General features: G+C 45.0%; 1 protein-coding gene across 1 annotated transcript; it reads left to right on the top strand.

The window, feature by feature from the left end:
• The first annotated feature begins 13162 nt into the window (after nt 1–13162).
• On the top strand, nt 13163–25858 carry LOC135912048 (uncharacterized). Its single transcript, XM_065444423.2, has 5 exons — nt 13163–13359; nt 18813–18882; nt 19463–19507; nt 22231–22433; nt 25674–25858. Exons 1-5 carry the CDS (start codon nt 13317–13319, stop codon nt 25715–25717), a joined length of 405 nt encoding a protein of 134 aa, XP_065300495.1. The 5' UTR covers nt 13163–13316; the 3' UTR covers nt 25718–25858.
• Nucleotides 25859–72089: the final 46231 nt, after the last annotated feature.

Raw genomic sequence — 72089 nt, forward strand, 5'->3', positions numbered from 1 at the left:
TTGTGTTCTGTGTACAATGTGTTGCGAGAACTGAAAAACAGTCGTTTCCTGTTTTCTTCATTCAGTAACCTGCCGCGTGCATCGGCACTGTGATGCCCTTTCGTCGATACGTGGTGCCGGGCCGTATTGACAAAACATGACCTTGAAATACAGTATCCTTATGCCATTTCTTAAACAAATCACTATTTGTGTTAATGAGCATTTTTGCTTTAAACCTTGAAAACAAGAAAAATATTCAACGATAGGTCTCATTTTTGTCTGGCGTTTCAGTTCTAGCTGAAAAGAGTTGGTGAAAGCAAATTTACATTAAAGCTAAGGCGACCCACAATCTGCACGAAGCCGCAAGCCTACATGCGATCCAATGAAGGTAACCTGCCAAAGTTAAAGTCATGCGTCACTGGCGGCTCAAGCAATCTTTACTTCTTTTTTTCGTTTCTGCATCCGTTCTTCCTGCGTCTGCGGCAAAAACGAGAAGTGGGAAGGCAGATAAACGGAAATTGGTGGAGGCAGGTGGTAGCGTAATGGTTAGAGTGCCCATCTCCCAAATGCAAGATGCTGCATTTGGGAGATGGGCTCGAATCCCGGTGGTTTGTTTGGGAAGACAGCTTTCTGTGCACTCTGGTGACTGCGACGCTCAGAATTAGGCGGCAGCCTGACGACAACGGTCGCCGTCAACGCAACAGAATAAGCGGGCGTGCAAGGTCCCACTTAAAGCGGAAGTACATTCAGAGGAGATACGCTATACTCTTGTCGGCAAAAAAAAAAGTGATGAGTAACGAGCGGTGTTGTTGAGCGAAGCTGTAGACCGATAATGTCACCATAGACATGACCACGCTCCAATCCCGGTGCTCAGCGGAAATATACGTCGACAGCATGTCAACTAGCGTGTTATAGATACTTCATTAAGGTCGTTGCGTGTTTGTGTTGTGTCTAGCAGGAGCGAGTAGTGTAAGAGATGACACTGGAGGGAAGGCGGTGAGCGAAGTCCGCGAAAAGTAATTGAGGATAGCCGTATTGAACGTCGACGCCGTGTTGAAGAAAGCCTGCGACTTCAGTTGCTCAGCCGACAGAAAGGCTTGAGTGGTAGCATACCGCTGGGCGTATTTGGTAACCACAGCGATAGACACACACTTTGCGGAAGTAAACAGAGGAAAGGGACGTAGTGAGTTGGCCGCCCTTTTCAAGATCTGCTTGAAAAATGCATGTGGCGAAGTATGACGCACCAAATGGTATATGCCAACCCAAATGAATCAGCGCGGTCATACTTGCGCGACATGCCATGGTGGCCTACCACCAGGACATCATGAAGTTGCAGCGATTACAGTTTTCATTGGGTACTTGAGAATAAAAACGAGCACATCAGAGAGGTCCGAGGGATGTTTCTACGGTATAAGAACACATCGCTCTCGCCCCCCCCCCCCCAAGTAACTAAATCACGAATATAAGCTTACGAATAGGGGCATCATAAGATCGAGCACTAGGGCGCTTGTTGATCTTGTTCAGGATGACGTCAGCGTTTCATTCAGCGTTTATTTCTGAGCAAATGAGTTGGAGTTACGTTTATTTGCATCACAATGGTGGGCGTAATCAGGCAAACATTGACAGCATTTCATTAGAGGGTGCCTGACTACTCTGTGGAGATTACGTTTAACAATGACAACAAACACAGAAAGCTTTGCTTACATCGATTCGCACATACGTGGGATCCGCATAATTTTGTGACTATCAATTTAGGTTCCTCAGAATGGCGCTCATTAGCGCAACATTTCCATCCACAGTGAGCATAAGCGGCTGTCGTATCCACAGTAGAATTGATTTAAATGGCTTTAATCCGATGGACATATCTTCGCCAACTTCCGTGGGAATGGAGTCGTCAAAATGGAATACAGGTGACAGGGAAATCAGGAGGTTGAGGAACGGCACGAAGGCGGAAGCTTGCGCATGACCTCAGGGATATAAAATGACTTTTTGAGCAGCTTGGCCAGGGGGCCATGCAATGGTTTCCACGTCTATTAAAAATCCTCCAAAATATTAAGAGGCCGACGAAAATGCGGGCATTTTGGGAAAGGTGAAACCGCTGGAAATTTCACGACAGCCTTAGCCTAAATATTGTCACGTGGTCGTGACGTTGAATAACACAGTAGCAGTACTCTGAACGACAAAACTAACTTTTATTGGGCGAACCTGTGCCCACAAAACAGGCTACACTTATAGCACAACGATAGCGGCGAACACGCTCGGCGATCGTCGAAAATATGATCGGCGGGTCAAGCGCGTCGGCTTCTTTAGAGCAGTCATCGAATGTTCCAGACTAATCGTTCGGACCCGCGTGCCTTCCACAAAGTTCTGCACCATTCGCGTCAGGTGATGAAATCAGATAACATAACGTTCGGCGACAACAGACAGCGGATAGAAGCATCGATAACGTTCCAGAAACTTCGGATACATACAGGCGCGTCCCACGCTGTGCGATTACGTTTTTTAGGCTGCGAAACGTGGTTGCCCGATAAAGATAAGTATACGTGTCAATATAAAAGATGACTTAACATAAGAAACCATAACGTTGACAGGGTGGCCAAATTCTGGCACAAATAAATCGGCTGTTGAAGCAGTTAAGCTGAAACGCAAAAGTGCGAAATAAGGTGAGAATGTCGGCAAGTGTTAAAAAAAGGTCAAGTAGGTCCTGTGGCCGACGCCAGCGCTCGGCAGCTGTCAAACGACTGCACGTATTAGCGAGATGCCTGGTCGTCAGTAATTACAGTATGATTCGGGTCTGAAATATTGGACGTGGACTCCATCACATTGAATACAGTGCATTCTACGGTGTCATTCTTGGACAGATGGTACCTATTCTCCAGCAATGAGGATGGGAACAAATTGTCTCACGGGCCGGCCGTCACCTTCCTCCTACTGCCAACATTCCTTTCCCTCCGTAGTTGCTTAGCTTTTATTGGGTTCGGCTGCTAATCACGAGGTCTCGGGATCGAATCCCATCCACGGCAGCCGTATTTCAATGGGTGTGAAATGCGAAAACCCGCGTACTTAGGGTTAGGCGCACGTTAAAAATCCCAAATGGTCTAAATTATTCCCGAATCCTCCACTACGGCGTGCCTCATAATGAAATCGTGGTTTTGGCAAGTAAAACCCCATAATACGTTATGTAACATTCGTTGAGGATGTCCTGGGCAGTCGCACAACTCTTGAATTTGAATACAATTAAGTGTCAGGAGTTGCGCGTGAGGTCCTTGAATATGTCATCATCATCATCATCATCAGCCTGGTTACGCCCACTGCAGGGCAAAGACCTCTCCCATACTTCTCCAACAACCCCGGTCACCTACTAATTGTGGCCATGTCATCCCTGCAAACTTCTTAATCTCATCCGCCCACCTAACTTTCTGCCTCCCCCTGCTACACTTCCCTTCCCTTGGAATCCAGTCTGTGTATAACAGCTGTGTCTTACCAGTACTCACCTACGGGGCAGAAACTTGGAGGCTTACGAAAAGGATTCTACTTAAATTATGGACGAGGCAACGAGCTATTGAAAGAAGAATGATGGGTGTAACGTTAAGGGATAAGAAAAGAGCAGATTGGGTGAGGGAACAAACGCGAGTTAATGACATCTTAGTTGAAATCAAGAAAAAGAAATTGGCATGGGCAGGACATGTAATGAGGAGGGAAGATAACCGATGGTCATTAAGGGTTGAATATGTGGATAGCCTTTATGGCGTTCGATAGCTGCTAGTCTACATTGCGGCTATATAATAAAGGTGGAACGGCAACATGGTAGAAAATGTGGAGAACATACAAATCCCGCATATATTATTCCACAATAATTTTAAATAGCGTTCTTGCTTCACACACGTGGATAGCCGCCATAGGAGACTACTTTGGAAACTAACTGCAAGTACTGTATATGTCGTACCCAAGGGTGTACCTGGCCTGGTGGCCAGTAAATGTGACGTAATATTGTGAGCAGCTTCGGCCATAGCATGCTAACGGATGACGACACAGACTGAAGTGACTAGCGCAAGAGTGGACAATAGAGAGACGCTACAAGGACAAGCGCCCAGTTGGAAGTTTGCGCTTATCCTTGTCGCCTCTTTAGTGTCTCGTGTCCACTCTTGCGCTAGTCGCTTTAGCATGGAATACCAACTAGCCCCCTCTCACACCCTGCGACGACACAGCGACAGTTTGCTCAACTCTTGTTTCGTGACTTTTGTGTCAAGGTGAAAAACCGACATATCCATGTATATGTCCTGATACTTAAGCACATCTAGATTTGCAGCTGCGTCGATAGCCCATGAGTGCGCATTGAAAAGTCGCTAGTGAAATAATTGTGTGCACCTTAACGAATTCGATAAGGGAAAATCAAAATCCATCCACGACGGCGTCTCTAGTAGGCGCGGTGCGATGTTCGGACGTTAACAATGTATGCCGATTGAAGAAAGGCTGCCCCGAAGTGCTTCTGACGGTTAGGCTATCTTCTTTACTCCGTAGAATAAAAAAAAAGAAAAAGAAAAGGAAAAGAGAAAAAAAAAGAACCGAATCAAAAGCCCAGAATCAACAATTGCTCGTCGCGAGTAAACGCTGGATGACGAGCAATTTCCAGGCGACGAGCGAATACGCTTGATCAAGAACACTGATAACGCCGGCGGGACAAGCATTGTGGCGAAGTTCAATGCACAGGGATAGCTTTTACTTTTTTTATTTTTGTTTGGTTGACGTCATCACGCGTCACCGCGGGAAGTTTGAAAAGTTTAAGGTGAGTACGCCACGTGGTGGCATTCACGCGAACTAAACCCTCGTGTCCAGAAAAGCTGGATACGTATATTTACGTTATTTATAATAAATCACTTTCATGTGCAGAAATCCCAAGTGATTGGAAACATGCAAAAATAATTTCCATCCGTAAATCAGGCGACCGTTCATTGCTCCAATCTTACCGTCCTATCTCCCTACTTTGCACTTCATCAAAAGTGATAGAACACATAATATTTAGGCACATCTCAGTGTTCATAGAAATTAATGGCCTCTGTGACCCGCGACAACACGGCTTCCGTCGTGGGAAATCCACTGTAACACAACTATTAGAAAGAGTGCATGAAATCGCGGCAGCACTAGACGGCCAAGGCCAAATTGACATGGTATTCTTAGATTTTGAGAAAGCCTTCGACCGTGTGTCCCACCAAAAGTTGTTATCAAAGTTAAAACCTATTCTCAAAAACGAGCAACTACTTCACTGGATTGAGGCGTATCTTACGGGCAGGCGACAGACAGTCGTTGTTGATGATGCGAAATCAGACTTATCCGATGTGCAATCTGGAATCACACAGGGATCAGTCTTGGGCCCTCTGTTCTTTCTAGTTTTTATCAATGATATAGTGAATAATATACCAGTTAAAATTCGACTGTTTGCAGATGACTGCGTACTTTATCATGAAATTCACAGCGAGGCAGATCAGACGATCCTAAATTCATCTTTATCAGCAATAGCGACTTGGTGCTTAGAGTGGCAAATGAACATTAACCTAACAAAAACAGTATCAATGATCATTACACGTAAAAAGAAGCCGTTACCCTTTGTATACAGCATTAATGGCCATAACTTATCCGCTGTTACAGAATATAAATACCTTGGTTTAGTAATTACGTCGGACCTTAGGTGGAATAGTCATGTAGCTCACATTAAAAAGAAAGCCATGAATAAGCTCGGATACCTGAGGAGGACCTTGGCGAAATCTACATGTAATATAAAATTATTAGCATACAAGACTTTCATCAGACCATTGTTAGAGTACGCTACTCCTGTCTGGGATCCTTACACCCAAGCAAGCATAAATATGACTGAAATGATACAGCGGAAATCAGTCAGGTTTATTTTTAATTCCTACCGCCGTCATACTTCAGTTAGCGCTCTTTTACAGCAGGCGAACCTGGAAACCCTCGAGGCAAGAGGGTATCGAGAGAGGCTCAAAATGTTATATTTAATTCATCGGGAGCATGTAAAACTAGATAAAAAATTGTATATTACCCCTTGTAGCCGGCGCCCAACGCGTTCATCACATTCATTCAGGTTAGACGAGTATTCGCACCATACCACATTATTTAAGCAGTCCTTTTTCCCCCGAACCATCTATGACTGGAACGCCCTGCCTGAAAACGTTCTTCAAAGCTCCACCATATCGTCCTTCATGCACGCACTCATTAATCTATGAACCGAAACGTTTCCCACGATTTCTATCCTAATCCATACACTATGTGATATAGATCATATCATGTTAAGGGCACCGTTAATTTCTTTGTGTGTGTGTGTGTGTGTGTGTGTGTGTATAAGCCATTGTGTAAACATGCGCTGTATTGCAGAATTCTTTGATATCTTCCTTCCTTTTTATTGTTGTTTCTTTCTTTTGCATTGTACCAAGATGACGCTTTGCTTGCTTCCACCTTTTTTTTTCTTTTTCTCTTTTTTTTCTTTCTTGTGTTTCACATGTTATTGGCTCTTAAAGCCTTTATGTACATCCCACTCCTGCCTAGGGCCTCTAAAACAGGCTGGCAGTACGGAATAAATAAAAAAAAAAGATGCCTTCCCTTCATGGCACATATTACACGACACGTGCACTAAAACTATCAGGAGTTCGCCTTTCAGCTATAAGTCGGTTCATTGTACACATAAAATGCTTTTTAGCAGCGCAGGTGACAAGGACGCAGGCGCAGTTGAAGAGAAATAAACAAATTATGGAGATCCAACGCAGTTGTTGCAATCTATGGGAAGCGAAGCTTGCGTGAAGGAGTTAATGGTATGCTATAAATTTGACCATTTCTTTCCGGCGTCTTTGGTATAAAGAAAACGGGCGCGCATATGCTCTCGCGTAGTCGTGCTGCGCAATGTGACAAACTTCATTATAGGCTTGTGTTTCTTCATTTCTTCCTATTTATGTAAATTATGTGGTACATGGCACATGCCCGTTGTGGGTGTGTGCATGCCATTATGTCGAAATCATCATCATCATAAACCACACGCTGACCCCCATCTTAGCTGATACCTCGGTGTAGGTATAGTCAGCCGCAAAAGTTTGCGGGACCTGCAATGCGAGGCGGAGTGACGTAAAACTGCATTGCTGCGCCGTCTACCGTCACACAGCGTGGTGTCAAGGCCCTCGGCACTTCCGCTCCAGGCGCGCTTTGTGTAGAGTCAACACCACGCTGCATGACGGTAGACGGCGCCGCAGTGCAGTTCTGCGTCGCTCCGGCAAGCATTGCAGATCCCTCAAACATTTGCGGCTAACTGTAGGTGTCATAGTATTGAAATCATGACCATCATCAACACGCGGTGATCATCTCAAAGCTAGTTGGCGTTTACGTTCTTGGCCAACACCCGTTGTGGCTATGCGCCAAATTTTGAAAATCATCATTATAATCAACATGCCGACATGTTTCTTGACTGAACCTCCGTTGTGGTTATGTACCATGGTATCGGAATCATAATTATCAACACGCGGCGATCATCGCAAAGAGCTAGCTGGTGTTGGCATGATAGGAATGTACGTGTGGTTTATGCCTAATGCATGCATATCGCACATCCTATTCCAGAGACTATCTGGGCCAATTAGCATGGACATGTCATACAAGGGGATCTTCGGGACTTTTGAAAGGCAAAACCGACTTGAGAATGTTGTTATATCCATATCCTTTTTCAGGATTCTTTGGAGGACGTCCTGGAAAAAATTAGCATCCCTGCAGCCTATGAAGCGATGTTCTATCGTCTGTTCACATGGAGGTATACCTGCAATTTGTTGACTATGAGACATAGCAACCTCTCGCCTGCAACCAAGCCTTAGCTGGGAGTGTTGGTGTGTGCAGTTTGAAGAAAAACGATTTAATGCTTGATGGCAAGTACATTCGGCACACGCGTTTGAATGTGTCTTTGTATCCACATCTCAAGTATATATAGCGGACGCGATAAGGAGGGACAGAAAAAAACATATGTACTATGGCGGCATACATCGCTTTTTGAGAAACATTAAAAATATACTCTATGCTGAAATACTCTTTCACAAAACGGAACCTCTCAACAACCTCTTCAAGAAAACCCCAAGAGGAATATGGTACATGCGCAAAGGTCCATGTCACAACCAGGTAGGGAAAGTATTGGACAAGGCGGAGCTGCAACATCTCTCGCAAGAACGGATGCTCAACATTACGTATGAAAAATAAGTGGAGCTGCCTTACAAAGAGGTGGACCAGGCTTAGGCCACTGCGATCAAGAGGCAGAGAGAGATTGCCCCGTCTCATTGTTTCATAACGAGAGCTCCAAATGAACGTGCGAAAACACCATATGCAGCGCCTGTATCTTCAGCTTTGAGCAGTGCAGCACTTGTAGCACGTACATAAGCCTGATTACTATAGAAGCGTATTGCAGGATTCAGCTGTGCTGAAAGTAGAAAGATCCTGTCCTTTCGAGAGTTTGCTTTCAACTCTGCTTCTAAACTTCTGCCGTCCAGTGAGAATTACCGTTCCGAAACTGCGAGAGAGGAACTCCTAGATATCGCAGATCGTCTTTCCTCCGAATTCCAGCATAATTGAAAGCGGTAGTGCACCACATACCAAACCAAAATCCGGAACTTTTTAATAATTGACATTAGCACAGCGCAAAATGTCTGCGTAGCAGTCCCCACAATCAACGATACCACTTTTTCGGGAAAGAGTGGCTTATGTAAGTAGTGTGCACGCGGCTCTACGGAGCCGCATCCTGAGTGGAGGTCTTTGTTAGATGTATGTGTTTGCCTTCCTGAGTATTGGCTATGTGTGTACCTAAAACTATTGCTTGTAAAGGGCTACTGTATTTTCGCCATGCGGTAAATGAAAAGAAAAGCAGTTGTTGCCTGATAGTTAGAGCATCGAGCTGCTAGGCCGGGAACTGAGGTTTGAATCCCGCCTTAAGACACGCTTCATGTACTACTTCAAGTGAATGCGAATCGACTCGGCAAGAACCCGACCAGCTACCGACCGACCAAGGCGAAGCCGTGGAATGCTTGGCAAAGGAAGCTTCGTTCTCATAAATATATATGATGGCTTGAGGCATATATTTGGGGCAATGGGTCAGGGAAAGGAAGTTCGGGTTGTGTGTGGCTCACTATAGAAGCTTCACACGCGAGGCTCCATAGTGAGTCAAGTTTCTGTTTAACGTTAACCAACGGTTGGAACTTGTCCTGGGATGACATCACGGCCTCAAATTGGCACTTGTACTGGAACATCTTCATTGCATTGAATATCCTTTGCACTCACACTCGAGGTGATGGATACTTGAAGTTACCTTCCTTACGCGTTTATAGCATTTCACTTGCGGAGGTGACTGTGGGTGGTTGCAATCATTGCGTTGCCGTCACCAACAATTCGTATATAATTGTTCATTTATCTCAACACTTTGATCACCTTCCTTTTGTCAGCCAAGGTATTAGTGGCTCGATCGGCAGCAGGCGTTAAGAATACGCAGGTGTTTTCAAGGACGTATATATATAAAAAAAGGAAAATGAAGAAGTCGCTTTTCAGAATAGCACAGGTGTATGTAGCCACTTTTTAACACTTCTGCGTATTAAGTCATCTGCCATCACAAAAATTACTACGTGCAAAAAGCAGGGAACATGGGCAGTTTTTGCTTCAGTAGCAACGACTGAGTAAGCAGTGCAAAAGCCTCTATGTCAGCCTTTTAGGTGCTGCGCGTGGACACTGGCGTCAAAGAATCTCGCCGCCACTGGCTACAAAAAATATTTAGTCTGTTTAGTCATAATTTGAACTATAGTGAACGGAATAGTAACTCGTATTCGCATTAACTTCTATTGGAGTATCAGTTGCTTTCACTCGTTCACACGGGCGCCCCCAATTCTTTCCGAAGCCGCTGGTTATTGGGTGAAGAAAACACACTTAGAATGCTGTAGGACCCGTAATCAAAGCCTAGTACACGTAGTAGTTTTTTTTTTTTAGATAGGCACAAAAGTAAGCATTGCCAGTGGTAGTTGGTGAAAATTTGCTGCTGACAAACTTTAGTCACTGCTGCTCAGCTGTATTTCGTATTTGGATACTGGTGTTACCAAAGCCCTCGAGCACCACTGTAGAGCACGTACGGTCGGTTCAGAAGCAATCGCCTCGAACGAGCAGTATTCTCTCGAAGCAGCTCGCGATGACGTTTTTACGACGGTCGTCGAGCCCAGCGGTGCCGTGGATTTGGCGGGGAGCTCGTGCCGCCGGCAGTGCTCGCCGCACGCGACTGCTCGTGCCGCCCCGCCTGACAGGGCCCCTGGTGGAGCGTGCCTCGGGCAAGGGTTGCGCCGTCAGCTGGCGACAGCCGCCGGAATTTGCCTGCAACGGCGCGCCGGCGTGCTGGCACGCTGAGGAGACCGCCGGCAGCCGATGCGCGAGCACGCGGGCGCGCGCGCGGTGGTTCTCCTTCGAGGTGGCTTCTTTACGAGCAACTCGGCCGCTTTCGGAGTCACGCATTCCGGCAACGGGTGGAGGCGCCAAGGGGCGCAATTGGCACCCCCGGCCGGCATTCAGGGATGACAAGCAGTCGTCGTAAATTCTGTCATAAGGAGCCTGGAGATTATAGAACGAGCCGCGCACTCGGATTGCCCGTTGTATAACGCGGCCGTCGGCAACTTCAAAGCCGCCGCGCCTGAGCGTCGGGCTTCGAGTGAGGGGCATGGGAGAGAGAAAGGGCGGCTTGAGAGGAGGCGCTGCTTTCGCTTTTGCTGGCGGCGGCCTTCTTTCTGTCGACCCCCCTCTTCCCGTCCTTCACCGGCCACTTCCACGTTTCGGCTCTCCCCCAAGCGCTGAGTTCAAGAACAATGCTGACTTTTTGAGCTTTGCGCCGCGCACAAACACGACTGTGTGGACAGACATGCGCGAATGTTCGCCGCTGTTACGAGTGGCTCTCAAGTGCCCTCGGCGGCACACACGGCTCGACAGGTGGCTTGGGACGGTGCGTCGGCTAACTGCCTGAAGGAGGCTACTCACGCTTGGTTGCAGCTCCTCTTTTGGCTCGTTTCCTTGAGCTTCCCTTACGTCATTTCCCATGTCGCTTCTGAGCACAATGCTTCCGCCTCGCGAGGTACATCTTACGCACCCATAAAGCTTGTGTGCGTTAAATCCGTGCTATCGACAAAGTGCCTTTTTTTTTTTCTTTTTCTTTTTCTTCCAATGACTCCGCTAGTTTTATTTCGGGCGAGAAACTGAATGAAGACTCACACAGAAACGTACCGCATCAAGTTAGGCTGCACAGACGTTTTAACCAGAAAGGTTAGCAATACCTCTAAACGCATACGGGAATAAAGTTTTGTTTTTCTCTTGGTGTTCAGGAACGTTTTTAACACGTATAAGATTTGAAAGCGCATATCACTTTCCACTTTACAAGTTGCTCGGGATCACTTCCTTCTCCACAGGGGAAGCGAGTCTTCAGACTTGTGTTTCTGGCAACCGAAAGCGGGCTATCTTACAAAGGATGTAACATCGTATATATTGAAAGAAGTCCAGCCCGGCACAAGACACCTAAGTGGGGCCTCATCCTGACAAGGAATCGTCGTCAAGAGATCGCGCGGCTTGCCCAGCGAGCAGCATAACCGTGAAAAACCGAGAAAGGTAGTCGAACACTGGCGGAGATGTCACGCGACCGTGCTACTACTACAACGCCGTCTTCGCCGGCGAAGAAGTGCCGCGCGCCGCCGCATACTGATGGCGAAGGAGGAGGGTAGGAGCGGGGAGGAGAGGGCGAGTGGAGGAGGGGGCGCCTTTATGGATGGGCCCGGCGGCGCAGGAGCGACGTGCAGCACGCCCGAGCACTTCCGTTCCTGTCGCGGACAATCTTGACGACATTCGGAAGCCACCCTCTGTTTGCGCCGCTTGTACACGAGTGACATTTTCGGTGCCGCGCCGTTGAGCCAGCGCACAGGGCGGCGTTGTTCCCGGAGGAGCGGCGCGGAATCCAGCGACGCCGCTATTTAGAGAAGTCTCGCGTTAGAAAAACGGCCAAGAAAAAAAAAGAAAAAAAAACGGCGCTAAAAGAGAGGCTGCAGGCGCGCGCATGTGTGCCAGGCGGGTCATGGAAATGATACGGTGCGGCCGCCGTTATACGTGCCCGGACTGTCGGTGGCTACACGCGCCCGATGACACGATAAGCGTTGCGTGCCTTGTTCAGCGCCACAAACTAGACGTAATTCAAGGAGAATCCCAGCCGCGGTCGGCAACGTGCCTCTCATACCTGGCGTCTTGAACGCGCCGGCGCTTTTGCTCGGATGGCGATGGAAATGCTTGCCTTAACTTTTCTCTCTTCTTTCACTCAGCACGTTGTGAGTGATCTCGCGTTCACGGTAGGATTCCAAAGCTGGCATTCTTACGGAGAGTGAGCTTTTTTTAATCTCAAGGCAACCGATGTCTCAGGAGGGCGAAGACAGGATTGCACAGAAAGGCACGGAGAAGAACAGCGAAAAGAAGGGAATAAAAAGTGTCCATGGGAAGGAGGGGAGTGAGGGCCCACGAGTGTAACAAATGTTCGCATTGAAGTGGTGATCCGCAGTTTTAGTTGCACACGCGGTTGATGCAAAATTTGATTCGGACGGTCTAAGAAGACATAAATATGCGGCCGTAAAATAAATCCACTCAACCTAAATCCCTTGAATGCGACCCAAAGATTGCATTCCTTGACTTTTCAAAGCAAAGTCGCTTCCAAAGGTCTTTGCCTGGCCTTGCTACTGGTTGCAAGAGCCAAATTAGGGGACCTACAAGCAAGCTTAAAAGGAGTAGAAAACAAAAACACAGCGGAGCATGAATTTTTCTGTACCCAAAGTGGTTTGGATAGCCTATTTCTATAATTCCCTATATATGAGAAACGGTATAGACAGAATTTTACCTTGCGAAAAGTGCTTAGACAGCATGATCAGAGAAGCGCCAAAGCGAGCAACGGAATACCCATTTTTGCTAAACGAACTGGATTCTTGATGTGAAGAACTCAAAGAAGACGACGAAATTCACTCTTCAATATCTCTTAGGAGCTGCCTGTGCATGTCACCATATCTTGTTCTATTATTATTATTTTTTAATGTTTGAGTGCGAATAAAAGAACATGGACCGATACGCTCCGCACTTACAGGAATGGTGTCGCAGAGAGTGTATGGAACAGCGTTAGAGGCCGGTCCAGTCGCAAACCGAAGAGAAAGAAGCGTATCGCGACAGGCGTTCAGCGGGCGCTCCGTTGCGAGCTTGTCGGCGCCGAAATCGCCATGGACGTCTTCACCCGGTTGTCTACCTGACGAGCACGCTGTGGAATGAGCACCAAACAAGCCGCCTCAAGCAGTGCGCCCAGCACAGGTACAGGCTCAGCCTTGAAGGCCGTTTGCTTAAGCGTTGGCATTTCTTTCAGTGCGAAGCCCGAATGGCGCTAAAGTGCCTACAACAAACGTCGAAGGCGATACGCGCAACCATTTCGCTTCAGTGAAAGCAAAGGTTCGACGTCGGAACAGATTTTCATTCAGTTAATAGGGCTGGACTGGCAATAAGGGCAAAGACGTCGCTAGCATCGCCCCATATCATTGGATGCCGCTCAAGTCAAATCCGGATTTCACAAAGCTTCTCGTTCGTAAGTGCTGTTTGCCACTGACCAGCCGACTCCGCTAATATGAGGTACGACACCAGGATTGCCTTAAATTTTCTTAGGAATAGGTTAAGCGTAAGAAAATTTTTTGTGAATACTGCTTGTATTAACAAATCCCTCTTGCGCAAGAGTGGTTCGTAAGGAACAATTTTAGCCTATCATGGTATTGAACATATTCTTGGCAAAGGCACAAACTTGCACGCAAAGAATTCCATGTAATTAATTGTAATCAATGAACGTTATTCTAGTTTTGTAATTGATCGACTGCTTTTTTTATTCCGTAGCGCTCACTCTAATTCAATTATTTTTTTCAGTAACCAGTGACCTCTAGCCAGTTACTTTACTGACGAGACAGCTGGAACAGGTGGCGCAGCTTTGAGCCCTTGAATTTAGCACGAACTACATATAGCAATGCATGCAGTCGTGCCACACAATAGCCGTACCGATACGCACTCTGCGAGAGGCAATAGTATGCTCAGTATTTGTTTCTTCATCTTAAGGGCAGGTCGCTCTGCCTGTCTTGTAGGCACCGCATTCTGCATCTAGCGATGGTTTCACGACACTATGCGGAACGAGCACCACCGCGTCACAACACTAACGTTCATAAATTTAGACTTTGCTTTTGGTCCTTATTCTCAATGGATATTTGCCCAACTCTGTTGGCTGATTTTCCCGTCTAGTGGTCGTATGTTACAAAACCGTCCTTGCCTCCAGCACACAAATCTAGCGAGCTTTCAGTGTTCTTGCTGATGTCCTCACAAGAAAACGAGGGAAAATGATGAAAGGGAATCTTGAAAAGCAATTTTTTAAGACGATAACCACGTGTCAAGAGCTGTGCACAAGGCGCACTGAAAGAGCCAGGTCAGCTCGTTCTATTTACACTATTTTACAAGGTTAATAAAAGGTTAATAAATCATCATCTGCCCATTTTATGTCCACTGCAGGACGAAGCCCTCTCCGTGCAGTCTCCAATTACCCCTGTCCTGCGCCAACCGATTCCAACTAGCGCCCGCAAATTTCCTAATTTCATCATTCCACCTAGTCTTCTGCCATCCTCGACTGCGCTTCCCTTCTCATGGTACCAATTCTGTAACCCTAATGGTCCAACGGTTATATATCCTACGCATTACATGGCCTGCTAAGCTCTATCTTTTTTATGCGAAGCATATTACGAGGGCTCAACCCAGCTCCTCAGGCGCGGCGGTGACCATGAAATCACGTGACACCGTGACGTCACGACAGAGGAGAAGTGGCTTTGGCTCAACTCTTGCAAGACGGGCTGGGTGGGAATCGAACCAGGGTCTCCGGAGTGTGGGACGGAGACGCTACCACTGAGCCACGAGTACAACGCTTCAAAGCGGTACAAAAGCGCCTCTAGTGAATGCGGTGTTGCCTTAGAAACGCGCTGTTTCTAAGGCGTGCGTCTCTTGCTCAGGCGCACATTTCGTTGCCGCGCCGAACGCTGCTTTGCTCGACGCTCACCGCGTCCAATGCGGGGCGCGTAGTCGCTGCCCTGTAGCCCATTGTCTTACACCCCTTGGCGGGTCGACGGGAACGCTGTCGCGTTCCACTCTTGAAGGCGAAGAAGTAATGCATGAGTTGTTTCTTCGTCTAGCCGAATCAAATATAGCCAAGCAACAGCAGTTCACCAGGCTAAACAGTGGTTCAACAACTAAAATAAAGGCTAGTATGCTTCGCATCCTGGGCTTAACCTTACCTAAGCCACAGCCATTTTTTTTCTCTTAATGTCAATAATAATATCGGCTATTCCCGTTTGCTCTCTGATCGACACCACTCTCTTACTATCTCGTAACGTTACGACTAACATTTTTCGTTCCATCGCTCTTTGCGCAGTCCTTAACTTGTTCTCGAGCTTCTTTGTCAACCTCCAAGTTTCTGCCACATATGTTAGCACCGGTAAAATGCCCTGATTATACACCTTCTTTTTCAATGATAACGGTAACCTTCCAGTCATAATCGGACAATGTCTGTCAGTTGCACTCCAACCCATTTTTTAATTATTCTGTAAAATTCCTTTTCATGGTCAGGGTTCCCTGTGATTAATTGACTTAGGTAACGATACTCCTTCACAGACTCTAGAGGCTGGCTGGCTATCTTGAACTCTGGTTGCCTTGCCAGGCTATTGAGCATTAGTGAATATTCTGCATATTAATCTTCAACTTAACTCCTATACTTTATTATTGAGTCTTCTGTATATTAATCTTCAACCCCACTCTTATACTCTGTCTGTTAAGGTCCTCAACCATTTGTTGCAATTTGTCCTCAGTGTTGCTGAACAGGACAATGTGATTTGCAAACCGGAGGTTGCTGAGATATTCGCCATCGACCCTCACACCTAATCCTTTCCAGTTTGATAACTTCAATACTTCTTCCAAGCACGCAGTGAATAGCATTGGAGAGATTGTGTTTCCTTGTCTTACCCCTTTCTTTCTAGGTATCTTCCTACTTTTCTTCTGTAGAATTAAGGTAGCTGTAGAACCTCTGTAGATCTTTTCCAAGGTATTTACGTAAGCGTTCTGGTACTCCTTGATTACATAATGCCTCTATGACTGCTGGTATCTCTACTGAATCAAATGCCTTTTCGTAATCTATGAAAGCCATATAGAGAGGCTTATTATACTCTGCGGATTTCTCGATAACCTGATTACTGACGTGGATGTCATCCATTTTAGTTTCCCTTCCTGAAGCCAACCTGTTCCCTTGGTTGACTAAAGTCCAGTGTTGCCCTTGGTCTATTCACTATTATTTTGTTAAATAATTTATATAATACCGGGAGTAAGCTAATGGGCCTATAATTTTTCACTTCTTTATCGCCTTCCTTTTTTTGTGGATTACTATAATGTTTGCATTCTTCGAGTTTTTGGGACCCTTGGAGTCAATAGACATTTTTGTATAAAGGGCCGCAAGCTTTTCCAGCATGACATCTCCTCCATCTTTAATTAAATCGACTGGTATTTCATTTTCTCCTGCCGTCTTTGCCCGCTTCATGTTTTGCAAAGTCCTTTTAACTTCATCGCTAGTTATAGAAGGAGCCTCTGTATCCTGTTCATTACTACTTCGAATGAAGGTATCCTGCCTGCTCTGGGTATTGTACAGGTCAGTATAGAATTCTTCCGCTGCTTTTACTATATCTTCGAAATTGCTGATGATATTATCCTGCATATCTTTCAGTGCATACATCTTGGCTTGTCCAATGTCAAGTTTCCTTCTCACTGATTTCATGCTGCGTGCATTTTTTACTGCTTCCTCAGTCTTTCTCACGTTATAATTTCGAATACCCCTTACATTTCTTCTTGTTGATCAGTTTGGACAGTTCCGCGAATTCTATCTTATCTCTTGAGTTGGACACTTTCATTCTTTGTCGTTTCTTTATTAGGTGCTTCGTTACTTGGGATAGCTTACCTACTGGTTGCTTCGGTGCCTTACCTGCCACTTCAAATGCTGCTTCTGAGGCCTAGTTAGTTATTTACGTCTAGTTACGGTCTCATTCATTACCTCTATGTCGTCTTCATTTCTCTGGTCTAAGGCTGCATATTTGTTTCCAAGCACCAGCCTGAATTTGTCTGCTTTTACCCTCACTGCGTCTTGGTTAGCCTGTTTCTTCTTGACTAATTTTACTCTTTCTCTCTTCATATTTAGGTGAATCCTAGACCTCTCTAACCATGATCATTGAATTTTATCCTTCCTAACACATCTACATCCTGCACTATGCTGGGATCGGCAGAAAGTACGAAATCTATTTCATTTCTTGTTTCTTCATTAGGGCTTTTTAGGTCCATTTTTTTACAACGCTTCCCGAAGACGGTATTCATTATTCGGAGCTTATTCCTTTCCGCGAATTCTACCAGCATATAAATTTTAATCAATGTTGCGATTAAATTAATGTAAAAGCAATCGATTATAGTCACTAGTAATTGTTCAGTTGCTCTTGTGGGGCAGTAATTGGTCGCGGTAGTGAATTAATTTTTGGAATGAAGTAATTTTAGTTGTAGTCGATAACTTTTTTTTCGGCACCGTGTAGAAGTCTGCAAAGGCAACTGGTGAATGGCACAATCACTTACAAAAGAAAAGCTTTGTGAATTCGTGTTATATGTTTTCGGGAGAAAAGCATGCGCCTACTATGCCGCCCACGGGGGCTGCACTTGTAATAACTATATATGCCCACCTTGTATATTTATTCCACAGCAACGCATCACTTACACGCACCACATCATCATCGTTCTCTTAAATGCACAAGAAGCAGTACTACATAAGCCGTGGGATTAGATACATCTAAAAAGAAAATTGCATATCTGCATTTTTTTACTTTGCAATCTCGGTGTTCGGTTGATTACACGCATCGTCTCGGATTTATCGGTCGGGGAAATCTTAAAGGTAGATTATGTGCATTTAAGAATGTGTGTGAGAAGGATCCTAGCGTGAATATGCTGCTGATGCGTACGTGCATAACAAGGCAACACATCGTCTGCTATAAAAGATGCGCTAACCGGGAAATTTATACTATTTGGTGATCGTTCATACTTGACAAAACAGCGCTAAAATAGACGAGGACAAAGAAATACAGGTACGTACACGAGCGCTGACTCACAAGTATATACAGTTTACTCGTGAAAACAAAATACATGTAGTCTATACATTGAACAACTTGGCAAAAAAAAACTTCTGGTTTTCACAAATAAATTGTAGTTGAGAGAGTGCGCCTCCTTTTCTTTATCCTCGTCTGTTTTAGCGTTGTTTTGTCAAGTAGGTGATGTAGCTTTATAACGAGGCCCGTCGGCAACGTGCGAAGCTAATACTGAGCTAAAATTGCCTTCGGTCTCTTAAAACATTGACAACTGGTTGTTTAGTAATGCATTAAAGTAAGTATACAACTGGGCATTTCCAAGTGACTGGAAATGTATGAACTTATACATCAAACTAATATTCAGCAGTGAGAGCTGTTGACAGAAATTAAATAAGAGTGTGTAACTGCGGGGCAGTTTTTCAAGCAGTTTCTAAAAGACCTAGGCCACCTAGTAAGCGAAATCGCATCGTACCTGTTACTTATTTAGAAGCAATATACAAATTACATTTTTCTTCTCTGATGATCACCGTCTCCTATATTCATATGCAAAACTGTAATCCAACTTTCCGCCTTTCACGATTACAGAGCCATGCAACATGAGTGATTACCAAACAGAAGAGCGCAATGAGGAACAATCCTACAGGGTCACGAAAAAGTAAGCCCAACCTTTCAACCTCTATTGATGAAGCTTTAGCCAACTAGTCACTTACTGCTCTCTACGGCTGCCGACTAACTGAAACCCGGAGCGGCCCCCGGCCCAGACATTATTCGACCATGGCATTAATCCTTTGAGCCATGATTCAATAAGAAGCTAGAGTATCCGAGTCCCTAAGTATGCACTAGTGTTTTCTTATGTAAGCGATCGCCGTGGTGATTGTTTCGTTGTCGCGCCGATGCCTCTAATGAATGGTGTGAGCCTGAACGCGGGCTGTTGTGAAAATGCGCTTACGTAAGACAGCTTTTGTGGATACGGGCTCTAAGTATTTTTCCTGCCAGAGTAAAATTTCGTATTTTGCGATATTTCTTCTTTATCTTTTCTTGTTACAAAAACAGTAACAACGAAAGCCGCCCAAGCTAGCTGTGTTGATTCGGGATCGCTGTTGTACAGGTACAGTGGAGGCCAACTTTTTACTAAGACCGGCGGCCAATTCGCAATTCTACAAGCTAGCCCATTACTTTAACAAAGTGATCTCGCGAAGTTTGTAATTCTTTGTGCATTTCTTTTTTTTTTCCAGAGCGGACATTCGCTTTAACATGATGACTTTCAGGTACAAAAAGCGGTAAGTGCAACGGACGTGAACTTATGCTGCTGCCACTTTTGAGCTGCTTGATTTTATAATCGCGAATAGCGCAAGCTGATCGATAGGGTCGTATCAGAAGGGGTGGACGGGGCATGTACGTTCAATACAACAAATGCAGTGCGACAATATAGAAGCAAGCTTAGCTTCACGATGTGATGTAAGTCGGCACATCCCACAATGGTTGCAGCGCATCCTGCGAGGTTTTCATTGTTTGTTGTGTTTTCTTTACATATAAGCAGTGGCCGTTGACGTAACTTTAGCAGTTGTTTGTAAGTATAGCGGTGATAAATTTATTTGCTTTGGTACCTGTGCAAAATAAAACTAAATATGCGGGCAAACCCATGCATCAAAGAGATGAGGGCAAATCCACGCATGAATATGCATGCCTGAATTTATTACCATCGCTTTATACTGAATTTATAGGACAGTGCTGTTTTTTTTTTTTTTTTACAGTGAGATGACTCAAGCTAAATTTACGAAATATTTAGACAGAAGCAGCCAAAAAAAAAATTAAGCCATCAACAACTAAACTAGTATTGCTTCATACATGCTTTATTTCAGAGCATCGCAGTTTTGAACAACCTTAACACAAAGAAAAATTCTTGCCTAAAAGAGGTGTTTCTGGTAATGTATATTGCATGTTCGGGTGTGATTGAGATACGGGTTTGATTTGTTTGTGATCATGATATTTTTATTGTGTTTGTTAAGTTGGTACATGCAATAATGCGTTTGGAGAGTGGATGATAACTATATTATCAGTTTGACAGGTACGTATTTTTTCGAAACAAAATAGCCCGTCACATGACATATAGAAACATCTTGCATTGCAGAATACAGTGGAGTTCCCTTCTTTTATTGTTCTAATGGTGTTGCGCTGCCGAGCTCAATGTCGCGGGCTTGAACCCGGCCGCGGCGGTCGCACTTCAATGGGGTGCAACGTGTGCGTTAACGAACCCCAGGTGGTCGAAATTAATACGGTGTCCGCCACTATGGCGCGCCTCATAATCGTATGGTGGTTATGGCGCGTATGTTTTTTTTTCTCTCTCTCTTCTGTTCACGTGCACGCAGCGATCCACTCGTATTACTTATCATTTTTTTTTATCTGACTCTCTAGACATAGCAATAGACTTAGAGCCGCTTTACGCACTAAATCAGGCAACTGAAGTCTAAGCGCTCCGTGCACGACCTTTGTACAGAACTTGTGCACATCTTATTTGCACGCTTTTGTCTAATGCATGTAACTTGTAGCCAGTCGTGTCCATTGACGAAGCAGCGTGACAGTGACGGGAATCGAAACAGAATACCTTCATCCCTCGGGTCCTGCCGTCGCGATATGTCTACGCTGTCGAAACGGTGCAGATACGAGAAGACAAAATACGAGCATATCATCGTAGCGTGCGTTGAAAAAGACCTTATTATCAACACACGCACTTCGCCATTGTAGTGCTGGCCTTCCTGTATAAGTTTGCATTCGCATGGGTCTTTGGGGGGGGGGGGGGGGGCTCACTTCGGCTCACGGCTGCCATTGAATCATGGCAACTGTTATTCCGGCATTTTCGGTTCTTTTTATTTTGTTTGCTGGACGCTCTCTTCTGGCTGTTTTAATGTCTTCGCTGGTAACACAGCCTATTAATACAGCCAAGCGGAGAGATGCTGTTCTTGCATTGTAATAATGCAAAGTGAGTGCCGCAATCAACAAGTAACTGTGAAATTGTGGTCAAGGACATAGTCTCAAAGGAAAAAGGAAGAGTCATCTTGGTGAAGGTTCCCTTGCGTGTTTAAAGAAAATATTAAGAGGCTAATTGGTTGATTTATGTACGCAACGTGGCAAAGCAACTCGGACGGGTAGGGGAAGTCTCGTAGTTAAAACCATCTAATTAATTTTTTATTTGATTGCTTCGGGGAGTTTAATGTCTCAAAGCAATAAAAAAAATGAGGGTGGGTTTGGGAGGGGGGGGGGGTGTACGTGAGAGTTCACAGTGGAGGGCTCCATACTAATTTTAACCACGTACATCCACGTACATCCACGTACATCCACGTACGTTTACCCAAATCTCAGTACACCAGCGTTCTTGCACTCCTACGACATCATAATTTAGTCTGCACGGCCGGTAATCGAGCCCGCGACCCCGTCATCAGCATTAGAACGCTACTAAGCCACTACGGTGGGGTTACGAAAAATCAGAGACTTCGCTTTTTCTCTTGACTCAATTGGTGTAAGATACCGCGACCATTTGGTATAGGTCAAAGACTTCTCATGGTACATGGATTCCTGGGTTAAAAATTATAGCCTCCCCCTTCCCACCCCATCTCCTCAATTAAGATAATTGGAATGGAAATAATAAAGAAATAGACTAAACACAATCATAGTTATTCTTCAATTTCTAATTGTTGACGTTTGTTTCATGTGGTAGCTATCGCCTTGCTGCGCTCTTGTCTATTTGTGTAGAACCTGTTCCAGCGGGCTATAATAGCTCGTTGAGCACAAAGATTGCCCGCGCCTATTTCGGTATCCTACAAAGTTCACGCCATCTAAGCAACTTCTTTGCTGCGCATTAACCTACTTTTCTTCAACAAGCCTCTCAGTCTAGTAGCTTCTTGGCTGGTACTTTCGCTCACCGGGCAGAAAAAAATAAAGAACTGAATTGAAAAGTGAAGGCAAAACTCTGGTCGCTTCTAATCGTAGGCGCTGATTGTTTCAGAAACGAGGTGGAAGGCCCGCCCAGCCAATCGATAGCCCCGGCCAGTCAGATCCAGGCTCACCTCGAGGACGGCGCCGAGCCATTGTGGTTCCCCTGGCTGCGGTCGCCAATGCAAGTGCTCCTGTTCCTCGTCTCCGGCCTGCTCCACTTCGCCATGGGGCTCATCGTGGCGCGCTCTTTCCTGATGCCGCACTTCGACGACGGTACGTGCCTCCCAGTGGCTTCGCAGTTCCGCCCACACGGCTTCCTCGGAGGAGCACGCAGCTTCTTACCGCGAAACACTACAAAGTATAGCTGTTTGGGCCGTTTGGTAGCTAAGTACGCTTTAAAAGCAGTATAAAAAGACACAGACACAAAAGAAAGAAAAAAGGGAGTGGCACTCGTGTTGCTTCCTTTCTTACAGCTGCAATACTACGAGTGTCTCAGCGAACCGTTCAGACGTGCCACTGCTTTAAAAGAAGGAAAAAACATTGCGCTACGATGGTCCGGGATCAAATCGCGATACCGAGAGAGGCGCCGTGGGCGGAACTATGGTTTGTCTGGTCGAGCGCACACATGATTCACGGCTGTCAGTGCGATCTGAAAAAGGCCTCGCCAAAGCAGCGGTTGGTTCGCGGAGAAACTCGACGTTGGCTTAGCGCACGATGACTGTCGAGAGAGCAGAAGCTCGTGACTGGGAAGCTGACACGATGAGCGAGGCAGGTCACAGATTAGAGATCGGTGAAGGGTACACATGACAAGTGCAACAGACACAGGAGAACGTACGACTACTGGTGATGTCGTATATACTTATATACATATAACCAAAGGCACGAGCAAATTGTGCGCAATGGCAGAAGCGTTGATGGAAGACACCAGACCAGGAATAGGAGTGAAGAAAGCTTTTCTGTCGTGGTTTCAAGAGTCAGCTTGGTAGGACAGGCTGTCGTAGGAGCCAGATTTTGTGAAAGTGCGGTAGAAATATGCATGGTGGCCGTCAGAGTGAGAGCCCATCGGGAAGCAAATGCGAATAATAATTTTGCAAAAGCAGATTAAAGCAGGATGGTGAAATTAGGTAAAGCAGTCAGTCTCGCAGAATATAAACGAGTGTTCAGTGCGAAAATAACGGAAGGAAGACTTCCTGAGACAAAACGACAGAAAACGAAGATCGTAGTTCACAAGTGTGTGTGTGTCGCAACAACCTCTTTTATTCTTTTTTTTGTAGTTATTCCCGGAGTTCGTGGAGAATAAACTTGGTGGTAGGCTAAGAAAACATTTTGGGACGTAGTAACCATGTGTTCATTTGTCATTCGGAGTGTTGTGAAGTGGTGTTCAGTAGCTATATTTTAGCATGAGACTTTACGCAGGAATATAGGGTACTTTTTTGCGAAGTGAACCAACAGCGTGTAAGGACAACAGGTCTCCAAGAGGAAAATAATAAAGCGGTGCAGTCAAATGCTTTAAAGGCATCGCCCTCGTCTTGAGCGCGTAAACCGCACGAAACGCTTTTTTAAATAAAGTGAGCAGAATTGCGTTAATTATATTTTGCCAAAGAAAGCTCAGTGACCACATAGAGTTATTGCACAGCGGATGACGCTGTAACATAAAGCACAACAATAATTTCTCTGACTGAAAAGGGCGTATAGCACCAAATATTCTATATCAATCATAAAACTGATCATGCAAATCATGAAACTTAGAAACCTGGGTAAGGTACTAGCTCCAAGCAAAGTTACTGTCAGAAGTCAAACCAAGACATTTATGGAGCAGAAATACATCAATGCAATGCAGTTACAAGTCACGAGGCTGATATTAATGAGATTGTTTACACACCATGTCCTGACTTTTGTGCACACATCCTCAAGAGCATCAATTGCTCTTGAATAATGTTTAACACGAGACACTATAACTATGCCATGCGTACATTAAAACAAGTGAGCTGCAACAACTTCAATGAATTCAGTATTAAATGATAGCGGACATAAAATCGAGGCTTGCAGAACACCTGCTTTAATTACGGAGAAGTCAATTCTAAGCTGTCTAATAGACTATCCTGCAGGAAGCTTTTAAGTAATGTACTCGTATACGTGACTCATGGAAGCGTAATCTAGCAAGTCGCATTAGCAATAATTTGTTCAAAATTTTCGCAAATTCCTCTAACAGAATATGGGTGCCTTTTTCGTTGTACAAAAACGTACTAACAGGTTGAAATAACCCACTGACTATCTAGCAAAGTAATCACGGTTCGAATCACGCGTTCTTCTAGAATCCTAAAAGTGCGAGCCATGGGAGAGGCTGGACGGCAATCTTCTAGAACATTACACGTGGCCCTCTTGAACAGAGCAAGGGCTATTGCAGTCATCAGTTTCCCTACCTAGCACCCCACGAAGGTAAAATCAAGCGCTGCTTTCCGATGGGTGCGGAATGCAAAAGAGATTGTGTTCGGTGCTTCGAGTACACTGTAAATAAATCGAGGTGGTCAAGTTTATCCGGAGCGCCGACAGTATCTTTTATATCGCGTGCGTTTCTTTAGGACGTTAAACCTCTAAATTAATTTATTTAACCAAGGAAATGAATTAGTCGAGGAAGCGTTTAGCCTTGCACCCGCGCTGGTCCTCCTTAAGATTCGGAAGTAGGTTATTGTATTTTCACGGACAATTTACAAAACTGAGAACCAGAAGCAGTTTATGTGCCAGTCCGAGGGCAACACGGCCAAGTGAACGCGGCAGGTAATGCGTAGATATTCGGACAAATACCTGCTTACTTGAAGTACTAGAGATTAGCTTGGCTACACACGTGCCTTTATTTCCTTGTTGCTTCTTTTTGAGTACTCATGTAGCAGACAGACCTTCTGGAAGCGTTCAAAATTTCTTGAGGCAGTTGCGACAGCATTACCTTTTCCTGAAGATCATAGTGCACGGTACTGGGTAGCTAAGAGGCAATAAGCTCTAACTCGAATAAACTGCTAATCATGTGGCAAAAATATCCACAATACGCTTCAGCTAAGTTCAGTTGAACTTGAGGTAATTGCCGTGAAATTGCTTCAGGCATTGAATTCATTGCACATATTTTTTCCAGGTTGGTTGTTAGGGAAGCTTACGTCTCCCCCTGTGCGGACCGAGTAAAACAAGGAAGGTGTGCGAGCCAAGAGCTAAAAAATTGAGATTGGGAACTTATTTTTCATCCGCCGTGATGCCTTAAAGCTTATGGCGCTGAGCTGCTAAACACAAGGTCGTGGGTCCGATTCCCTCCTGCGTAGGCCTCATTTCGATGGCGCGAAATGCAAAAAACATCCGTGTACCGTACACTGGGTGTACGTTAAAGAGCCCAAGGTGGTAAAAATTACTCCCCCCCCCCCCCCCCCCTCTTTCGTTGGTTTGGCACGTGAAACCAAAAAAACTTGTTTCCTAAACTTTTGTTAAGAGTGATAACGTGAAGTACCTTATTTTGCTTTTTGATTCTAGCGTCATCGCAGTCACCACCAGACAGTCCGCCGCCGAACGGATGAGACCTGAGCGCGCAAGGGGGAACCGCATGGCGTCTCGAATGGTGCAAATTCTTCACATAATGACACGACAAAAAGGGAAGAAAAAGAAATACGAAATCAATAAGCCCAATAAAGTTGCCTCCGCAGTCATATTTTTGATAACTTATGTTCCAGCATGGAATTATATACGCACTGCAGATGGCTCAAGAATTAATGCAAATGCAAATTTGTTTATAGTTTACACTGGGCGTAATTAGCTTCCGTTGTTAGCCGAAGCCATCGCAGATACGTCGGGAGAATGAACAAGGCACACTGTAAGGTAGAAATGTGCCATGACATTCAGCTGTGTAGCTTGCTACACAAAAAATAATCCATTATTTCATACGGACACCAAGCAGAATTGCATGTTTAAGCTGAACCGAAGTCTGAAAGCTTTTTAGCCGCATGCCGCGTTCGCCAGTGGCGTAGCCAGAAATTTCGTTCGGGGGGGGGGGGCTCACTTTGCAGCTTGGCCTGATATATATATATATATATATATATATATATATATATATATATATATATATATATATATATATATATATATATATATATATATATATATATATATATATATATATATATATATATGTGTGTGTGTGTGTCATTCAACAACCTTGTTTACATTTTTGTACATATGCAACGACCAGGGGAAAATCTCAATGACGTTTTCCTTTGTTAGAATGTATTGCGCAGGAGCAGCTGTCACCGGTTGTACATTGCGAGTACTTGCTCCGAAATTACAGTCGCAACAGAGAGCACATATAAAAAGCAGGAGTTCTGCAACATATACGAGGGCGAGTCAAACGAAAGTGAGCCAATGCGATTATATGACAAACGGGGTACTTTAAATAAAAGTAGTCAGCATGAGTATTTAGACGCTTGTCCTACTAACGAGTCGCGTAATTCCCGTCTCATAAAACTCCTTGGGTTGCTGCCTCAAAAATCTGTAAATGACTACACGTCATCTTCCGACACGAATCTGGTTTCCTTGAGTAGTTTCTTCAAATTTCACCAAATGTGGAAGACGCAAGGCAACAGGTCTGGGCTGCATGAGGGATGTTGCAGCGTTTCCCATTTGAACTTTGCCAGTTTTGTATTAACCACATCAGCGACGCGGGAACGGGCAACGTCGTGAAGCAAGATGTCCCCAATGCTCAATTTTCCACGTCGTTTGTTCTTAATTGCGACACGCAGTCGATCCGATCTTTCACAATATCTGAAACGATTTAGAGTCTCTCCAGGTTTAGAAAATTCAACCAATAGTGGCCCCTAACGATCTAAAAAGAAGTCAACGCTTTTCCGGCATAACTGACGGCCTTTGTTTTCCTTGGGAGTGGTGGATTCAAATGTTTCCACTGTAAGATTTGCCGTAGTGTTTCAGGCTAGTAGTAGGGGCACCATGAGTCATCCCCGGTCACAATTGCAGACAAAAATTCGTCACCCTCATCTGGGGTTCTTTGACGTGCACTTAAATCTAAGTACACGGGTGTTTTCGCATTTCGCCTCCATCGAAATGCAGCCGCCATGACCGCGATTCAATCCCGCGACTTCGTGCTCAGCAGCCATAGCCAACACCATAGCCACTGAGCAACCATGGCCTTTTTAATTGTATTGGGGGTGATTTCACAGTGACTTTGGCCCGGCCATGGATCGTCTTTGTAACTTTCATGTGCTTCTTTGAACAGTTTGCTACAACGCTTCTTAGGCGCCAATGAAACGCAATGTTCAACGCATACGGCAGCCATACGGCGAATAATTTCTTTTTGGGAAACATCTTCATTTGTCAAAAACCTCACGACACCAAGCTGTTCAACTTTTGAAGTGTCCATTATGTCACGCAACCATGTTCAACCCCATGATGAGAGCATTAAAGAACATTTAACCTCACCTCTGCATGTCACTTGCAAATGAGATGCGTATGTGCTACGCGCATGGCTCGAAAATAATGAACCGAACCATTATTGCGCGGGGCGGGTTTTCTCACTTTCATTTGACTCGCCTTCGTACATTAGAAATGCGAAGATACAATGGAATATACAAATGTGAAGATACAGCTTGATACAGGGCAAAAAATTGTCACTGGAAACAATGTTCACTGCGCATATGCACAAAACCTCGCAACAAGATATTTAAATATACGAATGTCACCAATAAATCAACGTACCTAAGAAAAAGTCACTATATATAATGCGTCAAACAAGGCAAATAAATAGGTTGCGCAACCACAGATTCACAGATCACAGCACCCCCCCCCCCCCTTCGCTCCACTCCCAAAATGTATCGCGTGCGACGGAAGGCGGCGCGCTTCCTCCCCGCTTTTCTCTCTTGCGCACACCAGACGCAGCCACCATCGTCGGCTCAACCCCTCCCCTTCCCCCCCGCACGTTTTCACTCGCACATAGAGCATGCGGCGCGCGGTCACGATGTTATCGCCCTTGGCCTTTATTTATACGGAACATGAGGGCAACGGCAGGAATGCGCCTGGAGTCTTCATAGAGCTGCCATCGCAATAATAAAATAGTATCCGGCAACTGAAGCGTCCCGTCGCCCATTACTTTCCGCAAAAGAAGTAACAAAATCGAACTTTCCCCATGCGAAAATTCGCTGCACCGCAACAATGTCTTCTTTTTTTTGTGTGTGTGGGCGGGGGGCGGCGAAATAGAATAACGCAAAGGAAAGCATGTTGGCTACAATCGAATGCCTACTTTGGGCACCTAGTGGGGCTACCGAAGGAATATCGAAGAAAACGTGTGACGCTTGGTCCACAGAAAACCATACGCGTACTGCTCGGTATCCTACAACGGCGAGACAAAATTTTCCGGAGAGGTTGCGCTCAAGCGAACGCGTTGCAATCCATCGAGTCCCCGCAGTGCTGGCGGCGAGCGACTATGCATTGTTTCTTTTTCTCGTCTGCTAGCCAGAAAGCGTCCAAAACTCTGCCAGGCGAAAATGCAGTCGGCCAGAGAAAAACAAACGCGCAGCCAAGTGCGCCGCGCGGTTATCGATGCAGCACGAGAAAAACGCATGCGCTCTGGCTGGATCCGCAGCCCGGGGGTTGCGAGAACAAAAAAAAAATAGAAATAAATGACAAAGAGGCTCAATATATCCTCGCGAATAAAAGTCTAGGTAGAAAAATAAATAAGAACTTAGTTACAATGGTGGCTTTAGTGTCTTGACATGGATGCTTTGGCGCAGGTGAAAAAAATGTGTATATTCTTTTCTGTGACCTGACGGCACAAATGAACCACCACAACGCTTTGTCTCATCGGACCTCGCTGCGTGCTTTGTCAGCTTGTCTGATAGTATGTTGATTTGGCTTGTCTCGTTGTATAGCCCGATGTACGACTTTAGAAAAGTCGATGCACCTTTGGCGTCAAATGTTTACAACAGCATTAAACCCAAAAAGTTCCGGAATTGAAAATCTAAAGCGCGACTTTGAAGTTGTCAATGGACCTTTCGCATCAAAATGTTATGAGAACTTTATACCCCCAACGTTTCAGAATCGAAATCCAAGCGCTCCGTAGATTCCGCGGCCTCCGCGAGATGCCGAGACGAGCCCGCTCGCCTTCAAAACGCCCTTGAAATTTTGTGCCCGGTGGGGCTCCTTGCGTTACGATATGCGACTCCTGATGCATGGACGTTGCCCAGAAATCCAGCCCGATTTAGCAATGTTCGCGCTCAAATGTCTTTTAGAGCGTGAATTAAGGACATTCTAGACAAAATCGAGCATGATTTCTGGCACCGGGAGTTGTTTTGGTCGGCGGCACATGACAGCACGAAAAAATTTCGGGGGCGGCTGAAGCCCCATAAGCCCCCCCCCCCCCCCCTGGCTACGCCCCTGGCGTTCGCTAATAAAGCTGTATGTCAATGATGCACCACTACGAAGAAAACCTGGCGAACTCGAGTGCTTGCTTCAAGTGTCTCGAAAGTTTAATAGGGATAAAATCTGAAAATCAACCAAGAGCTATAGGTCCAATTCTAATACTGTTCATTCCTTGCTTCGAAGCACGTTTTGTTCAAGTCATGACTACCAGAAATAAGTTGTTCGATGACGGACAGATCAATGCCTGAGACAGTGCGTTCTCACCTGCTGCTCTACAGTGAAAAAGGGGAACTCGTGTGAAACAAAGGGTATGTACGATGTCCTACGAGGAACTGCTAGAAGGCTTAACTCCATCAAAGTTAAAACAATAAAAAAAGCTTTTCTAAAGCTGACTCAACAGTCATCCTGCTCTTAGCTCATAGCGTCCACGCGTTCCACACTCGCGCTCTTCACTACGTCTCTAGACCCAGCGCGGAACTTAACATACAACTAAAGCGGTATGACGACAGTAAAAAGGAATGTATAAATGCAGTTTCAGAACGTTGTGCACTGCTACAGCCAGTTCGGTGTTGTGCAAAACGTTCAAGGCATATCGACTGTAGTGCAGTGAATATTTCGACTTAAGAAGCCTATAGATATAGCAAAGTGGTCGGTTGCCGATGCCCGCAAGAGAAAAGGTCGTTGTCTGCCAATCTCGTGTGTGAGCAGGACATACACAAAATGCAGACGACGTGGTGCTACTGGTGCTGAATTCACAAAGCTTTTCGTTCGTAACTTGCTGTTTGCCATTGGCCTTCCACCTAGGTGAATTATATCTCCGACATCACGATTAGCCGACATCTGCACGTACGAACAATTCTATCGTAAGAAATTCTTTCCGCAAATACGCGCCCTGAGACGTGGAACTGAGTCGCCCCAGAAGGTCACTAACCTGCACGACGCTCTTAGCAGTCAGCGGCCGAAGCCCACAAAGGATAACGTGCATTGAGTCAAGAGCACATGCTAAAGCATGTTCTTCACCGTGTCCATACTTTCGTCACTTCCTCCTTCCACTCTTAGTGCATCGTTGCCTGGCAACGGCGTTTCAGCCGCTGGGAATGGTAGAGAGAGGAGGTGTTTCGATAGGAATAACAAAGATCTGCAGCATTAGCTCGCGTGTGTCTTGCCTGTGTTGTAGCGTGAGAATCATTCTGTCCGAATGGTAAGTAGGTGCAGAGGCTGCACAGAAGAAAACTGAAAAGCAGACACTGATGCACCTAGACGTGCACTGCCTTGCAACCCCAGTTGTGTCTATGGCATGAAAGGCGCATAGGCAGCGGGATAGCCATTGTATCTTCTAAGTAGAGTTTTCATGTGCATTGTTTCGAAAGATTCGCTCTCTGTCTTTCTCCTTCGGATATTACATTGAAGTTGCTACGTGAGCGCCGGAGCACTTTCTATATCTAAGGGCATATTCACAGTTGAGTTGTTCCGTCAAATCGTCATGTGATGTCACCACTATTAGACAGCGCTGACGTTTCTAGTAGGTATACAGCATTGAAATGGTCTTCTCGTACTTCAGTCACCTTCACGGTTTCGAGCTGAAACTCCGATTCAGCTCTGGTGCATTTGGAATGCCCGAATCAATGTGTGCTCGCAACTTGCTTTGATACTGTCACAAATGGTTTTTTTTTTAGAGTTCACAATGCCCTTATCCTCAAGAATATTAACGCCAGTAGTTGTGCCTTGCCGGTGGCTGAATGGTATTATCAAATTTTTGGATTCCCAGGAAAACACCCAAGGTCCTCTCGGCATCTCGGTATACTAACGTCTCTTGTTAGTATATTATTTTACCGGGAGTTGATGTCAATTTGACTGGTCCCAAGGACATGCCTTCCAGTAGTAATTTGATAAGCTATATGTATGTATTATTGGCGTTAGCATACATCGCTTGCACACTGTGCTGATTGCCCTTTTGTGTATGTAGTACAAGCAGTTAGTGGCCGCATTCTTGGGCATCCTTTTCTAGATTCAAGTAGTCGCTGTAAGGCTCGAGAGGGATGAAGCGAGGCTAGCTGGGATTGCCTTCCTTAAAACTATCAAGAGGTGGCGCCCAAGGTCTTATTGTTTGATGGTGTTTCTGCCTCCCCAACTTGGGGGAAGGCCTGCCCTGCGGTACTGATAAATGATGCCAATAGAACCGCGAAAACGAGCACAGAAGTAGAGAGGGGCCCAACATGAAGGGGGACCACCAAAAGTATTATCACCAATATGGCCACCAAAACGGTTTCATGACTTCTTGCGGAATCAAAAAACTTAAGGACATTAGCGTGCGCATTTTAGAAGAGCTAGCTACTTCTGTGAGCTTTGGGACGAGTGTTTGGGAAAGTAAGCTGGTTTTAAAGCTCACATTTATGTTAATTGTAACTATACAATGTGTTCTTACCTTAACGTATTCCACCACAAAAAATTCACCTCGCTGCATTCAAAAAACGTTTATTCGGGTTACCACGCAGAAGTCACATGCCGCACCGTCACGCATTCCTATGCGCCGAGGAAGTGGTAATTAAGTTGGTGTAGAAGGGTTTCCAATTTGAGCACTGCTACCAGATGTGTCGCGTGCGTCTTTGAGAATATTTATTAAAATATCACAAATACTTCCGAGCATACCGGATACAGTTGTCTGCTTGCATGCGTAAGAACAAAACGCAGAAGTATGCGTCAAATAATGTCGAACCCAACAAAATCGATAGTGCAACACCCACGATAACACAACACACACACACACAGCGTGTGTGTGCGTCTGTGTGTGTCAGTCATCATATGGTTATTGTCACACCCTCAAGAGTCAGAGAAACGAACTATGATGTTGTCATTCGCTTATTAACGAAATCCAGTAAAGTACAGTCAACACACAGTAAAGTAAGAATATGTTACAGGTCCCCGTTTCCTTCCTTGTTTCTTTTTTTCGAAGACTCGAGCTCATGTTGAACGGCGGGTTTCATTCACGCATCCGAATGTAACAACATGCACTCATGCTATCGAGTCGGTGTTTCTTTCTTTGTGCTTCGCAGTCGCTATAGTCGAGTTCCTTTGACGTCGCGTATTTGCGATCACGTCGCGAAGTGGCAAATCGAGTGGAGATGTCTTTTATTGCTGCGTGTCTTGTCAGAGAAAGCGTGGTCGTGAGAGCCAGTTAGCGTGGCAGTGGAGAAGGTCGCCCCGCAGGCAGCAGCTGCCCAAACGCAATCCCGCCGTCGCAGAGGCGACGTCGTTCCCGGGCGGCACTGGCGCGGCCTACGGCGGCGTAGACACACCTGAGAGCGCGCTCGGGTTCGCCATGCGCAATGTGAGCGCAGCCGGTTCGTGCAGGCGCGCATTTCGCCCACCAAGACAATTCCCGGGGCGTCTCGGGAGTCGGAGGAGGAAAGGGGGTTGCGCTCACGCTTTCCTGCTTCCACACGCGGGCCTGGCGACTCGGGCCTCGTCTATTAATGCCCGTTTGCGGCTCCATTTAGGCTCACGGCGGCGGCGGCGGCGGCGGCTTTTCAAAGCGCGGTACGCCGGAGAGAAAGAGCGCGCCTCGGACCACCTAATTACTGACACGTGGTAAATATACCACACAAGACACGTCGGTGCCATTTGGAGAGCGCCATTCGCCTCCTCTTTTCAACACTCCGGGCGGAGCCTCGAATGGCACAAGTGGCCATTCAGGGAAATAGGCAATTCCGCCGCGCGATGCGCAGCGACTTTGCCGCGGCACGAGGGCCAGTGTGTGTCGCGGGCAATGGCTGCTGCGTCTCGCTTTGCTCGGCCTCTCGATGCTGCTGCTGCTGCCGGCCGGCCGAGCGGGCCACCACGGCCGCCAACACCACTCGTTTATGCAGCTTGACGCGCCCGTCGCTCACTCTTTCTCGGCCCTCTTTCGCCGGCGCTCCCGAGTATCAACTTGTTTTCGTGTGACAGACCTGAAAGTCTTCAGTATCCTCCGCAGAGGCCATCGCAGAGGGACCTGACTCTTTCCCAGGCATGCACCATAAATTCTGGGGCTCGCCCGACTCGGAAGCCTGAAGTCTCTGCCGAGCTGTACTGACGCTGAACGAATGCTGAGAGAAATATGCTCCTCTTGGCTGTTTTACTGTGAACAGCAGTAAAACAATGGGATAGAATACGGGTGGATCTTGACCGTTCGTCATAGTTTCTTTCTGGTAAGGTACGACACGTTAAAGAAAGAAAGAAAAACGAATAAAAAAAGAAAAAGACAAAGAAAAGAAAAAGAACAGAAAATATATTCAAACAGGTTGCACAAACCAAAAATTCTACGTACATTCGAGGCCAACAATATACTTGCAATCGATGCCGCCAAGCGTCGACGGTTTTCCTTCGGGATCATGTGGCGGATCGTATCATGCACAGCGTTGATGCCTATTTCATTGGTGCACGTGCACTGTGGCGTACTCTTATACCCCTGTCAGAAGGCCACCCGTGAACTCCGTTCTCATGAAACACCCTAATTGAGATATACGGCAATAGAGCTGCGGCCGTGCTACACTGCGCAATGCGAGCTTTTCACGGGCACCGCATGGGACAGAAACATGGCGCTGCTGCGCTTACTTCGGCGTGCAGCTGCTCACACATACAGTCACCGTTAAAGGAGGTTATTTTTAACGCAGTATGTAATCTAATAAAATCACATCGAGAAAGTTTGCTGTATGTTACCGTAATACTTTTGTTTTCCAAGCATAGCGAAGTTGAAAGCGATGTTGGCCACACTGCGCTCTTGCTTTCGTACGAGGGCAGCTTGGGTCGCGTTGTTCGACCGGCGCGCTTCGAGTTGTGATTTTGTCTAATCGTGCATCTTCGTGTGCTTGCGGTGAGCTCAACTACTTCCAGATGGAGTGACGAAGCGAATAAACAAACGAAATGGCGGCACGACATTTCCCCATGCGGCATGGCGAAGCATTGGTGTAGAGGGTACAGGCACTATGTCCTTAAAAACAAATTAAATACTGCCACTACGTGGTGTGTAATCCAAGGCAAACAAATGATAATGTTAAAATATGTAAGCCCGCCAGTTACGACGATTTTATTAGCGTGGTTTTCTTCTCAGCTGTGGCTATCTGGGAACGAGAGTACTCCGGCCAGCCGGAACGGTCATTGCCGTACTCCTTTCGCCAACATCTCCATTTAATCTCCATTTAAATGCTTTAGTGCAAGGGAGACCGTGTGACACGGAGTGCAACTCTCTTGACGCAAAAACGAAGGAGTTCGCGGGTGCCCGTGTGACAGGGGTACTACTTCCTTCGATTCAAGGGCGCTCGCGCTGCTCTGCATGTGCGGCTTGCGATGTTTGCGGCTTCATGAAGCAAATATCGCCATAATCCTTGGTGATCCAGAGGTGATCAGCACAAGTCTAGTTCACTAGATAAGCTAGGAAGTAAAAGGTACCTTTCAGGCGATGGGACAGCGAAGATTTAACAATGGTTATGGTGTGCAGCAGTAGATTCGAAGAGCGGCGCCACAACGCAGCTCTCAGATGCAAGAGTGGCACCAAGTAGGTTGTCGGAGAAGCCGAAAACGTTGAGAGTATTTTTTTTTTACTTTCTGCAACGACAGTTCTGGATAGTGAGAAACTCAAGAATAAGAAAGAACCTAGAGAACGCTCCATCCATGCCGCCACGGTCCTCATCGAAGACGCCGAAACGAGCAAAGACCCTCGGTAACGCCAAGGTAAACCACGGCGCAAACTCCTATCGCGGGCATGCGTCATTTCATTAAGGCAACCAAACCGGTTACGATGGAGATAAGAGCCTGGGCCCATGGTCTCCCGCGCCCCCGTAGCATCATAACTCTAAGCGCTAAAGACGACGCCCACAGATTCAGTAATACGGCTAGCCCGCCGCATGCGATGGCACTACTTGAAGACTCATGCAGCTGCGGTCTTATATGTTTCTTCCGCAACCACAGTTCTGTTAAGTTCTATGACCACATCTTGATTTATTGACGCGTATCGGTGTGGGAAACAGCACGAAAGCGAACACCTTCAACGAGGTATCTACGCCCTCAGGTGTACGAATAAAGAATTGCTTTGTGCACAAAACTGTTTGGTCTTTCCTGTATCTTGACGGAACATACCGAAAATATTTTTGACAAGCTCTGTGCTTCAATAAACAACCAAGATGTAGTGAAGCCTCTGAAGCAACATGTCCGAAGTATTCTACTGCCTTTTACGGGAAGCAGCATTGCCATTATATCATTATATATGCAAATGTTCTTTAAAATATTGTTGTCCTATAAATCTAATGTCAAACGAACACTTGTTTATCGCTAATTAATGTTGTGGGGACAGTGTAAGTGTAGTCCTACATGATAGCAGAAGTACAGGGTGTTTCATGTAACTTAAGCCAAACATTAAAAATATGCAAGTGCCACGTAGTTGGACAGAACCTAGGTGATGTTGTTTGCCGTCGCCTGAAGATGCTCAGATTGTTTTTTGCATTCCGTAATAGTTAGATAATTAGCCTGATTAATTCTTCAAATTATCAATTAGTAAAATTAGATTAAACGTATCAGTGAGAAAATTGTAGAGAAACATGAAAAACTCCAGATACAGGTTTCTGTTGCTCAATGCGTGCTACATAAAAGTGTTTTTTCCGAGCGTGAAAGAAGCCCGCGAATACACACAACATTGCCGCACGACCGGCCGCTCGAGGCACTTTGCTTGTATTCGCGGGCTTCTTTCACGCTCGCAAAAGCACTTTTATGCAGCACGTATTGAGCTACATAAAGCTGTTTCGTGAGTGACAACATTACCTTGGTTCTATCCAGCTACGTAGCATTTGCATATTTTTAAAGTTTGGCTCAAGTTAGGTGAAACGTCCGGTATATTCCTTGAGATTTCGTGCTGACAACGAGCCGCCATCAAAGACAGTTCTCGTGCCATGTTTATATATTCGTTGAATTATCGCGCAGTTCATATATGAGGCCACGGTGGTCGTCAACCCGAATTAGAATGGCGCTTTAGAAAGGTTGTTTCAGGTAAGGCACGGTGAGCCGGCGATGAGAATGGCTGCGCGTCGGGCGTAACACAGCCGAGGAGAAGTTCAGCGCTTCCTGAAGCTTTATGGTCGAGAAACTTGCGCTACACGCGTCACCGTCTCTCATCTCGGCGACTATAGTGTTCTCCGAGAGTTGGTTGGCCGCTCCGTACACCAAGCGCAGTGGTGGGCGCCCACTCACCGGTCGGCGTTTCGCGCTCACCGAGGCGCGCATGTGCACCTCTAACTGGGCGTGTGCGCATCCTTACTTATTCGAGCGCGTTAACGAGCCCTTCAGCGGCGGGACGGCGCCGCGCCGCGTAGGAAGATGCGCCTAGGTGCGTCCAGGTGTGTCCAAGCCGGCGAAGCTACCTTGCGCTGCGCACGCTAAGTGCTCCGTTACGAATGCGGCTCATGTAGAAGCGGCTGAGTGGTCCTCCCACGGCTGCGCCCGGGACTACCTTGAAGAATCACCGACGTCAAAAAAGAAAAAAAAAGAAAGAGAGAGAGAGAGAGCCCTAAGAGAACGACGAGTGGCTTCCACAAGCTCTGAAGTCACGATATGAAACTCGGGTTACTTGGCATTCGTCGGACAACGTGACTTCACTCAACCGGGGTGGCTGCCTTCCCCCCCCCCCCCCTTTATGTATACTGATGGTAAGCAAAACTGTCTTCAGAGTAACTTTATTTCGCCCACAATTTCGTAAATTCTTAACGTCCGCATTCGTCGCGTTCCTTTGGGCTGATGCACACTACAGTTATAGACGCTCTAAAACAGTGAAATCTTTTGATGTGGCTCTGAAGATAGTGGCTGGTGTGACGCAGGTATAGGTGGGCGTTCTGTACTATATTTTTCATTAGTCAGCAGCATAGTCTTGCTATCTAAAGAAAGTACTCAGTCGCATTTTTAGTTTTTTTTTTTACCTTGAACTCCTGTTACCTTTATTGCTATTGGACTGCTTATGTCTGTCTAACGAAATCTTCACTCATACTTGCAGTAACCGCTTCACTGACGGCTACTAAAAACTGTGTCGCAAATTTAATAAAGAAATGAGGTAGGAGAGCAAGCTGTGCTGGTTTTGGGTCGTAACGTCACTGCATTCAGCAATACATAGGCTACGCACGCTGAGCTCATTGAGTATCATTTGAATTTTCCTAGTAAGCAAAAACGTTAGAACGGTCGCCCGCAGCCAGTCCAGAATGTTCAGTTCAAGAAAGAACGGGAACAAAACAAATTGAATTCTGGGGTTTTGTGTGCCATAACCACGATTTTATTATGAGGCACGCCGTAGTCGGGAACTCCGGATTAATTTTGACCACCTGGGGTTGTCTAGCGTGCATCCAATGCACGGCACATGGACACTTTTGTATTTCGCCCGCATCGAAACGCGGCCGCCGGGGCTGGGATTCGATCCCGCGACTTCGTGCTTACCAGCGCAACACCATAGCCGCTAAACCGCCGTGTTGCTTTTTTTCCTTCATTACGTAGGTGCAGAATTTACAGCGAAACAGGAAAAATGAAGTGCTACAAAAATTTAAGGTGACTGAAAACACATTCAAAAGTCCGGCAAGCACATGCAAGCGTCCAATGAAGACATCCAGTCCGGCTCTGCTTCTTGTGCAGCGTACACACTACGAACGTAAGCAGCAGATTCCCGAAAAAAAAAAATGACCGAGTGCTTCGCGGTGGTTCAGCGTGCCTGTCGCACATTCTACTGCACCAGAGGCTATGCAAGTACGATGATAATGTCATATGGTGGGTCACCGGGATCTTTGAAAGGTAGAAAACGAATTGTGAATGGTATTTTATATCTAAATCGTTTTAAAGTGTTCTTTGGAGAATGCCCCAGAAGCACACGACATACCTGTTATCTACAGAACAGTGATCCATCGTTTCAGCATGTGGACGCAAACGGTTCTTTGTCGACCGCGGCACGAAACAGCTCCTTTTTTCCAACCACGTTTTGACAGGAAGGGTTGCCGAATGTTGCTTAAAGAAAAAAAAAATGTTTTGATCACTGGAGAAATTATCATTCGACGGAAACGCTTAAGTACATCTAGGTAATAACATTCCAAATAAGGCGCAGTCCACAACAACCTTCTTCAAGAAGACCCAAGGAGCCATTGGTGCATCTCTGACAGATGACGACACAAGTCTTTCTGGAAGGTAATTGATTATTAGAAGTTGTAACATTTCTCTTAGAAATGGACTGCTTACATCACGAAAGAAAAATGACCGGCAGACAAGTTGCCTAACAAAAAGGTGAACTATAGGCCCAGACCCCAACTCTCAAACGGAAAAAAATACCGCCACGGCGCATGACAAAAGAAATGCGAACGAAGAAGAGGATGGTATAAACGTGTTCATAAAAAAAAAAAAGAAAATGTATTGGGCGGGGAAGAGTGAAAGAAAACATTGGGCTCCAGGGTCAACAGTGGCAACTGTTTCAGTGTCGGACGTACGGGTAGACCGTCGGACAAAGCGAACACAAATACAGTTTCCGAATTCCTAATTGCAAAAGAGAAACGAGAGAAAAAATGAAGAAAAGAAACGCTGTGAACGTTTGCTTATATTTCTAGTCAACTTCCGATTGCCCCCCGCCGGTACTTACTAACCGCCAATGAAAGAGCCCATTGGTCGTCAAGGTCGTAAATCAGTAATGATTATTAACTGTACGCATGACCTTATTTATACTTGCATACCCTTTGATGTTATATTATTCGAGGCTATACAAGTGCGTGGCGATTGGCTGTGCTACAGTGCTGGGGATCTGCAGTTGTATAGAAAATACTGTTTTGTTCTATAAGTATATATACATTCGAACTATTACTACTCTCTCGTACCGTTTTCGTCACCGGAAGAGACACGCTTACCTTTAAGGAACACTAAGGGTGCGATCTTGTACGCGTTCCAAAATAGAACGGAGGCGGTCCGTTCTATCGAGCCGCACACAGTTGGTCAGTTTGAACGGTGACGAACGCCATGACGTCAATTGTGAAGTGATATCTGCTGTCAATCATTTCGTGTTGTCTGCTATCGGACGAACGCAATGGAACGGACCACGAATTTCGCGACGGAAAGAACGGACCGCCTCCGTTCGAGTTTGGAACGCGTACAAGATCGCACCCTAAAAGTAAGCCATGAATGACTTTATATTGATAAAATATTCTTGAAGAACTCTCGGTTCGTTAATTTTGCGATAATATACTGACTATAGAAGAGAAAGTGATGTTAAAAAAAATTATTCTTTTACTTTCGCGCCGGAACTATAAGGAACTATGTCAGTGTGACGTCACGAATTTCGAAGTATTTTTCACATTTCTGTCGTTTTGGTTCAGCAAAATTCGGTCCTTGTCTGTTTTAGAATACAACGCAGTCCATTTTTAGCGGTATAAATTTAACCAGGCCTGAGCAGACGCGTCAGCATCTATGACGTCATGGCAACCTGCTGCAGGAACTTAACGGCGGCGTTGCCACCCGTCTTTCGTTCTGACGCGTTTTCTGACTCGCCAAGCGTCTTATCGCGGCAATAGTATAGCTTTATTGCTTTTGTGGAAGCGTAAACCACAAACGCAGCTGAAATGACATTTCGCTATAGTGACCCCTTAAGTGTGTATTTGTATACAGTTTTTTCCGCGTATAGTCCGCGCAAAATTGCTACTGGGACACCTCGAACCGAGTTAGATCATTAAAAGCTAAATACTCTATCTTGTTGCGTAAAACAACCGAGAATATCTGATGGCAGAGGTCAACATTACGTAAAGCTTATTTCCCCACGTCAAGGTCGTAACATTATTCTGCGATGTATCGGCTTACAAAAGTGATCAAGTGCCAATAGCCACTCTGCCCAGTAAGGAGCGCAGCCCGGCCACTCGCCACTCGACCTGCTCGTTCATACACTGTCGATGGCAAAGCTGCTCACTCAACCAAAATGTGAGCATCGACAAAACGACGCGGCGCGGCCACTTAGGTCCGGGCGATTAGCCCCGTGAGAGGGGGTGGGTGCGCGGTTCTCTAGCGCGAGCGTCGCGAAAGCGCCGCTTGATGAGTGCATCAGTGGGCGGTGCGGATTATTCGCCGCCGGATCAGCAGCGGAGCGGGGTGCGGGCGATCCCGTTCGGGCGCGAGCCTCAATCGCGGCGAGGAGGGCCAGCGTTCCTCGGTGGCCGGGGCGCATTCCTTCCTGCAGGGCGTCCCGTTAGGACGCAGTCGCCCGGGGCGCCGCGCACCTGGCTCGCAAGGCGTCGACGCCGGCGGCGTCACGGCGGTCAACCAGACAATGGCTCCCCGAGCCCCGGCCGCCGGTGCAAATCAAACAGCCGGGCTGCAGCAGCTGGGTCCCGTTTCTCCCTCACCGCGGTGCGCGAGGTCCCCCCGAATGCTTCCCCAAAAGAGCGCGCTTGATAGATGTGACCCGGCTCCCGGAGGCGTCCCTCCCCGGCTCCGCCACCAACGCCTATTTATTGCGCCCCGGGAAAGGTGGCTGCCGCCGGCGCGCCTTCGTCCTCGCTGGCCTCCGCTGGCAGAAGCTATCACGACTTCTTACGCTCCGCTGCGCACCGCCCACCTTTACTCTCCCCCTCCCCGCCACCACCGACTTGGGGGTTTCTTCTTCTCGCGCCAGAGGAGACACCTCCTCCCTTTTCCTGCCGCCTCTTCGGAAAGCGACAATAAAGATTCATCGTGCCATTCGCCAAATTTAATTATTTTTCTGGTCGGCTGAGCGCGCGGCCTGTCATTTGGGACCTGCGCGCCGCTTGAGCCTCGCAACGAGAAACGGGAGTCGGCGGCGCAGTTTTATTCGATTTCGAGCAAATTTACGACTTTCGCGCGGCGGCCGCCTGTTTGGCCTGTCAGTGAAGGTCGGCTTTGGCGTGCCGTCCGCGCAGGCCACCGCTTATTAGCTGCACTGGCAGCCACCGCCTTTTCCGTCGCCCGCTCCTCTAAAGTGCGCACGAGGTCCGCAACTGCGGCTATGGCTGTTTCGAACGCGTACGATATTAATTTGTTCGACGTCGCCTTTCGCGCTCGCAATTGACACGACGTACTTCTGCGCGGCGGTGAACTGTGTCCCGACAGCAGATGCAAACTTTACAGGAGGAGCATGGAAAATGAAGCGTGTCATTACGCAGGGTGCGCTGCCTGCTGGCAGCAGTGTCGTCTTCACTGTGCTGTCTGCTTTTCTTTTTTTTCTCTTTCGTTCATCCGGCTAGACGCGATTGAAAGGGGCTGATGGAGGCGAAGACTGAGACTGACATCTGAATTGGCGCTTGCTGCTTGTTTCATAATGTACTGCGCCCATTTTCTCACGCGTCAAAAGCCCACTCCACACTCAGGTCGCTGCCGGTAAAATTACAACCAAGGCCTTCCTAGTTATCATCTCTTGGTTCTTGTCCTCGCGCTGTTTTTTTAGCTCGTGTGCGTGAGCAGAAGGAAGTCTCTCCGTGTTCGCAGTGCAACTGCGAAAGTCGTGACTGACTGCTTCCGAAACGAATAATAGCGTGCAAACAGCGAAAACGACAACCGTACTGGAGAAGAAAAAGTTACTTCACGAGTATAGGCAACATCTTAGTTGGTCGACTTTAAGGTGAAATTAAGGTCTTTTCAAGCTTGGTGCGGACACCAAGACGAACGTCCTGTTCCCTGCAACCTGTGCAGACTCACTCTGCATCCTCAATCGCGCGCTTACGGCTAGCTTTTGGTCAACTGAAAGATAAAAGCAACATCTACGTCTGCTTGCTCCAGTACTGACAGAATAAAATGAATAAAAGTATCAAATAAGATAAATAAAAAAAGTCAAGAAAAGGGAAAGAAACGTTTGCGGAGCCTTTCGCTAATAACTTAGCAAATTCGAACCTTTTGTAACCGCTTCTAATCGGCGGGGCTTAGATACGTGCGCTTTTAACCGCCAGTGCATGGCCTTTAACTCTGTCATCGCAGTTGAGGAGATCATCATCATCATCATTGTCGTCGTCATTGTCTTCATCATTATCACCGCCACTTCGTTTATTTACCACCACGCCATCATTGGTTTACTTCCTTCATCTTCAAAGGCCTATATGGGACGTGTTACAGGGGTGGAGGGGGGATCGCTAGAAGGCAACCTGGTTGATAAGAAACGGAGAAAGCAAGAAATATTAAGGAAGTTTCACTAGTCAACTCAATAATAACACGATCACAATATCTTCATGTGGAAATAAAAGAAAGCCTCAAGCGGCAATAAGTTCCGCTGGGTATATAAAGAATGAACAAGCGCATAACCGGAGATAACCCCAATAAAGAAAATTAATTTTGTTTATTCTGTTTTGACATCTTTTCCTAGATACAATCATGAATGTAAAATGCTTTTTATCGGATGGCTTCAACTCGTCGTTCATCTCTCGTCGGTATACCCCGCCGCCAAACAGCCATGCTTGCATAAGGATATAAGTTAAGCTGTAATTATTGCAGCTTGAAAAGCTTTGGTAATGAAGTTATTTAAATTCTGGGCTTTTACGTGCCAAAACTATAATTGTGAGGCGCGCTGTGGTGGGCCGACTCTGAATTAATTTGGCCACTCGGAGTTCTTCAGCGTGCACCCAATGCACAATACACGGGCACTTTTGCATTTAACCCGCATAGCAGCGTAACTCCAAAGCCACTAAGCAACCACGGCGGGTGAATTTCTTTGTACGATATCTGTCTCGGTGAGTTTCAGTTAAGTGTAATGCTCATTAAATCGCTGCTGCTCGCTGGCACCGACCTTCACAGCGGGAAAAATGAACAGAGAGGTACACCAAAGTGCGCACCCTTCAAGTATTCCAGTCTTCCGAAAAACTAGGCATGGTTCTCCTCGAAACACGCGGATAATGTGGCAAGGCGAAAGCTGCAAGACGTTCGATATAGTATGCTAGCGTAGCACTTCAAACGCAGTAGAGCTTTTGCTTGTGTCCGAAAGTAGTGGAGAAGTTTACGTGGTGGGATCGAAGTTGCAACCGCTCATAAAGATGGGGGAATGTCTGGAAACAGTGGTGGTAGAGGTAATTTTCACTATATACTTATCTTCACCTTTATCTAACTTACCAAGGCTTGGTTAAAATCTGGACCACCCTCCCCTGGAAAATCTAAAAAAAGAAATTGAAAAAAAAAATCTTAAGGAAGCAACGACAGTGATATCTCGCCACTCCGCATGGAGACCCTTTTTCTTCTGATTCTGCGCGATTCCTTCCGTACGTCAAATTTATTTTGACCTCTTGCTCTTCCGTATGCTTGAGGCCCAACATCGCTCTTATATGAGGCTGCTTCCATGTGATTTGCACCTTGTTACGTATCCAAAACGTGCTGTCTTCATAGTCGACTCCCAAGTTTCACCTCCCATGCACCGCTGTCGGAAGTGGCCCGCTCACCACACCCACGGTCACGTACCGACGTGTGCTGTTTCCCTAATAGTTTGCTCGAGCAAGCCTCTTGCTCTTATAACGCTTAGCGATACCCTTCCCGTCCGTCGTAAATCACGTGATTTCACCATCAGTCACCCGGGGCACGCAATCATTAAGAATGCGCTGTAATGAGCCCCGGAGGAATGATTGTTGTTAACGTGTAAGACGCACCTATCAGTGAACCCCCACCGCACACCAGCAGTGGCGGTTCAGTGATAGGCACTATGCAGCCTGCTAACAGCCTACCAAGCCTACTAATACACTACAGCCTATGAAAGCCAGGATGTTGAAAAAGTAACAAAGCACCTTATATGGATGAATGAGGCTGATTGTTAGTATAGAAATTACCTTGCGTATCTCAGGTATTCTTAAATTCATTTTTATCACTTAGGTAAGTAGAATTAAGCACCTTAATTGTGTGTAAGTGAGATTGTCTTATTGGTTTGTCAAAAAAAAAAAAAGTTGAATTCAGTTGTTGGTAGAGCGCTACCATTCTCGCAGTCTTCTCTCTCGCTATCTTTTAAACGTGAATAGATATTGTGGGAAACTGGAAAATTATGTAGCCAACGGGTGTCTCGTGCGTTGAGACAACTATTGCACTCAAAGTTACTGTAAATAAATTAAGCGTTTTTTTTTTTGTTTTCGCCGAAGCAGCAAGGCACCGATAGTTGGCGTTCGACGCCAAGGCGGGCTATAGTATGCCCTCTGATACATGGTTTATCTTTATCGCGCAAAATCTCATGCTGCTTCGACTCACAACGTCACACTGCAAGAGTGAAAAGAATGATACTGTAGCCGCAGTTATAATCGATGGCCTGTCGCGTTGACAGGCCATTCAAGTTTGTTCGTTCACAGCCCGCCTGAGGCAGTGCGATGGCAGCATGCTTAATAAGCCTGCTACTTGGCCGCCGCAAGTAAAATTCTTCGCTGTCGAGCGCTATTTTCAACGCGTAAAGAAGCAGACTCGAAAGAAACGACTGCAAAAACAATTTTAATTTGATGTTTTCTACAACGGTTTGAACTTTAACGTTTAAAGATAGCTGAAAAAGTGGATAATTAGGAAGACGGTTAATAAATGGGGGCTAGTGAATTGATGAAAAGAATACGAACTTATATGCAGTGATGTGCAAAGTGACTGCCAACAACATCGCATCATGCAGGTTAATCCGCAAATATTGCGTTGGTATTTTTTATAGGTCCTGGCTAATGTTAATCTGAGTAGACGGAACGTACCTGTACGAGCACATGTGCCTACTGAACATGCTACGACCGACACCGGCGCCGCCACCGACTGCATAAATAGCCAATAGTTTTTACAGCTATCGCCATGTAGTGAAATAGCGGAGTAAAAACTATGTAAATGGAAAAATTACCCTAAATCCGTTTCCCAGTTCTGTGCAAAGTTGCATTAGGATTACCTAGTATAAAGAGCAGTAGAAAAGAAAAGAACGACCAAGAGAAAGAAAATGGTGAACGATGCATGCGTATAGATGAAGGATGCAAAAGGATGAAGATTGAATGGTTGGAAACATTTTTGTGTACATGCACCGTGTGAACGATGGAGCAACTGGTACGTGGTTGGAGAAACAGCGTTGCACGCCAATTCACTTTAACGTTTCTTCACTGACTCAGCTGGGCACAATGATTACATGAGATCCCATTATGAATTAAAAGATAAGAAGTCGCTGCTCGTAAGACCTGTAGCCAAGAGCCACTCCGCTTTCAACTCCCCATTCAAAGCAATGACAAAACCTGAAACACATGGAATTCCTTTGTAAAAATCAGGAGCTATGCGAACGTGATGTTTAGTGCAAAAGGGGATTAATTATTGTCCAGAGCACGCTATTTCATGAACTTCTGGGCACCTTCAGGTAATAAATGTTGTCACATCTTTTATTGCGCGGAGCGCCATGATTTCAACAGAAGTAATTTGTGGTTTTCTTTTCTTTTTCTTCGGTCGCATAAAAACGCATTAGTTTATCTATAGGCAACATCCGCAGGGTATCACCGTTAACACTTTATTATTGAAACTAATACAGCGCTCAGTGTTTCTAGGTGCAAAATATAGTTTCATATATGGATCGTTGCACGCCAACTGTCCTAACTTTGGCGCTCGACCATCGGAAGTTTATTTCTAAGAATTTTAGACCATTCAGTATACCACGAAAAGTGATTTCATGAAATAATTTTTCAGCAAAAGTTTTTTTTTATCGACTCAAGCAGCACAGGAACTTTCTCATAAGGCAGAATACTATGCATAGCGAAAGGCGTTGCCAAAACGTGTGGTCTATTATTAAAAAATAAAGACCTTACTTTTGTCAGGAGAATGAAGACAGCCATTCACCTGAAATTGCATTCATCGGTTATTATCCATTACGCTGTTAAAAATGGGAACTATGACTTCCATTAGGGATTTTTTCCTTCAAGACGTTGATCTCATACACACCCGTGTACTTAGATATAGGTGCACGTTAAAGAACCCCAGGTGGTCAAAATTTCCGGAGTCCCCCACTACGGCGTGCCTCATAATGAGAAAGTGGTTTTGGCACGTAAAACCCCACAATTTTTTTTTTGTTGATCTCATACAACAACTAAAACTTTATATCAGATAAGTGCACAGGAGCTGTACTTCGCACGAAAAATAATTGCAGACAGATATATTGTGCAGCTGTGTGCGCACGAAATGATAAATAGACAAAAGATTATAATAATAATTTTTGGTCTATGCTTAGCCGCCTGTTGAACAATGAGGTGGTCGAAGTAAAAATACGAGAAATAACCCATTGTATTGTTTCTGAACTGCGAAAGTGTTATCAAACAACTATTTGTTTAAAGCAACGCAATAATTTTGAAGTTTTCTTCCACTGGTCTCAAAATTTTCTGTGGTTCGTCTTCACCGGAAAGTCTAGCAAATATACAATGCATAAACGCGAGCGTACCTCTGCCGATAGAGGGGCGTATAAAGGGAGCCTGCACTGCTTCAGTCAATCAATCAATCAATCAATCAATCAATCAATCAATCAATCAATCAATCAATCAATCAATCAATCAATCAATCAATCAATCAATCAATCAATTTTATTTTAGGTGCCGTTTCGGCTTCCGTAGGAAAGCCGAAACAGCTTTTATATTTAATCCTTTTTTAGTACTTCTTTTGGTCGGTGTCCGTCGTTTTATTGCTTCATGCTCCATCCTGACCAGACAGGCTTCCGTAGAACTCTCGACTTGACCAGAAGTTATGCATAAAATTGGAATAAAAAAAAACAGGATTAACAGGTGCACAGTGTGCAATAATCCAGCAATAACACAAAAACTAGAGGCAGAGTTCACATACGGAAGGAGAAAGAAACTATGAGAGGACAGGAGAGGAGTGAAGCTAGAGAGAAGGCTCAAGCGAAAGGGCGACGCTCGTAACAGAAAGACAGCAACACGCTTTCAAATATATCAAGGTGGAGAAAATGAAAGTTGTAAAGAGTTTGCTTTCTGTGGAGAGGCGAGTGTCTGCCGAAAGTGGCAGGAACGTGGAAGGGCCTGTGTTCCCTGGCAGACCTCAGCGGTAGCCACAGTGTAACATAAGCTAGTAGATCAGCGCATGTTATAATTCCGCAGACGATTTCGTACAAGAGGATCTCGGTACGACTACGTCTGCAGCAAAGTGACGGCAGTCTAAGATAATTATTCAAATTTCAAAAGTTATTGATGCGCGAGATCAGAAAACGATATCTTTATTTGCTGAAACTTTTTCTGCACACGCTCGATTAATGAGCTATATGAGTTGCTTGTGCCATTATACACCACTGAGGCGCATTTATGTAATGGAAAACATATGGATCTGAGCAATTTGAGAAAGGGAAGAGGGTTATGGAAATGTATTGTAAGTCTGCTGAGGGTACCCAGCGAGCGCAGACCTCGTATTGCTACACGCTTCGAATGGGAGAAGAAGCTTAACGCACTATCGAAAAGCACACAGAGGTCGCTTATTTCATCAGCCCTCGTCAACAATATACGGTCAGCAGAATAAGGCAGGAAAGTATTATGGGTTTTACGCGGATATGACAAAAGTCTGTTTTTAGATGAATTTAGAGTGAGCCCGTTTAGTTTACACCATTCGCAGAAGGACGGTAGATCGGACTGCAGAGCGCGGCAGTTTTCAATATTGTGTATCTCCTTAAATCTGTGTATATTGTCAATATTGCGAATCTGTGAATATTGTGTATCTCCAGCCTGCCATTATCACATTTGATAAACGCCGATTCTGTTGACCGCTTGTGTCTTCGATACTGGGGGTATTGCCATGTCGGCAAGCCTTGTTACTGTTTTCTTTTTCTTTTCTTTTACACGTGAATATTGTTTGATACTTTCCACATCATCCTTATTCTATTATTTTCAGTATTTTGCAATGGTGGCTCGTTCAACTTCTGGTACTTCTTTTTTTCCCCTCTCTCGATAGTGGTTGCAAGTGCTCATATATGCGTGTGATACTGTTCTAATGTTTGTCAAGTAGTCTTCCTTCAGTGTACCTTCTCTTAATCTTATTATTCGTCGCTTTCACTTTCGTTTTCTTATGATAATTACATATGTTGCATTGCTTTTGTATTTTCTTTTCATGTGTGTATGTATATATATACGTGCATACGTAAATATTTATGTATTCTGCCCCTCCTGCTTGGGCCCTCTTGGGCCTGCAGTATTGCATAAATAAATAAATAAATAAATAAATAAATAAATAAATAAATAAATAAATAAATAAATAAATAAATAAATAAATATTTTCTTGTCATCGTAAAGAAGAAATGAAGACTTCTGGATTGCTAAGGAAACGTAATTGATGAAAATTAAGGAAGATGAGTGAGTCTAACACACCTCCATGTGCACATCAATAGATACCGCATAGATAAAAAAAAATATTGATCATTCACGCTAACGAAGCAGGACCTACCTATAGTAGACAGCTGCGTAGTAGACCTACAATAGCAGCTCCAACACCATAGTGCGCTAGCTTCTCGAACCGTAGGGGATGACTGACTACGTTAAAGGCGCTGCTGAGGTCGCATGCAGTACCCAGCATCAGCTTGCCCCCTTTGCTTGATGGATGGAGAAACCTGCATCATAAAGCTGACAAGGTTGGTTGTCGTTGAGTGGCCATAAAAAGTTCATGCCGATTTGGAACGACAACATTTTTTACACTTAACAACAATACCCTATGAATAGCTAATTCGAAAAGCTTGGAAATGATAGAGAGAAGAGAAATCGACCGACAATTCGTGATATCCGTTTTGGCACCGGATTTAAAGACAGGAAGAACGCGCGCGGCTTTCATAAGTACGCGTAAAAGTGGAATTATTCAAATAGGTATTAGAGATTGATATCACTATTGGTATAAGGGTACTGCCGTAAGCGTTGATTATGGCGGCCGGGATGCCATCTGGGCCGCAGAAAAAAGATGGCCTCAGACACCTGAGGCACTTCTTTGCAAGATTCTTGCCAAAGAGTACCGAGCTGAAAATTCCAACAGAAGAGCGCGGTTGATGGACAGTGCTGTGAGCGAATGGTTTATATAGAAAGAACAAATGGACAACGAAAAAAACCAGTGACTGTTTGTGCTTCCCCACAGGACTCGTGCAGGCTCCTACGTTCCCCAGGTTTGCTGGAGCACGTACGAAAGTGTCTCCACATGTCCGCCGGCAGTGCTAGTTTGGCTCAGATCTTTTGGCCTTTCTATGGGCACGCTCCTTACGCTTTAGAGCTGTTCTAAGTTCCTCATGCAGAGAAACCACTGGGGAAACTTACATTGTTTGGGCTTGTATTATTACTATTATTATTATTATTATTATTATTATTATTATTATTATTATTATTATTATTATTATTATTATTATTATTATTATTATTATTAGATATGGAAACATACAAGCACACAAAGGAAACAGGGAGGGAGCAAGCTGACAACTGCCACCCGAGAGGGGCACAACGCCTGCCTATTCTTTCGGGTGGAGGGAATGAAAAGAGGAGAAGAAGACAGGAAACAAAGAAATCGGAAAGAAAATAGGAAATAAACAAATCACAGAGACACGAACAAAAGAAAGTAGGAACATGAAAAAAGTTTCTATAAAGGGGAGACCGAATCAGTTTTCTGCATGAAAGTTAGCAAGGCTCTATGGGCCTGGTCGCGTTGAAGCAGCATTCCCTCTCGGAAACAGGCAATCGTCAAAGGTCGTACACTTTATTCCAATCAGTCCATATTCCTTAATTAGCAGTGCACGTTGTGTGACGAACGCGGGACACTCCAACATAAGGTGTTCAAGTGTCATGTCAGGAGGTACACGACGGACTGTCCACACGTCCTTGACGGTACAAGCGTTCACGCACCAACACACAGCCAACTCTTGATTTCACTAACAGTGCTCTAGCACTACGAGGCGAGCTACGAACCCGAACATGGGGAGGGAACGAGCCGTTTGCAACACGGTGGTCCGGGTGCTGCTTTAGGAGGTATCGGCGGATTACCACACGGGCTTTGTCGATCAAACAAGAAATTTCTGGGCAGTCACTCCCGTTGTGAGCACAAGTTGAAGCGAGGCGATGAGCCTCCTCATTTTCTGCAATACCCATGTGCGAAGGTATCCACCGGTCAATGAGGGAAACCCCACAAGAAGTGATTTTGTCGGCGGACTCTGTTATACTGCGTAGAGTTCGGCTATTGGTATCCTTTCTCAACAGCCTGCTAAGGGCAGCACGGGAGTCTGTAAGGATAACGACCTTCAATGTGCTTGGGGAGGTATTCATGCATGCACACCATTCAGAACGATCTCAGTGAACCGATTGACCTGTTCGTTGACGTCGCATATACTAGTCGCGAAAGACCAATTAACAGTAGAGAAAAAAATAACTTGAATAGGGAAACGTTGTCACCTGATATGAAAGCAAAAAGCGGAAATTTACTGACACCATCTCAGCTGTTATGGCTTACAAGGCCGACAAGGGCGCGGATATTTTAAGCGAAGGGTGAAACTTGCCAGGAAGAAAAAGGGAAATGTCAGAGTACGACACTGTTACATTTTGTACATTCTACAGGCACATGCCTAAACATTACCACCACAGTTCACAGTAACATTATGTTGCTGAAGTGAGTTAAAAGCTAGCAAATCTTTGAACGAGCAGCATTTGTTCGCTATGAAATTGTAGCGCGAATAGGTGTAGTTGCTCCACTGTATACCAAGTACCACTTGTACCACTTCTTCACAAGAAAAGAAAAGTAGAAAGATACCTATAAAGAAAGGGGTCAGGTAAGGCGGCAATCTCTCTAATGCTATTCCTGCATGCTTGGACGAAGTATTTAAGTATTAAACTGGGAAGGCTTAGGAGTGAGGATCAACGGCGAATATCTCAACAACCTTCGCTTTGCAGATGACACTAGTCCTTTTCAGCATCACTAGGGCCGAATTACAAGTGATTGAGGACCTTAACAGAGAAAGTGTAAGAGTGGGGTTGAAGATCAATATGCGGAAGACAAAGATAATGCTCAATAGCCTGGCGAGGGAACAAGAGTTCAGGATCGCCAGTGGGCCTCTAGAGTCCATGAAGGAGTGCGTTAACTTTGCTCACTTACTCACAGGGCACCCTGATAATGAGAAGGACATTTGCATAATAATAAAAATGGGTTCGAGCGCATATGGCAGACATTGTCAGATCCTGACTGAAAGCTTACCATTATCATTAAAAATAAAGGTGTACAATCAGTGCATTCTACTGGTGCAAACATTTCGGACAGAAACTTGGAGACTGACAGATAAGCTTGAGAACAAGTTAAGTACCGCGCAAATAGCGATAGAACGAAGAATGTTAGGCGTAACCTTAAGAGACAGGAAGAGAGCAGCAGTACGGATCAGAGAGCAAACTGGGATAACCGATATTCTAATTGACATTAAGAGCTAAAAATGGAGCTGGGCAGGCCATATAATGCGTAGACTAGGTGAACAATGAGGGTTACACGTTGGGTGCCAAGAAAAGGGAGGCGCAGTCGAGGACGTCAGAAGACGAAGTGGAGTGATGAAATTAGGAAATTCGCAGGCGCTAGTTGGCATAGGATGGCGCAGGACAGGGGTAATTGGAGATCACAGCGAGGTGCCTTCGTCTTGCAGTGGACACAAAATAGGCTAATTATTATTATTATTATTATTATTATTATTATTATTATTATTATTATTATTATTATTATTATTATTATTATTATTATTATTATTATTATTAGACCAAGTGTGTTAAAGTCACTAAGAACAAGCAGTTGGTGTTCTAAATGCGTGGTCACAACATGTTCAATAGTTGTGATGACTTCACAAAGCATAACTGGAGCGAAGTTAAGTGGTGCATAAAAAGGTCCAATTAGTACTTTCTGGCAATGCGCCAGACTTAGTTTGAGCCATACTTATTCCTGTTCAGTTTCTATATCGAGACATCGATAATACAATTGACGGAGCTGTCAACAGCAATTAGGACACAGCTACCTTCTTGTTAGGATCCAGATAAGACTCTGCCACTGCACTAATAATGAATAACGAACGAACGAACGAACGAACGAACGAACGAACGAACGAACGAACGAACGAACGAACGAACGAACGAACGAACGAACGAACGAACGAACGAACGAACGAACGAACGAACGAACGAACGAACGAACGAATTATTGAATGAATGAATGAATGAATGAATGAATGAATGAATGAATGAATGAATGAATGAATGAATGAAACGTTTATTATAGTATCCAGTAACAGCTGAGGATATTTCGTATTGGGGAACCTAAAGAGTAATACGCACGACAATATGTAGAGGGAAGACAAATGGTGGTAGACAAAACAATGTGAGATAGGGAAACAAAAGACAGCGAGGCGGACGTAAAAGGGAGATAATAATAATAATAATAATAATAATAATAATAATAATAATAATAATAATAATAATAATAATAATAATAATAATAATAATAATAATAACTTTTTTGGTTGTTTTATTCACCGCTACGAGCAGCCATAGTCAAGCAGTACTGCAACCCCACGTTGCTGTCTGTTTTCGACGCGCTTGGCGTCTGCACATGGTACCAAAAGAGGCATCGTCATCGATATGTTCACTATATGACCATAGAGTTTCTCACTACATTACCTAGAGGGAAATCTGGCGCTGCTGCGCTGTGGTATGCATGGGAATGCCGGTATATTGTGGATTCGGATTGGAATCGTTCTCGTAGAGACAGCACACCTTGAAGACGCGCTTGGCAAGTACCGTTCCGTCTGTCACAATGATTCATTTTCTACTAGAACAGCACGTGAAAAGCTGTTTTAGCTTTATTATTACGCGAAAACATGTTTTGTTTAACTATGAGAACTTATTATTGTGTGTACGACTACATGTTACGTAAAAAGTATCAGCGAGCCGCTAAATTTGGAGGACAGACGACAAGGTTAGCGCTCGCTTTGAAACAGTTGGTGACCCGCCGTGTTTGCTCAGTGGCTATGGTGTTAGGCTGCTGAGCACAAGGTTGCGGGATCAAATCCCGGCCATGGCGGCCGCATTTCGATGGGGGCGAAATGCGAAAACACCCGTGTACTTAGATTTAGGTGCACGTTAAAGAACCCCAGGTGGTCGAAATTTCCGGAGCCCCCCACTACGGCGTGCCTCATAATCAGAAAGTGGTTTTGGCACGTAAAACCCCATATATTGTTAAACAGTTGGTCGTCTGTTCTTGCTTTTCTTTGCTTGGTCATGCATCATGGGTGAGTAAAGATGTAATATGCGTGAATGGAAACATTTTATGAAGAATTTACTTTGAGAACGCGTTATTTGCGTAGCCATATCCACGTTTTAGACGAAGCCTCTTACAACACCAGCCAACACGAGCCTCGCAGACACATATACCGTCATTCCCATGACGGCACGGTGCCCCCTTAAGAAACTCCCATAGACGGTGGCGCCAGATTACCCTCTAGGTGTTATAGTGAGAAACTCTATGTATGTGACTACCTGCGCCAAATAATTAAGGTTGTGAAAAGGGCAATAATGAACAAAAATATTCATCGCGTTAAGGTAACTCATTTAGTGAACTTTTTTACTTCTATCAAGAATGCTTATCCATGATCTGTCGTAACACGCAAGCAAGTCAGCAGCACACGACATGATCAGCATCATCATCACCATCTTTATCATCATCATCATCATCATCATGGCTACGCCTACTGCAGGGCAAAGGCTTCTCCTATACTTCTCCAACTACCCTGGCCATGTGCTAATTGTGGCCATGTTGTCCCTGCAAAGTTCTCAATCTCATCCGTCCACCTAACTTTCCGCCGCCCCCTGCTACGCTTCCCTTTTCTTGGAATCCAGTCGGTAACGCTTAATGACCATCGGTTATCTTCCCTCCTCATTATATGCCCTGCCCATGCCCATTTATTTTTCTTGATTTCAACTAAGATGTCATTAGCTCGCGGTTGTTCCCTCACCCAATCTGCTCTTTTCTTATCCTTTAACGTTACACCCATCATTCTTCTTTCCATAGCTCGTTGCGTCGTCCTCAATTTAAGTAGAACCTTTTTCGTAAGCCTCCAGGTTTCTGCTCCGTACGTGAGTACTGGTAAGACGGCGCGTCTGTCTATAGGCCACGCGTAAATATATGGATTTACTTGAGCATGGTTCCTACTATTTTTTTTTCCTTTTTTGCATCGCAACCTCGGCGGTGATGGTAAGATGCGATGGAGCCGCGTCGAGAGCCAGCGATAAAAAAAAAGTGATAAAATATTTTACTATAGCACCCAATCCCAAACCGAAATATCCTAACCCAATCTGCTCCCTTCTTATCCGCCCTTAACGTTATACCTTCTTCCATAGCGTTAACGTTATTCTTTTTTCCATAGCTCGTTCCGTCGTACTCAATTTAAGTAGAACCCTTTTTGTAAGCCTCCAGGTTTCGGCACCCGTAGGTGAGTACTGGTAAGGCACAGCTGTTGTACACTTTTCTCTTGAGGGATAATGGCAACCTGCAGCTCATGATCTGAGAATGGCTGCCAAGCACACCCCCGCCCATTCTTATTCTTCTGATTATTTCACTCTCATGATCCGGATCCGCGGTCACTACCTGCCCTAAGTAGATGTATTCCCTTACCACTTCTAGTGCCTCGCTACCTATCCTAAAATGCTGTTCTCTTCCGAGACTGTTAAATATTACTTTAGTTTTCTGCAGATTAATTTTTAGACCCACCTATCTGCTTTGCCTGTACAGGTCAGTGAGCATGCATTGCAATTGGTCGCCTGAGTTACTAAGCAAGGCAATATCATCAGCGAATCGCAAGTTACTAAGGTATTCTCCATCAACTATTATCCTTAATTCTTCCCAATCCAGATCTCTGAATACTTCCTGTAAACACGCTGTGAATACCATTGGAGAGATCGTATCTTCCTGCCAGACGCCCTTCTTTATTGGGATTTTGTTGCTCTCTTTATGGAGGACTACGGTGGCTGTGAAGCCACTATAGATATATTTCAGTATTTTTACATACGGCTCGTCTACACCCTGATCCCGTAATGCCTGCATGACTGCTGACGTTTCGACTCAATCAAACACTTTCTCGTAACCAACGAAAGCTATATATAAGGGTTGGTTATATTCCGCACATTTCTCTATCACCTGATTGATAGTGTGAATATGGTCTATTGTTGAGTAGCCTTTACGAAATCCTGCCTGGTCCTTTGGTTGACAGAAGTCTAAGGTGTTCCTGATTCTATTTGCGATTACCTTGGCAAATCCTTTGTAGGCAATGGACAGTAAGCTGATCGGTTTATAATTTTTCAAGTCTTTGGCGTCCCCTTTCTTATGGATTAAGATTATGTTGCCGTGCTTCCGAAATTCCGGTACGCTCGAGGAGATGAGGCATTGCGTATACAGGGTGGCCAGTTTTTTCTAGAACAATCTGCCCACCATCCTTCAACAAATCTGCTGTTACCTGATCCTCCCCAGCTGCCTGCCCCCTTTGCATAGCTCCCAAGGCTTTCTTTACTTCTTCCGGCATTACTTGTGGGATGGCAATTTCTTCTAGACTATTCCCTCTTCCATTATCGTCGTGGGTGCCACTGGTACTGTACAAATCTCTATAGAACTCCTCAGCCACTTGAACTATCTTATCCATATTAGTAATGATATGGCCGGCTTTGTCTTTTAACGCATACATCTGATTCTTACCTATTCCTAGTTTCTTCTTCACTGCTTTTAGGCTTTCTGCGTTCCTGAGAGCCTGCTCAATTGTATCCATATTATACTTCCTTATGTCTGCTGTCTTACGCTTGTTGATTCACTTCTGTTCCTGCTCTGTTCTACCTGTCTGGTTAGAGGCTTTTATACATTGGCGTTTCTTATTCATTTCTTTCGTCTCCTGCGTTAGCTTACCGGTATCCGGTCTAAGGAAGTTACCACCGACTTCTATTGCACACTCCTTAATGATGCCCATAAGATTGTCGTTCATTGCTTCAACACAGCTAGCTTGATCCAGATTTCCTCTATTTTCCCTCTCACTGCTAACTCGTTGATCGGCTTCTTATGTACCAGGTTATTCCGTTCCCTCCTCATTTCTAGGCTAATTCGAGTTCTTACCATCCTACGGTCACTGCAGCGCACCTTGCCGAGCACGTCCACATCTTGTATGATGCCAGAGTTAGCGCAGAGTATAAAGTCTATTTCATTTGCAGTCTCGCCATTCGGGCTCCTCCACGTCCACTTTCAATTATCCCGCTTGCGGAAGAAGGTATTCATTATCCGCATATTATTCCGTTCTGCAAACTCTACTAATAACTCTCCCCTGCTATTTCTATAACCTATGCCATATTCCCCCAGTGATTTGTCTCCAGCCTGCTCCTTGCCTACCCTGGCACTGAAGTCGCCCATCAGTATAGAGTATTTTGCTTTGACTTTACCCATCGCCGATTCCACGTCTTCATAGAAGCTTTCGACTTGCTGGTCATCATGACTGGATGTAGGCACGTAGATCTGTACGACCTTCAATTTGTACCTCTTATTAAGTTTCACAACAAGACCTGCCACCCTCTTGTTAATGCTATAGAATTCCTGCATGTTACCAGCTATATCCTTATTAATCAGGAATCCGACTTCTAATTCTCTCACCGCTAAGCCCTGGTAGCACAGGACGTGCCCGCTTTTTAGCACTGTATATGCTTCATTTGTCCTCCTAACCTCACTGAGCCCAATAATATCCCATTTAATGCCCGCTAATTCGTCTAATAGCACTGCTGGACTCGCCTCACTAGATAACGTTCTAGCGTTAAACGTTGCCAGGTCCAGATTCAGCACACGACATAGTACCTGCCATTTTCCGTTGTGCTGCGCCCGCTTTTGCGGCACTTCTTCGTAAGCACTACGAGCCGCAACTGGTGGTGGCAAGAATGGACCCATCTGCGCCACGCCCTGCAGCTTATGAATCACCGGCAATGGCATCGTACGAGCGGGCCGATATACGAGCACGGCCTCTTTCCGGGAAGAAGCGGGCGGCGATTCGGAAAACGGTGCCCAGGGCGCGCACCACCGAGCGCCGGCAGCGGTCGCACGACGGTAGACGCCGTTCCCGAGAATGAATTCGGCTCACTCGCGGGTGCCGCGGGTCACCGTCGGGCCCAGGAATCGCGATTCCAGAAGCGATACCTCGCGGAAGACATGTGTGCTCTCCGCGGAGCGGGGATGGCGGGGGCGAGCTGCCGGCTGCCGCCGCGCGAAACTCTAGCCGACCGCCGTACAACCGCTCTTGTGTCAGCGGAGGAAGGAGCCGCAGAAGTGGTGACAAGCGGCCGCAGCCGGGACATCCATTTTGCCACGCTTCGCAGGGGCGAACGTACGACGCTGGCTGATGAGGAGAAGGAGAGCGCCCGGGAGCCGGCGGCCCTCCAAAGGCAAGCGGCCAGCGCACACGTACGCACGCTCTCGGCACAGACACGCACACACACGGGCGGGTTGCCTCCGCAACGTCGGCTCGACAAATGGCCGCTCGTCGTGCTCCCAGCGGAAGCGGAGCGAGCCCGGAGACAATGTCGTCTCGGCGGCCGCGTGCGGCGACGACCTGACACCAGGATGCGCCGCCACGCGGGAACTGCGGGGTGTGCCCTGGACCACGGAGTCGTTTTTGCTGCTCCGGTACCCCCCCCCCCTTCCCCTCACGTCTCGTCTAGCGTCCCTAATTGGGGATCCGAAAGCGTCTGGGTAAACTGCGACCTGGTGCAAACGGTGCACGCTCTTCGGTAACTGAGAAACGCCGCCGCTTACTTTCCAAGATCACCGTGCTTCCAGAGGAAGTGTGACGCACGTTCATGAGAAAACACTAGCCGACGTGGCCGCTTCCTTCAGGCAGTCTTCGCTGCACTGGGCAACGGATGAACCGCGAATCACAATGTAGCAGTAAATACGATGCCTGGGCTGCCCAGTTTCGTCCGAGAATAGGGGCCCAGGGACGGTCCGCTTTTACTAATAGCTCCATTGACAAACAGCATCAATCTCGGGCGATCACTGTCAAAGGTACTTCCACTTTTCTCCGACGTATTGCCAGTGCGGCAGTATGTCAGTCAACCAAGGCGCAATGCAAGTGATATTGCGAAAAAGGTATCGCGAAACTGATCAAAAGAGAATGTGGCCTTTGGTAAAATGGGAGTTTTTTGGAGTTTGCAAATTGATCAACGTCAATTTTCCCGTTGTTATAGCCGGTGTTGATACAGGGGTGGCTGATAACAAGCTGAATCTCTTTACATTTCTGTTTAAAAGGGTTCAACATACCGGGGTAGAGAAAACACAATAAATGCGTCGCCTTACCAAGCAAGTTTGTTTACCTCCACTTCAAATAATTATTTGTTCACTTCTGTCACCCCTGGAGTCACATTGCTGTTGTGAAGCGTTCCAAAAGAGCCCACACACCCCTCAGTAAGCCCTCAAAAGTTTTCCTTATAGTCAAATAAATTTGAAGCAGAGTGCTTAACAGTTGCAATCGCTTATTCCCAGCGCACCAACTCTCTGGCATCGCGAAGAGAACCATGCCAGGTGTGATTTTCGTGTGTTGCTATATAATACATTTATATGCAGAAAACACTACAATAATGCTAATTATCAAAATGTAGGCTTCATGGTCACCAACTCTTGATTGACGGGGAGATGATTATTCGTTCAAGTTCTATATTCTTAAAGATCAGCAAGATAAGCAACCAATCTTTATCGCGAAAAAGAAGCGCTTCATACGCAATAATTTTCAAGCTAGTTAACCTCAATTCGTATATTAACATAAGCTGATTTACGAGTATGCAGCGTTTTCACTCAAACCTCCTCACTTTGATGATAATAGTTACTAGTCTTTCGGGCACTCGAGGCCATATCTAGTCTCTAGTTATGTATCTTCTCCTTTAAGCTAGTGTACTTACATTATAATGAATAGGCCCAGTTAATCACATAGTAACATGCAGTAACAGCGTGTCACAACAATAGAATAATTGAAAGCACATCCTAGCATAATCTGTACACGTGTGCTCGCGATAGCGCTTTTCCTTTATGTTACGCGGCCCATATCACCACTCACTCTCACCCATGGACTGTACGTCATGTAAGCTCCTGACGCGACGATGGGGTGAGCATTCCTTCTGTACCCTTTCTGTCCGTCATTATGTAGTGTCCACAGCTAAGCTGCTGCCATGCAACAAACCATGTACGAGTGTCGTCCTCCCTTTCGTCTACGGAAAGTCCCAGGCACGACACGCATTCGCTTACTGAAGAAGAAAAAGACCTAAACTCAAGCGCCTACGCCGACATACCCACCCACAGTATTTTCCGCCAGTGAGAAAAAAGAAACTGCTCGTGTCCCTATTAGTATTGTGGCTAAATGTATCAGAATGTAACTTGGTTAGAACAGCCTGTAACAACGATAGCGCTCGCTAGAAAGAGTAGATTGTCGATTCCGAGAGTAGCAAGGATAAAATGGCTTTAAGTAGATTGCGGCGTCATAGAGTATTAATTATGCAGAGTGGTTTTACTTACTAGAGAGAAAATAAATACGAGACGCTTTGTGTTGGTTGCCTCATATGTTCCCGCTGCTCTCAATGAGAGGAATGTTGACTTCGCATCCAGGCTTCAATAATCTAAACAAATATGTGGACGTAAAAAATCTTCCCCTTATTATTCCTCCACAAACGACGGCTTTCGGTCAGAAAACACCTTTGCAGATTTTTGCCGGTTCCGGGTTCTTTTATCATACAAGACTTTGTTAGCAAAACATTATTCGCATTGGTGCTTTTGAAAACCAGCAAGCCTCTTTCACTCACCGATCGTCGATACCAGAGGGGCCCCTGTGGAAACCATTGCAATATTCGACCAGTGATTGCGCGGGGAGGAACAACCCTAGCACCGCATGTCTAGCACCGTTAAATATAGCTCGTTTCGCAGATTTTTGAACGTGCCTAACGACTAACATATTAATAGGTCATGATAAGCGTCCCGTGGCCGTCAAGCGAGGTAGTCATAAGCGATACTAAAGTTTAGGCTGGAAGACCAGGCCATTTCACGATACCGAAGTGTAAGCTGCGACTGTGTGACACTGTTATGCACTCCTTCGTTCAGCCCGCCATCAAAGAACGCGACAGTACCTCTTGCTCGAAGCTCCTAGTGTCACATCTCCAAGCGCTGATTTCTGCAACAGCGTCTGTGAGGAAGCATCCACTGAGCTCAGTAAAGCCCATGGTGTTTGAATAACTTGAACGCGTATCCGTGAACGGGTAACGCTGGAGGGCTGCTCGGAGGCACAATGGTTCAGTGGAAGGTTATCGTTTTTGCCTTCGTAACATTCGGAAAAAATATCTTAATTGAAGTTCTCTATACCTTGGCGACTAGAAACCATCGCTGGAATCAACTGAAGTTTTTCGGGAGTTTTTCAGAAGCAAACTGGGCCCTTCTTACACCATTTTAGGCATAAATCTCCCAAGCTATTCTTAATTTTCTAAACGATCGCTTTTCGACTGAAGAACTGGGACTAGACGCTTGCACAAGTCATGACATTTCCTTAATTTCAGTAATAATAAGAACAATTGATGCCGTAACTTAAAACAATGGCCTAAATATATCCTTTGGACATCCATACCTTGCCAGTGCTTACAGATTTCAATTTTTGTGCATTGTCGCTACTTAATGTCGAAAGCTACGTAAATTGAATATATCAAAATTCTATATCTAGTGCTTAGAAAACTGTAGCTTCTTAAAGAGAACAGATGTCCAAATGGCGTGAACAACTCCCATTTTAACGTTCACACGAAGCAACATTATTATCTAAATGTGACTCCCGGCCCGTAAGCGTGCTACGTCGAATGTATGAATTTTGTAAGAGGGCTATTCTGAATCAGCAGCATGACAAAATCACGTATCAGATTGTTTGTGGCTACTTGAATAGCGCAAACAGATGGAGGTTGTACATGAGTTATGATATCTGTTTTTCGTACAACGCGATCATGTTTTAAACTACAAGCACGCGAGCAGTCGAAGAGTGAGTAAGGAACCACTCAAGACGCAGCGCTTGCTCTCTCATCGACAGCACTGTACGTACACACTGTAGTGTGTAAGTACACACTGATCGCTGCCTTTGTCAAGAACGGGTAGTGCTAGAAACCTTCGCATGCATGCGCGATGCATTACGATGCCCTTGCGGAACACGCCAAGTTTTTGAAACAGCTGAGTGCGCCGCCCTGCGAGTCTCGTATGGACTATACCAGTGCGAGACAACTCTCCTTTGTCCGATGTGACTAGAAGCAACTTTTACGAATTCCGCACGAAGATAGCCGACAGCGCTAATTATGGCAACTGCGCTCGCGAGGAGATGCTTGAGTACATTCTTTGTGACATTCCTCGTTATGGTGCACAGCGGCGGCAGCTCGGCTCTGTATCTGACTACTTTCAGAAATGACCATTTCGAAATGCCGACCCTTCGAGTTGTCGCATTTGTTTTGGTGGCTGTGAATATGTGTTTGTGCACAGTGAGTTTCTCCTCTATTTTCCTCTTCTCCTATTTCTACCTTATACCCTCACCGGGTTTTATAGCAGACCGGATATTGTATTAAATAGTGGACCCCCCCCCCCCCCCTACAATTCTTTCATCTTTCTATCTATTCTTCTCAGTGGCGAAATAAAAAAATCTTGCTTTAGAGAACGGAATTGCCAGATCGATCGAGATAGGAGACATCGAACACTTCCTATGGTCGTGCCCAAAATACCGAGATAAAAGGGTCGCTCTTCTGGAGCACCTGCAAAAGAAGGACATTCGGCATGCGTGCCTGTAGAACATTGTGCTCCCAGAAGGATCAGTCATAGCCCGTAAAGAATCTTCACGTCTTCTTCTTACGTTCCTAAGGGAGACTGCATTGTTTGATGGACATGTAGTTAGATACCGCAGTAATATTGTAAGAGACGCTCTGGCGGAGCAATCGCCGGCCATGATCGCCAGGCTATACGCGCCTGCTGCTGTACAACCCACCATCTTTTACGGCATGCATATTATATTTGATGCACCACGTCGTACTAATATTACCTGCAGTAATGTTACAACAGTTCGGCGCAGTCAGCGTATGCAAGTCGACAATCTCTCCGTCAGTGCTGCGCAGGTGGGGCTGAGCACAGCTTCTGCTTCATTGCTGCTCTATTTAAGGTCCGTATCACTCGCGTAGCCCGAAGCCGGGCGCACAGCGGCCTGTTTAGCGGTACGCCGAGTGTATAACAGACCTCTCAAGCGTGGGCGCTTCAAAGCCGGGGGCTCAGGTTTCGCGTTCCTTTTATAAACGCGCCTGTCTCATATTTTTTTGGCTCTCTCTCGCTGCGGTTCTTCAAAAAGCGTGGCGTTGTCATGCGGATGCCTGAGCGTGGAGTCCGCAGTGCTCCTCTCTTTCTCCTCCCTTTGACAGCGCACCGAAGACCAGAGAGGGGGAGCGAGCGCGCTCGTCTTATTAGTAAACGGGCATCAAAAAACGCGCCCTAATTGGCGCAACCGGATACGCACGTCAAGCGAAGACGCGCGGCTCGCGTGCTCCGCACGCTCCGTTAGTCGCCCGGGTAGTTAGCTACCGTCTAATGAGGCCGCTTGCGTTACCTGGCCGTAATCGGAAGCTCACCTGTTCGCCCGATCGACTGCCCAATAATTGGGGGGGCCTGGCCGGGCTGCTGCCACATGTTTCGCGCTGTAGGCTCGCTACACAGAATCGATGCTGACGAGCGCTGGTCCACCGCAGCTCGTGTGCTTGCGCAAATGGGGCCCTTCCTATGGAAGCCGGCGATTGATCGCCGCAGATGCGGTGGCGGGGACCTTGCACGTCGAGGCAACGCATCGTCGTCGTGCGGCTTCGCGAAATAACACCCTTGGCCGTGTCTTTATCTCCCGTGTTGCGCGGGCGTATACCACGCTGAAAACCGCTGCGCTCTTGAAACCGATAGGACTGTGGGAGAATCGGGTGAATGAAGCCGGAACAATACAGCTGCATAGAAACCACTACGGAGAGTCACGCTGCCCTTAATGCCCCTCTCGAATGAACGCTATATAATGTCTCGTTTCGGTCTCATTCCTTTAGTCTCATTTGCAAGCCACCTTGTGCAGCTACGTGGTCGACTCCGCGATGGTTCGGCATCTGAGCGCAAGTTGTCGAGTACACGCAATGTGTAACAATCCTTGCGCAAAACGTCACCGTCGGAGTGTTGACATTCCTGCTTATGCGCGGATACGTTTGTTTGTTTGGTTATTAATACTGTTAGCCCTAAAAGGGCCATTACAGGAGTGAGAATACAAATACTAACTGTCAGAAATAATTACACGCACATGAACAAAAAGAAAAAGACAACAGACATAGCTAGGGCTACACTGTCCGTTTTTCAGATATTCACAGCGGTATATATATTGCCCAGACATATATTGGCTAGACAGGTCGTTGCATTAATGACCGCATGCGTGAGCATCGCTACTTGCTACCTACAGATACAGGAGGGAACTTGCCATTGCATTGCAAAAAGCACGATTGCCGACCAGTTTTTGAGAGTGTATAGATAGTGGGAAGAGAGCGCAGTAAACTGGAAAGAGAAATTAGTGAAGCGGTCCACATTAAATAGTTGGGCGCGCATACATGTGTGAGTGAAACTTTGGTTCATATCAATGATAAAGAACTTCAATTTCTAAATTTATTATGTTAATCCAAGTGTTGTTGCCTTTGTCGGAAAGGGGTGTGACTTGGCTTTTGTGCACTTGTATATCTTCTGTTGATATTTGACTACAAACCTTGTTATTGTTCATGGGTGTATACGCATGCGGGGCGGAGATTTGTGAAATGTATTCACAATAAACTTCAGTTGTAAGTGCAGCTTTGTCCTGTCCGTTTCTACTTACTTGTGCTCGCGTCCGTACTTGCTGGAAACGGTATATGTTCACGAACACAATGGACTCGGGACCACTGCGCGGCTTTTAAAAGAATTGGATCAAAGCCTTGGGTGGCATGTATAAAAAAATGCATCTAATTCGTTTAGAAATGTTTTAGTCGAAGGGGGCGTAACCATTGAATCGGCAAGCTTGTTCCATTCCTTGATTCCCCTAGGAAAGAATCTATATTTAAAAGCGTCAATACGCGTTAATGGGGGTTCGATATACATGCTATGTCTGTGCCTGAAGCGTTCATTTGGTGGTAATTTTGAAATTCGGACCCGTTAATTTTAAGTTTGTTATGAATGATGAGAAACCAAAATTTTAATCTGCCAATGGTTGTCCTTATTTCTAAAGCAGGAAGGTTTGCGTTGCGGTACAGTTCAGTTGGGGAGTGACAGTGGGGATATTTGTAAAAGATAAATCTAGCAGCCAGACGATGGACTCGACCTAATTCATGACGGTTTGTCGCCGTGTGAGGGTCCCATGCTGTCTTAGCGTATTCTAGAATGAGTCTTATTAAAGTCTTATATGCCCAGTGTTTTACTTCAGGAGTAGCACTGCGCAGGTTGCGTCTGAGGTTCCACAGAGCTCTGCTTGCACTGTTGGATACCATATCTATATGTGTCTTCCACCTGAGCTCATCAGTGAATAGTACACCTAGGTATTTATGTTCAGTTACCTTTCTAAGATCGGTATGACAAATTTTGTAAGTGTATTCATAAATTAACTTCTTTCTCGTTAATAAAGTAGACACAGATTTCTCTGGGTTCAGCGTCATCTGCCATTGGTCACCCCAGTGGATGTTTTTTTTTTCAATTAGCCTGCAATTCTAGTTGATCGTTGAGTGTTTTTATCCTGCTGTATAAAGCACAATCGTCCGCAAATAATCGCAGAGCTACAGTTGTACAATATGACAGATCATTAATGAATACCAGGAATAGGAGGATCCTAGTACGCTGTCCTAGGGCACCCCATATTCTACTGGAATAAGGTTTGATTTAGAACCACCCCTTTCAAAGTATTGTTCCCGTGACTTAAGATTTCAACCAGCTAGTCATATTCGAATTGTTAAAGAAAACATCAATTTTGAGTAACAGCTCTGGGTGGAAGACCTTATCAAATGCTTTTACGAAATCCAAGAAAACGAGGTCTGTCTGTCCATGGTTATTGATTGTGTCAGAGAGATTATGAACTAATTCAACAAGCTGCGTTATGGTAGACTGAATCTTACAGAATCCATGCTGAATTGTTGATAATAAATTATGTGTTTTGAGGCAATATGAAAGGTGATTACTAACAATGTGCTTCAGTAGCTTAGAACTGGTGTTCCTAAGCGAGATGCGTGCTCTGCACGTTACGTATCTTCATGGGTAATGAGTCATGGGTCATGGGTCAGATGACTCATGGGTCGAAAAATCAGACTACCGTCTTTTATGGTACCAAAATTCAAGCGCATGTACCAGTAATCCGTCAATTGCATGCGCAAGTCAGTCATCAATAAAAGAGCTCGATTATCTCTATTCGCGTTGAACGGACACCCTTTTAAATAATCACTGCGGCCACAAAAGTGTCTGCGTGTGGTTTTCTCGGTTTTGTTCATAATTGCCGAGCAATGTACACGTGTCTTATGACGTTTTGGGGAGTATAAGTACGCCTGCAAGAATTGGAAATAAATCTGTTGGTGAAAGTTAGCGTTGTGTGTTCGTCTAATTTGCCTTTCGATGTCCCTCTCATTCTGTCTGCGCTACAAGGAAATAGAAGGCACCACACAGGGTGTTTCAGCGAACACTTTCAAAATTGTTTCAAAATTTCCTGTGGCAGATAACACAATTCTAGTCCATGAGCTGGTCTACTCGAAGAGGTGGACATTACTTGCACATCAAATCGAAATGCCTGGTCGATTAATTAACAAAACTTCATTAATTAAGTTTTTAACTAATTACATTATGGCACATATTGTAATTTACAAATTCCAGCAGGTGATGCTGCGAGGCAGTTGAAGAGAATTGTGCGGATGGGACCATTTACGAGATATTCGCCGTAAAACTTGCGATCAAAATGTACTGTCGTTCTACTTAACAAAACGTCGTTCTATGCATTGAAGCACGAAAGTAACTGGAACACCAATGCATTTCTCTGCAGAGTTAGGGGAATTAATATCTCGAAACTGGTGTCATCCTGAGAATTCGTTCCCAGTGCGAACTCCTCGGCTAGAATTTGTAAATTGCAATATGTGCCATAAGGTAATTAGTTAGAAACCTAATCAGTGAACTTTTGTTAATCAGTCGATTATGCATATCATTTTTTTGTGCAAGTAATTTCCGCCTCTTCGAGTGGACCAGCTCATGGACTCGAATTCTGCTACCTGCCACAGGCAATTACAAAAAAAAAAACATTTTGAAAGTGTTCGCTGATACACCTGGTATGTACAAATCCATCTATAGCTACCCCGTCGATTAAGCTGCTAAAATAAAAAAAAAATATGTGAACCTACGTATGTGTCTTATGCGTACGCATGCACCGTGATAACAATATTTGTTTTCCAACATTTCTTTCTTTAGCACCATGTCGATGCAATCCCTTGTGTTTTTCCTCATATAACGCATGTGCCCACGTGCACTACAATACTTTCTTGATGCAATTTTCAAATGAAAGCACAGATGGAAGCAAGCACCTATATATATTTTACTTGATATCCTGTGTCCCACGTAGCGCATGCGACATTGGGCTGTTTACGTCTTGCCAAATGAAAGTTGCACGCACTCGCTTCCTGGTTACAAGAACAGGCTCCTGCAAGTTACACTTCGACACAGACAGGTAAAATGCCTATTTATTCTGAGCAGTTTCTGTACAATACAACTGCGACGAAACATGAGTTCGAGTTTCGAAAGCGCGCATCATTTTCTTCAGTCCTTCCCAGTGACTTGTCTCATTTGTAAAGCTCCATTTGCAATTGATGGTTTCATGCTGCTACACGTCACATTATGAAGACTCGGTGCCACATGTTAACACGCCCTTGTTTACCAAGGTTTCGCTTCCTGGAGGACGGGATTTTTCAAGCTGTCACGCCCGCCAAATGTGCGCCTCCGCCCTTTTAATGGGAAGTGTTTGCAAAAGGTAGGCCTGTGTGACCGATTTTGACATGACGTACCAGTCGTTTCACTTTTCTCATGTGTCCCAGCATTACACTTAACGCTTTAGCGCGAGTTGAGGCGACTCGAATAAAGGCGACGCGAAGGCTATTTTTACTTACATTATTGCGTTTAACAATGAAGTTGAAATATCTCGCGGCTTCCTGGAAAACAGTATACTGAATTTACTTACTTACAGACTCCGCAGTAAGAGCTCAGCTTGCGTACTTCTTTTACTTGGGAGAAACTGAGCTTTAGAAAGTTAAAGCTTTTTTTTTTCGCAACATTATTCTGAAGGTGATTTGACACACACACACACACACACACACACACACACACACACACACACACACACACACACACACACACACACACACACACACATATATACAATCAAACCTCGATATAACGAACACGCATATAACGAATTATTGAATATATCGAACTCTTCCGAAATATTTTTGTCAAACACATGTATTTTTAACTTCCTATAGCGAACGCGGTTTGGCATAAAACGGCTATAACGAACTTCGCGACGCCAAGCCCTACCTCACTTTAATAGTAGGCGGCAGGCTTCGTTGCACTACAGGTGTGTTGTGCGGCGCAGCAAACGTTCAGGACTACCTCGCAGGCACTGACAGCTCCACAGATGCCACGTCGTCATCGAGAGTTGACAGCCAAAGAAATCGTCCGCATCTCACAACCGCTGACAGCGCCGCTTCAGCAGCGGCGTGATCGAATGTTGCTTTTGCGTTTTAGTGTTAGCAGTGGCGTGGCCGTCGTAGCGTTGTGTGGAGGCTCTTTCGGTGGTCGTGTCGAGTGCGGTGCGCGGGTGTGCGTAGTGCTGTGATGGCGATGAATGTGAAAAAAAGAGTGGCACTGACGTTAAAGACCATGCTCGAGATTATTCAACGTGCAGTGCTATTGGGGGCAGTGGGTTTGCCCTTGTTGAGTGTTTGCAAACTGTGGAACAGGGCGTGATACGGTATGCGATCAACACCAAGAAGCACGCCGCGATAACGCAGTTTTTTGTGCGTAAATAAATGAACGTGACCCAAGTAAGCATCGTTCGAGTTGCTGTGCCTTCTCTGATTGAATTTTGCTCCTCCTGCATGTATTTTTTACGAAATTTTATATTACGAATTATGGATATAGCGAACTAATTTCCGAATTTTTAACTGTTCGTTATAACGAGGTTTCACTGTATATATATATATATATATATATATATATATTAATTAATTATGGGGTTTTACGTGCCAAAACCACTTTCTGATTATGAGGCACGCCGTAGTGGAGGACTCCGGAAATTTCGACCACCTGTGGTTCTTTAACGTGCACCTAAATCTAAGTACACGGGTGTTTTCGCATTTCGCCCCCATTGAAATGCGGCCGCCGTGGCCGGGAATCGATCCCGCGACCTCGTGCTCAGCAGCCTAACACCATAGCCACTGAGCAACCACGGCGGGCCACACACACACACACACACACACACACACACACATATATATATATATATATATATATATATATATATATATATATATATATATATATATATATATATATATATATATATATATATATATATATATTTCCCCTATCCTATGGCGCCCTTGTTGTCATTTTTTGTTGGCTTCTGTGATATGACTGATAAACTGTGACGATTAATCAAAAAGCTGGTGTGGTCCATTTTAATCTGACAGACCATTATCCAATTTTTCTCTTATTAAATACTCAAACTACTTACAAAAATAAAATGGTGATTAAGAGTTCTTCTGATTCAGGAAAATTTGTGGATTTGGTGTCCGGCTCTGACTGGGGCCTATTATCCGAGGAATCTTGTGTTAACAAAGCATTCAGCACTTTAAATGAGAAACTAACAGATATTATAAATACTTGTACGTCTGTATCCTCCATATCACGTTGGTATTCCACCCCCAGGCATCCGTGGATCACTAGAGGACTACTGCGCTCTATAAATAAAAAAGATAACCTCTTCAAAAAATTAAAACTCCAACCATTTAACCTCGCCCTTAAGGCTCGATTCAAATTATATTCACAAACTCTCACCGTCTTACTTAAACAGGCTAAGAGAACCTACTATGAAAATAAAGTGCTCGAAAATGGGAATGACTGGAGAAAAAATTGGAATGTAATTAAAGAATTTTTAAATCTTAATCAACAAGACACACCTGTGACAGGGTTTACTGACGGCACCAGCACTCTAACTGATCCTATAGATGTCGCAAATTCATTTAATGAATCATTTTTCAAGAGCTCTGCAGCCGGTGTCCCTAACTTGCCCAAGTTGCCCCGCGTGCCTCACTCCTTTTTCTTAAAACCCACATCGCCAAATGAAGTTCATCGCACTATAATAGGGCTCAAGACAACAGGCTGTGGCCTAGATTCAATTCATCCGTCAAAAATCAAACTTGTTGCTCGTGAGTTATCTTTTGTCCTCTCTGATATTATTAACACTGCATTTCGTACCGGCGTTTTTCCAACGAGTCTCAAACAAGGAAAAGTCACTCCAGTATTTAAAAAAGGTGATCGAAATATCTTTTCTAATTATCGCCCTATAACGATACTGCCATTTTTTAGTAAAGTAATTGAGAAGCTCCTTGTTAATCGCCTAACGAACTACCTAACAAAATTTAACCTTTTAACTTCTAAGCAGTTTGGTTTTCGTGCTAACTTATCAACTGAATTAGCACTGATAAAACTAACTGACAGCCTAAAGCAGTTTATCGACAATGGGCTATGAGCGGGAGCGGTATTTGTTGATTTAACTAAAGCTTTTGACACTATTAACCACTCCATTTTGTACGCTAAACTTGAATAATTTGGAATTTGTGGACCTGCTTTAGCTCTTTTGCAAAGCTACCTTACTAATAGAACCCAGGTTGTTAGATATGGAAGCGTTTTATCCACCCCAATAACAACGAACCAGGGCGTTCCACAAGGATCAATTTTGGGTCCTCTGCTATTCCTCATTTACATTAATGACTTACCATCATCAGTGGCGTAGCCAGAAATTTTGTTCGGGGGGGGCTTCGCCACTGGCCCAATATATATATATATATATATATATATATATATATATATATATATATATATATATATATATATATATATATATATATATATATATATATATATATATATATATATATATATATATATGTAGCTGCACGTTTTTCCCTGCAACCACTTCAGCAAATTTGAGGAGGTTTGTGGCATTTAAAAGCAAAAGTTTAATTCTAGTGACTACTGGCTTCGAATTTTTCATTTAGGAGGTCAATTATTTATTAAAAATTGGCCAAAATTGAAAATTTTCGGCAAACGAAACTATCAAGTTTAAAACTCCGTGACTCAACAATGAAAACTGATATCACAATTCTGTGAATTGCATCTAATAGTACATCTACAGCGGACAAAATAAATATGTTACACATGAATCTCAAAAATATTTAGTATTGTGGAAATACGGCTTTTGCAGAACCCATGTACACAACGTAACCAATTAACGTAAGATACAAATGGACACAGCAAACTTGTCCGCTTTGACTGTTATAATAAATGCCGTTTACAGAACCACAATATCTGTTTTTCATGCATAGCTATTAGTTTGTAAACGCCGTGCTTCTATTTTTTCAAACTTTCGAATTTTCCAAAATATTTTAAACAAAATTCAGGCCCTAAATCGAAGTTCTGTTTCCAACAGACACTAGGATTTAACTTTCTCTCTCAAATGCAACAAATTTCAATAAAAGCGATTAGCAGGATTATCTCAGAAAAGCGTTTCTGCGTTTTACAAGTATTTGAATAGGCCGCGTCGGATTGGGCCCGAGCTCAAGCTTCCTCTTAAACAATTTATCGAGGGATCAAATACATGAATAATAACTGCATTGTCATTGCCAAAGATGCTGCAAACGAATTCTTGAAAGCTACGCTCTGTAAATACAAATAAAATATGTATTTTTTTTCATAAAATATTATACTCGTATGTGCCAAAAATTGTGCCCAACATAACTGACGTCAATGCTTCCATGTTTTTTGTCTATTCATTAAGTAAAGAAAATATCACACGAACTTTAGAACTATATCAGTTCGAAACCAGGAAAGCAGTGCATGCCGCTGATATGAAATATTAAAAGGCAATGAACTGAACAAGTTGAGGAAAAATATCTTAATGAAACTTTGTCATTCAAGAACCGTGCTTACATTCTTGTATATATGCAATGGCCAATGAAAAATTTCAATGACGCTGTCGTTTGTTCCATTGTATTGCGCAGGAGTAGCTGTCCCTTGTCGTGTATCGTGAGTAATTGCACCGAAGTTATAATCGCGACAGAGAGCACGTATAAAAAGCAGGAGTTCTGCAAGATATATGAGGGCAAGTCAAATGAATGAGCCAACAACGGGGTACTTTATTTAAAAGTAGTCTTCATGAGAATTTAGACATTTGTCCTATTGACTAACGAGTTGCGTGAT

This window comes from Dermacentor albipictus, chromosome 1 (genome assembly GCF_038994185.2).
Source record: "Dermacentor albipictus isolate Rhodes 1998 colony chromosome 1, USDA_Dalb.pri_finalv2, whole genome shotgun sequence".
In the NCBI taxonomy this organism is placed as follows: Eukaryota; Metazoa; Arthropoda; class Arachnida; order Ixodida; family Ixodidae; genus Dermacentor; species Dermacentor albipictus.

What these genes read in the sequence shown, in the direction of transcription:
- LOC135912048 (XM_065444423.2), top strand. Translation starts at nt 13,317, where the DNA reads ATGAGCACCAAACAAGCCGCCTCAAGCAGTGCGCCCAGCACAG. An exon ending in ACTTTCAGGTACAAAAAGCG is followed by an intron (nt 19,508 to 22,230) that starts GTAAGTGCAACG and finishes TGATTGTTTCAG; the next exon opens with AAACGAGGTGGAAGGCCCGC. An exon ending in GATGCCGCACTTCGACGACG is followed by an intron (nt 22,434 to 25,673) that starts GTACGTGCCTCC and finishes TTTTGATTCTAG; the next exon opens with CGTCATCGCAGTCACCACCA.